This window comes from Gossypium arboreum, chromosome 7 (assembly GCF_025698485.1).
Source record: "Gossypium arboreum isolate Shixiya-1 chromosome 7, ASM2569848v2, whole genome shotgun sequence".
In the NCBI taxonomy this organism is placed as follows: domain Eukaryota; kingdom Viridiplantae; phylum Streptophyta; class Magnoliopsida; order Malvales; family Malvaceae; genus Gossypium; species Gossypium arboreum.
In genome coordinates, this window is record NC_069076.1 from 99702683 (window position 1) to 99774136 (window position 71454).

At 32.0% G+C, this 71454-nt stretch overlaps 7 protein-coding genes across 10 annotated transcripts; 4 read left to right on the plus strand and 3 right to left on the minus strand.

Moving 5' to 3' along the window:
• The first annotated feature begins 12262 nt into the window (after window positions 1-12262).
• LOC108459329 (11-beta-hydroxysteroid dehydrogenase-like 6) lies at window positions 12263-15284 on the plus strand. 2 transcript variants are annotated; one of them, XM_017758687.2, is made up of 6 exons: window positions 12263-12515; window positions 12601-12793; window positions 13439-13524; window positions 13820-13951; window positions 14030-14194; window positions 14969-15284. In XM_017758687.2, the coding sequence occupies exons 1-6, from the start codon at window positions 12336-12338 to the stop codon at window positions 15224-15226; spliced, it is 1014 nt and encodes a 337-aa protein (XP_017614176.1). In that variant the 5' UTR covers window positions 12263-12335; the 3' UTR covers window positions 15227-15284. The 2 variants fall into 2 exon arrangements, with proteins under 2 accessions (XP_017614176.1, XP_017614183.1); XM_017758694.2 differs by lacking the exon at window positions 13439-13524 and having other exon boundaries at window positions 12265-12515; window positions 12601-12684.
• LOC108459318 (recQ-mediated genome instability protein 1) lies at window positions 14995-20338 on the minus strand. The gene is made up of 8 exons (XM_017758677.2): window positions 19687-20338; window positions 19420-19590; window positions 18212-18357; window positions 17784-17920; window positions 16850-17190; window positions 16547-16657; window positions 16196-16324; window positions 14995-15682 (listed from the first exon to the last, which is right to left on the minus strand). Exons 1-8 carry the CDS (start codon window positions 20209-20211, stop codon window positions 15515-15517), a joined length of 1728 nt encoding a protein of 575 aa, XP_017614166.1. The 5' UTR covers window positions 20212-20338; the 3' UTR covers window positions 14995-15514.
• An 8446-nt stretch (window positions 20339-28784) lies between these two features.
• On the plus strand, window positions 28785-32602 carry LOC108469535 (ACT domain-containing protein ACR6-like). The gene is made up of 7 exons (XM_017770409.2): window positions 28785-29351; window positions 29486-29531; window positions 29705-29819; window positions 30325-30392; window positions 30479-31078; window positions 31169-31273; window positions 32060-32602. The coding sequence occupies exons 1-7, from the start codon at window positions 29305-29307 to the stop codon at window positions 32441-32443; spliced, it is 1365 nt and encodes a 454-aa protein (XP_017625898.1). The 5' UTR covers window positions 28785-29304; the 3' UTR covers window positions 32444-32602.
• A 1827-nt stretch (window positions 32603-34429) lies between these two features.
• Window positions 34430-37447, minus strand: LOC108453101 (60S ribosomal protein L7a-2-like). Its single transcript, XM_017751418.2, has 7 exons — window positions 37268-37447; window positions 36731-36778; window positions 36431-36632; window positions 35257-35426; window positions 35038-35166; window positions 34857-34949; window positions 34430-34772 (listed from the first exon to the last, which is right to left on the minus strand). The coding sequence occupies exons 1-7, from the start codon at window positions 37268-37270 to the stop codon at window positions 34641-34643; spliced, it is 777 nt and encodes a 258-aa protein (XP_017606907.1). The 5' UTR covers window positions 37271-37447; the 3' UTR covers window positions 34430-34640.
• Window positions 37448-41239: 3792 nt separating this feature from the next.
• LOC108456868 (DEK domain-containing chromatin-associated protein 1) lies at window positions 41240-46677 on the plus strand. Of its 2 annotated transcripts, none has more exons than XM_053030817.1 (11): window positions 41240-41992; window positions 42086-42119; window positions 42899-42978; window positions 43053-43112; window positions 43293-43406; window positions 43491-43571; window positions 43668-43739; window positions 45205-45700; window positions 45849-45946; window positions 46032-46062; window positions 46152-46677. In XM_053030817.1, exons 1-11 carry the CDS (start codon window positions 41615-41617, stop codon window positions 46319-46321), a joined length of 1614 nt encoding a protein of 537 aa, XP_052886777.1. In that variant the 5' UTR covers window positions 41240-41614; the 3' UTR covers window positions 46322-46677. The 2 variants fall into 2 exon arrangements, with proteins under 2 accessions (XP_052886777.1, XP_052886778.1); XM_053030818.1 differs by having other exon boundaries at window positions 43296-43406.
• Window positions 46678-50402: 3725 nt separating this feature from the next.
• LOC108486553 (omega-hydroxypalmitate O-feruloyl transferase) lies at window positions 50403-55473 on the plus strand. Of its 2 annotated transcripts, none has more exons than XM_053030296.1 (3): window positions 50403-50419; window positions 52711-53140; window positions 54610-55473. In XM_053030296.1, the coding sequence occupies exons 1-3, from the start codon at window positions 50403-50405 to the stop codon at window positions 55471-55473; spliced, it is 1311 nt and encodes a 436-aa protein (XP_052886256.1). The 2 variants fall into 2 exon arrangements, with proteins under 2 accessions (XP_052886256.1, XP_017646164.1); XM_017790675.2 differs by lacking the exon at window positions 50403-50419 and adding an exon at window positions 51635-51709 and having other exon boundaries at window positions 52683-53140.
• Window positions 55474-59541: 4068 nt separating this feature from the next.
• LOC108488050 (auxin-responsive protein SAUR50) lies at window positions 59542-60374 on the minus strand. The gene has a single exon (XM_017792369.2). It carries the CDS (start codon window positions 60206-60208, stop codon window positions 59684-59686), a length of 525 nt encoding a protein of 174 aa, XP_017647858.1. The 5' UTR covers window positions 60209-60374; the 3' UTR covers window positions 59542-59683.
• Window positions 60375-71454: the final 11080 nt, after the last annotated feature.

The window sequence follows — 71454 nt, forward strand, 5'->3', positions numbered from 1 at the left end:
CCAAAAGAGAAGTCATGGAAGATGAGCTTTGATGGTGCATCAAACGCATTGGGGCACAGGGTTGGAGCAGTCTTAGTATCACCAGAAGGGAACCATTACCCACTTACTGCCAGGTTGAACTTCTTCTGTACTAATAACATAGCGGAATATGAGGCATGTATCATGGGACTTCGTGCAGCTATTGAACGAAACGTCAAAACTTTAGAGGTATACGGAGACTCAGCCTTGGTGATTTACCAAATCCGTAGAGATTGGGAAGTGAGAGACTTAAAATTGATTAAGTACAGTGATTTAGTAGCTGAATTGATCAAAGAATTCAAAGAAATAACTTTTCATTACTTCCCGCGAGAAGAAAACCAATTGGCTGATGCCCTGGCCACCTTGGCTTCAATGTTCAAAGCAAGTAGAGAAGCAAAAATAATGCGAGTCACCAAAAGAGAAGTCATGGAAGATGAGCTTTGATGGTGCATCAAACGCATTGGGGCACAGGGTTGGAGCAGTCTTAGTATCACCAGAAGGGAACCATTACCCACTCACTGCCAGGTTGAACTTCTTCTGTACTAATAACATAGCGGAATATGAGGCATGTATCATAGGACTTCGTGCAGCTATTGAACGAAACGTCAAAACTTTAGAGGTATACGGAGACTTAGCCTTGGTGATTTACCAAATCCGTGGAGATTGGGAAGTGAGAGACTCAAAATTGATTAAGTATAGTGATTTAGTAGCTGAATTGATCAAAGAATTCAAAGAAATAACTTTTCATTACTTCCCGCGAGAAGAAAACCAAATGGCTGATGCCCTGGCCACCTTGGCTTCAATGTTCAAAGCAAGTAAAGAAGCAAAAATAATGCCCCTCAAAATGAGCATATACGAGGTCCTTGCACACTATTGTAGCATTGAGAAAGAAGTAGACGGACGGCCTTGGTTCCATGATATCTTAGAATATATCAAGAATCAAAGGTATCCCGAACAAGCGAATGAGAACGATAAAAGAACAATTAGAAGAATGGCAGTGGGATTTGTTCTTGATGGGGATATCCTGTATAAAAGAGGAAAGGATCAGATGCTTCTGAGATGTGTGGATGATGTTGAAGCCGAAAAATACTTGAAGAGGTCCATGAGGGAATTTATGAACGCATGCCAATGGTTTCAATATGGCGGAAAGATTATGAGACTCGGTTATTATTGGTGACAATGGAAAATGATCGCATCAATTTTGCGAAAATGCCACAAATGTCAAATCTATGGCGATAAAATTCATGTAGCCCTTCACCCCTTCATGTCATGACTTCTCCGTGGCCTTTTTCTATGTGGGGCATGGATGTCATAGGGCCAATTTCTCCAAAAGCATCAAATGGACATCGATTCGTTTTGTGGTCATCGATTACTTCACAAAATGGATAGAAGCCGCTTGTTTGCCAATGTGACGAGGACTGCAGTTTGCAGGTTTTTGAAAAAGGAAATCATTTGCCGGTATGATTTGCCTGAAAGAATCATTTCAGATAATGCCACGAATCTGAACAATAACATGATGAAAGAAGTGTGCGAGCAGTTCCAAATAAAGCATCATAACTCCTCGCCTATCGCCTAAAGATGAACGGGTCATTGAAGCGACCAATAAAAATATTAAGAGGATCATTGGGAAAATGACTGAGACATATAAAGATTGGCACGAGAAGCTTCCATTTGCTTTGTTTGCATATCGCACATCTGTACGAACATCTAGGGGAGCAACTCCTTTCTCTCTGGCTTACGGAATGGAAGCTGTGTTACCTATTGAGGTTGAGATCCCCTCCCTGTGAGTCTTAATGGAATTAAAGTTAGAAGAAGCAGAATGGGTTCGAGCTCGATATGATCAGTTGAACCTCATCGAAGAAAAACGTCTAAGAGCAATTTGTCACGGGCAGATGTACCAGAAGAGAATGATCGCGGCCCATGACAAGAAAGTATGGCCAAGAGAATTCCACGAAGGAGAACTCGTACTGAGGAAGATTCTTCCAATACAAAAAGACCTGCGAGGAAAATGGGCACCAAATTGGGAAGGACCATACGTCGTAAAAAAGGCATTTTCAGGAGGAGCTTTGATCCTTACCGAGATGGATGGCAAGGAGCTACCGAATCCAGTGAACTCAGATGCTGTGAAGAAATATTATGCTTGAGATGAAAACTCGAAAAGGGCATCCAAAAAAAAAAAAAGAAGGGATCAAGGCGAAAACCCGCGAAGGGCGTCTTGATTAGCACAAAAGATTAGGATGAAAACCCGAGAGGGCGTCCTAATGAGGTAAACCTGGCTTAAAGAGCGTGGCGTTTTAACAGCGGGTCAAACAGTGAGACTACAGTATTTGAAGCATTTCTGAAAGCTCGAAATCTTCTACGCAAAGAGCCAGACTCGAAAAGATTTTTGATTGAGGAACGAGGAAGAGTTCATGTGTTGAATATCTAGAGCATTTGTATCCGTTGAATACGATCCTTTCTTTCTTTTTGGCATTTTTTTACTCTCATTGGTTAACTTGCTTTGTTTGCTACATTTGAAATGAATAAATGTGAGGTATCCTTTTGTCCCTACCTGACCATTTTCATGCATCTCATTATGTGGTTCATTTACATGATAAATAGTGAAATGACATACTCTAAACAAAAGAAGTGCTAAGCATTACTCGGATAAGAATTTGATAAGTACAAGAGCCTCAAAGCAAGGACAAAGTTCAACCAGAGGGAAAAGAGCGATATCTGAGAAACACAGATTAGTCGTGAAGTTAGAGGATGGGTACAGGACCTGAAGAGAAAGTCAAGAGTCAAAGCAATGAACGCAGATCATCAAAAATCATGACGGAAAAGGACATATGACAAGCAAGCCCAAGGCGCATAGCATGATCATGTTGGCATAAAGGCATTTAAGGCAAACATGTGCATATCATGATAACATCATGCATGACATATACATGTATTTCAGCAGAACAAGAGGTTTCGGTGATAGCTGTACTGAATCAAAGGAAAAAACACCTGAGTTCCACCAGATGACATCTTTTGGTATTTTGATGTTTTTATTTCTGATTTTCAAAAAAATCAACTCATATTGCGAGAGGTGAGTTGAGCCTTGGCTCACACGCTGAGGTATTTTCAATTTCTGGTTTTCAATTTCTGTTTTTAAAATCAACTCATATTGCGAGAGGTGAGTTGAGCCTCAGGACACGCTGAGGTAATTTCAATTTCTATTTGTCAAAAATCGACTCATATTGTGAGAGGTGAGTTGAGCCTCGGGACACGCTGTTCAATTTCTGTTTGTCAAAAATTAACTCATATTGCGAGAGGTGAGTTGAGCCTCGGCTCACATGCTGAGGTTTTTTCAATTTCTGTTCGTAAAAAAAAATCAACTCATATTGCTAGAGGTGAGTTGAGCCTCAGGACACGCTGAGGTATTTTTAAATTTCTGTTTTTCAAAAATCAACTCATATTGCGAGAGGTGAGTTGAGCCTCGTGACACGTTGAGGTAATTTCAATTCATTGTCAAAAAATCAACTCAGATTGTGAGAGGCGAGTTGAGCCTCGAGTCACACGCCGAGGTATTTTCAATTTCCGTTTTCAAATTCGCCTTTCAAAAAAAAATCAACTCATATTGCGAAGGTGAGTTGAGCCTTGGCTCACGCTACTGAGCTATTTTCAATTCGTCTTTCAAAAAATCAACTCATATTGCGAGAGGTGAGTTGAGCTTGATCACACATGCGAGGTATTTTTTCAATTTATATTTTTCAAAAAATCAACTCACATTGCGAGATGTGAGTTGAGCCTCGAGTCACATGTTGAGGTATTTTCAAAATCATTTTTGATTCTGCTTTTAAAAATCAACTCATATTATGAGAAGTGAGTTGAGCCTTGGCTCACGTCTTTGAGTTATTTTCAATTTCTTTTTTTCAAAAAATTCAACTCATATTGCGAGAGGTGAGTTGAGCTTTTAATTCTCGAGAGTTGAGTTGAGTCTTTTAATTTCGCTTTTCAAAAATCAACTAATATTGCTAGAGGTGAGTTGAACCTTCATCACATATCGAGGTATTTTCAAAATCGCTTTTCAAGTTAAGTTTCAAAAATCAACTCATATTGTGAGAGGTGAGTTGAGCCTTGGCTCACGTCTTGAGCTATTTTCAATTTCTGTTTTTAATGTCTATTTTAGAGAGTCAATTCATATTGCGAAAAATGAGTTGAGCTCGGGATCACATCTTGAGTAGAGAATAAAGATTGAAGGCGATTGAAGACGTCGATTCTGTCTCCATAAAGTTGCAGTGGAGTTGATCGAGGGTATCAGATCTTGCCTTTCTGGAGTTTCAGAAGAAAAGACCACAAACCTTATCTCACTGAAGCGATAGAAGAGTAGATTGAAGTTGTAGATTTTATTTTCTAAAGTTACAATGAAGCGGATCGAAACCACAAATCTCATATCCTTGAAGTTACATTGGAACAGATTGAAGCTACAAGGCATATCTCGAATTTGCGATGGATTGAACCAAAGCTACAAGATGCGATGGATGGAAAGAGACTACCGGATGAGAAGAGCACCAAAGAAGTCCATACTTAGCAAGACCGGCAAAATTGGCCTTTCTTTATATCTTTGCTCTATTCTCGTTACACGATAATAAGCAAAGAGGGGCAGCTGTTGTAGGCCAATTTTAGCCTATTTACATCAAAACCCAATTTAGCCTTACCTAACCCACCAAAATTAAACCCAAAACCCAAAATATTAACTACCCAATGCCCAATTTACATCAAAACCCCAATGGCCCAAACCCTAAGCCCAAATCAAAATAAAAAAAACTCTAGCCCACAACTTAAACTTTTCTCAACTAAATCTTAGCCTTTTCCACCACCAACTCCACTAGCTACTCCTTTTCCACCACCAACTCCACTAGCCACACCTTCTCCACCACCAAATCCACTAGCCACACTTGCTCCATTACCTACTCCACTAACCACACTTGCTCCACCACCACTTGTACCTACAAATGAAGACATAAACAATAAAAAAAATATTTTGTAAATGGCTATATAAGCCTTCTCATATTTTGTATATGGGGGGATTTTTTTTTGGAGAGTTTTTGGGAGAGAGTTATTGTAAAGGATTTTTGGAGAGGTTTCTTTTTAAAGTAATCAAGGAGAAGAGTTATTGTGAAGGCTAGTTTTTGGAGAAGCTAGTTTTTTTTGAAAATTAATCAAAGATCAAAGCAAAAGAGGTTTCTTTGTCTATTCTCATTTTAAGTTCTTTGTTTACTTATTGTTTTCCTTTCAATCTTATTTTGTTTCTTTTATACGAAAGTAAAAAAAATAAAAGGAGGAAGCTTACCCATTTTTACCGAAAAAGTTTTTTTGAGGTCCGGCTGCCGTGTACGGTGGCGCCGGCGGCGGTCCGGCGACCGGACGATGGCCGACCTTGTGGCCGAAAATCATCCACCCTCTCCCTCTCTCTCCTTTTTGTTATTATTATATTTCTTAATATTATATTATATATATTCTTTTAATATATTAAGTATATTTTAAATTCTATATTACGTATATATATATATATATATTTTATACTATTTTATGTATATATCTTTAATATTATATTATTTATATAAATATATTTTTTTACATGTTATCTTATGTATATATCTTAACTATATTATGTATGTATTTTTAACACTATATTATGTACATATTTTTAATATTATCACGTATTTATTTTTTTATATATGTACATATTGATGTAGTATTATTAATAGTATTGATTTTTAAACATCATTATTATTTCTAATATATATATTATGTACATTTTTTATTTCTATTTTATTTTTATTTGTCAATATTAATTATTATTATTCTAATATTTTGATATTTTAATATTTTATATTTTATATATTTTATTATTCACATCATTATTCACATTTTTTGACAATAATATTCTTGGATTTTTTACTATCATTTTAAAAACTTTTTACATTTTAATTTTAAGAATAAGGCAATGTACCGATTTTAATATTAAGTCATCGATTTCATCGCTATGTTGGGTGAAATTAATCGGCTCGTGTTAAAAACGGGACGTCCTTCTAAAAAACAAAAAAACTTGCAACTTCTCATTTCCTTCAATCGGATCACACTTAAATGTCAAATTGAATTCGTATTTTTGAAAATCAAGACAACATGTGTTTAATAAGATACCAATTTTGGGCGTCGCGAGGGTGCTAATACCTTCCTCGCGAATAACCGACTCCCGAACCCTAAATTTTCTCTGGATTTTAACGTAGACCTAAACTTAGCCTTTTATTTGTTTTAATAAGAGATCTAATAGGTGTCCGATCACACCTAGGAAAAAGGATCAGTGGCGACTCCCTGTTTATTTCAAAAATCAAACGTCAAATTTCAAACTTTTTTTCAATAAATCGCCACAATTAGCGACTAAGCTAAGCTAAAATTTTTTTTTACGTCGCTACAATTATCATCCTTATTGTAATTACTATGACCATTATTATTAGTATTAGCATTTTTTATCAATACTTATATGTATGTATTATGTTTTTTAATACCATTTTAATACCATGCATGTTGTGTATATTCTTAAAACTATATCATGTACATATATTTTAATACCACGATATTCTTATTATTATTTCTATTATTACATATATATTTCAATACGTACATGTACGTATTTATGTATCGTTATTATTAAGTTACTCTTGTATATATTATCATTGTTTTCAAAAATATTATATTTTTATTTTAATCTAATACTACGTATTTTACATATATATGTTCCATGTTTACATTATTGCTATTATTATCATGTTTAATACTATATGTATTATTATCGCTTTATACTATTATTTATGTTATTATTGTTATCGTTTTCGTTATCATTGCCATTTGTTGTTCCATGTTTTATTCATTTTTTATTTTCGATAATTTACTTATATATTCGATCATTTCATTTTTCTCATGCTTTTGTTTATTAGCCTTGCTATTGTTTCACCTTTCATAATTGCTCGTATTACTATGTTTGACACTGTCGCGCTTATTATTACGTATTAGTACCGTAATTTGCTTTTATGTTTTACTATAAATCACATTATGTTTTTTACTCGACGCCTTAAAATAATTCTTTCATAAAAGTGATATTCTGTATTTGGTAATTCGAGACAATCGTGCCCTAACTTACTGGGTTTCAATTTTTCTCCTTTAACCTAAATAACGGAATACTCTTTTAAATCGCGATACGAGTTTTGAAAAATGTTTATTCTCGGAGATACGAGGTGTTGTGCCCTAACTTACCGGGTATGACATTTTGTTACCTCGAAATAAGATTCTTCGAAAATAAAGGCAATGTTCGGTGTTTGAGAATTCGAGAAAACGTGCCCTAACTCACTGGGTTTCGATTTCTCTCGTTTACTCTAAACAAACGAATATCCTTTTAATAAGTTAAAATACGCAAACTTTAAGAGGCGAGCTCGCTCTCGAAAATTCAAGATGTCGTGTCCTAACTTACTGGATGTGACATTTTATATTTTGAGACGAGAAGGTCTTTAACATTTGAGCATTTTTTAAAGAGGGATCGTATTTCAAAGTCTTTCAAGTTTTCAATTTTCGACACTAAGACACTAATTAATCAACTAGGTACCAATTTTTGGGCGTTACAAGAGTGCTAATCCTTCCCTGTGCGTAACCGACTCCCGAACCTGTTTTCTTGATTTACGTGGACCAAAATTGTTGTTTAAATAAATCAAACCATTTATTAAAAACAACCACTTTTACAAGGTGATCCAATCACACCTAAAAAGATTGGTGGCGACTCCCGTTTTCGTTTTTCTCCAAGTCGATACCCGTTTTTTTTTCAAAAAAATGGTTACGACAAAAATGATTAAAAAAAAATCCAAATAAAGTTAGTTTCTAGTGAAGAAATAATCCTAATGGAGTTGTACTTGTGGATTAATGAGCAACTATTAAGTTTGTTTTATTTTTATAAAATATACCATACACAGATTATAGAATATTGATAAAATAAATAAATTAACAAAAGATAATATATTTTAATAATTTTATAATATTTTACTACAAAAGTTTACTACAATGTATCAAATAAATCATTATTTTTGAATACATAAGTTTATAAATTTCGAATTAAAGATAAAAGTTTTTATGATTGTAGATATTTAATTTTCTTTTGAAACAAATTAACAAATTAATTATAGGGTAAATTATATAGATATTCTCTTTTAACTATAAAAAATTTCATTTTAGGCACTCAAAATAAAAATATTTGCAATTTAAGTATCTACATTACATAGTGCTGACATTTTGATCACTCTTGTTAAAGTCACAGACATCAAGTTGACGTGACAATTAAAAAAATAAGTATAATAACAAATTTAGCTTTCAATTTTTACATATTATATCGATTTAGTAGTAATTTTAAAAATTAACTCTCAAAATTTACAAATATTCTCAATTTAATCAAAATTCTAAAAAATTCAAAAAAAATATAAAAATACATTAATATTTTCAAAAATAAAATAAAAACCTTCCCTGCTCGAGCCTCTCCCCCCACCGTCCCTCTCCCCGTATCCCATTTGAATGATTCAAATATCAGTGTAATTTATGGTTTGTTAGCTCTCAAATTGCATGCATATAATAAATCTCAGTGTTCAATAAATAGAATTTTCCTGAAATCCCAGAGTTTCCTTTCATTTTCCTTGATTTTCTCATCCACCAAATCAGAAAGAAGGGCCAAGCTTTTCAACTATATATTCACTTCTGTTTTGATACTTGAATACTAAAATAAGAAACCAATATAATTCAGAAGCTAAATAATGAATAAAGCTTTTGAAAAATGAAGGTTTGTGGAGTGAGAGTGCTTACTTGGCTGTTTGGGGTTGGTGAATGGTGGGTTAATAGTAGATATTGTAATAGCCTAATTTCGGCTTGGTCCGATTTATAAAAATAAACTAAATGAGTAAAAATCTAAGATTTATTAACATGTAAATGGTCTAAATTTTGTAGGCCCAAAACTCAAAAATTCCCTGTTGCACGACCCCGATCACCAACTACGGTGGCTTCACGGCGGCGGCAATGATGGGTGTATAAACCCTAGCAGAGCATAAACAGGGGGCTGCTCTTTGTTTTTGAAAAGAGAAAGAAAATGAAAATTTTTAAGAAAAAAAAGGGCTTTAATAGCCATGCAAAACGACAATGTTTTGCTGTTCCCCCACACGCCTCAAAACGGCGTCATTCAGGGGGAATCCGCGCGAACCGACCCGGATCTTATAGAGGATCCGCGTGTTTTGGACTAAGGGTATATTTACCCTTTTAGTCCCTCCTCTTTTCGGCGTGCTTCAATCTTGTTCCTTTCTTTTTTTAGTTTTTACCATTAGATTTTATTATATTTTCATTTTGATCCTCCATTTTTTGAGGCTTCCTGGAACGTTACGTTTGGAAGGATCAGGGAGTAATTTCCCTTTTGATGCCTCCAATTTCTCGCGCGTTCGCGTTTGATCCTTTATTTATTTATTCATTTGTTTATTTTTATTTTGCAGTTCACCCCTGTTAATTTCATTTTAGTCTTGAATTAGTCCTTATTTTTTATATTATCTGTTTATTATAATTTAGATTTCGAAATTTCATTTTAATCCCGATTTGGTTCTTTATTTATTTGAATTTCAGCCCTTCAAGGATTTTATTTTATTCTTTATTTGTTTATTTATTTCCTTGCTTATATATTCATTTCATTTGTTTGTTCGTTTGTTTGCTATATATATATATATATATATATATATATATATTATTTTATTTACGCCTTTGTTATTATTATTATCTTTTATCTATTATTATTCTATTATTATTAATTTATTCATCTATTTGTTTATCACCTGTTTCATGTCATTAAAATTAGACATTTTTTACTTATATATATACATGTATATATTATTCCTACCATTATTATGAATTATTATTATTATTATCACATTCATTTATATATGCTTTAATATAAATCGGGCCATCAATTTTATTTATGTTTTAGCGCCAATATTTTTACAAACCTTTTTCTTATATTTATATTTTTATTTGTCTATTATTTTGTTAATATTTCCATTGCTATTATTCATTCATTTTGTATGTTTTATTGTTAGGATTAGTTGGCTAACATTGCTATTGTTATAGTACATTAGTGCTGTTATAACGTTCATTTATTTATCATATATACTTGACTCATATAATTATTTTTGTATTAATGTATTATTATTACCATATGCACTATGTTTAAATATGATTGATTATCTTCTTATTATGCTTCAAAATAACCCATGTTGTTTTAAATTTATGTTTGATAAATTTTTTTAAGAAATAAAAAATTTTCAAAGTAAGGCAATGTTCTGTATTTGGAAATTCGAGAGATTGTGCCCTAACGTACTGGGTTTCGATTTTTCTTGTTTGATCCAAATGACCGAATAACCTTTTAAAATTAAAACACGTGAGTTTTGAAAATCAAAAGACCAACTTATTCCCGAGGGTCTGAAATGTCGCATCCAACGTACTGGATGTAGCATTTTATTATTTCGGGACAAGGAGGTTTTTGGAATCCATTTCGATTTACTCAAGTAAATTCTTCGCATAGATCAACATAAAACAAGGATCGTGTTCTTAATTCTTTTCGAGTTTTTAAATTTCTATATTAAGACATTAATTAATCAATTAGGTACCAATTTTGGGCGTTACGAGGGTGCTAATCCTTCCTCGTACGTAACCGAATCCCGAACCCGTTTACTCAAATTTCGTAGACCAAAATCGTTGTTTTAGTAAATCAAAATGTTTTATTAAAATGACCAAATTTCTAGGTGATCCGATCACACCTAAACAAAAAGGATTGGTGGCGACTCCCAATTTTCGTTTTCTTTTCAAAATATAAAGTCGATCCTTGTTTTTTTAAAAATGGTTTCAACAGATATGATTGTGTTGTGGTGGTGAGGGTGGAGATCTCCATATTTAAAAAAATAAAATTAACACATAATTATAAATTTAGCTCAACCTTCATATTTTTGTTAATTAAAATTTTTAAGTTAAATTTAATTATTAATTCTTTAAAAGATAAAATTACTTTTTAATAAAAATGTTGATTAAAACATTAATTTTTAACAATGTTGGCATAGTAATCAATATTTTAATTTCCTTATAGTTCATACTAACATGGCACTATCAAGTTATCAAATAATTTAAAATTTATAAAATATCTTGAAATAAAAAAATAGTATGGAGTACATGTGAATTGTTATATGGGCTATCATGTTTAAAATTTTAATATTTTTAATCATTATTGTCATTAAAAAATAATTTGACTCTTTTTCAAAAGTTGATTGTTAAATTCGACTCTTTTAAAAATTAAGAATTAAATTTAACTCAAAAGAAGAGTAAAGATCAAATTAAAAATATAAACATTAAAAACTAAAATTTTCATTATCACTAAACTTAAAAACAAAAGTAAGGAATTTGAAAAATAAATCAAACAAGACAAATCAAAGGATACCAAAACGAAAAAAAACCAAATAAAATGATGCCCAAACAAAATATATTACAAAAAAGGATAAAATTTAAGGACTCTTTTGATATTTTTTAACTCGAATTTTAACATATTGTTAATTAATAATATAGTCTTATCTAATATTATCTAGGGGTGTAAATGAGATATTGATGTTCAAAGCTATTCGAATTTGATTAGAAAAAATTTGAACTTGATTCGGTAATTATTGAGTCAAGTTATTGGTCAATCTTAATTTGAGCTTAGTAATACTTAACCAAATGGCTCTTGAGTCTTATTGAACTTTTCATATTTTATATTATTAAATTACAATGTTACCCTTAATATATATTATTAACCCTAAGTTTAATTATCAAGTCGAGCTCGAATTGGAGCTTCGGTACAAAAATTGGTAGTTTAAAATATACGTATAATCCATATACTTCTTGAAAATTAGGAATTTAATCCATGTATTTGTATTTTAAGAATTTAATCACTCTAATTTTAAATTTTAAATTTTAAATCTATTTTTTTGTTAAATTTAAATTAATTATAACATCTTCAAATTCAAGGTGGAAATTAACAGAATTCGGGCTCTGCTGATTTCAATTACAACCCTAATACCCAAACCCGCAATGAAATAAAACATTAAAAAAAAACGGAGGTACGTGTCGAATTCCCTACATGCAAAACTGCTACGTTGCGAAAAGTTGTAGACCTTGAAAGCCATGAAATTTCACTTGTTCTACAAATCTTGAGAAACTGGCTTCCATCTCAAAGAATAATATTTCCGAAAGAAGCCATGGATTTGGCCGATAAGTTGATGAATGTTATCGTGATTACTATATCCCTTCTTGCTCTCTTCTTCCTTCACCAATATCGTTTTCTCAACTCCCTTATCTCCACTGTCAGAACCTTATTCAAAGAAAATTTGACCGGAAAAGTTGTGCTTATTACCGGAGCATCTTCCGGCATTGGCGAGGTTTGAACTAAACCAATCCCTAAATACATACATATATATGATTATTCATTATTGGACTAATTATTGTTGGGGTTTTTTGTTGAAGCATTTGGCATATGAGTATGCAAGGAGAGGAGCTCGATTAGCACTCGTTGCACGGAGAAATCAACGTCTGCAAGAAGTAGCGGATGTGTGTGAGATAATTGGGTCACCTGAAACTGTTTACATACTTGGAGATGTCTCTAACATTGATGACTGTAAGCGGCTTATTGATGCCACTGTGAACCACTTTGGACAATGTAAGAAGCACTGTACCACCTCATGATGTAACATGGAGGTCCTTATTTGCTTCTTTACTCAAAAAAGCCAAATTAGTCCCTATTAAACTGATCGTTCATCTACTCAAACAACAAAAATACTCCTATTAAATTTTAATTTCTGGTCATAAGTTCTTAAATTATAGGAGGCGTATTGTATTTTATGAGGTAAATTAGTTAATTTCTTTATTTTAGATGAAAAAAGTAAACAGATGATTTTATTAAAATTTTATTTATTTTTACTGGTCAAATATTTTTGCATATCATTATCAATTGTATCAGCTTTTTAACAATATAAATAGAAGAATTTTAGAAAAAAGGATTAGGATTAATTTATTATTTTTTAGTACACTCTTAGTACAAGGGTTTCTATGATACTTTTATTTTGTAAGTAATTATCTATTATTTTGTCATTCATTAACGGTAAAATGAATACTTCTTTTAAAATTTTTATCAAATATATAAGAATTAATTTGTCTTTTAATAAAATAAAAAATGTCTATTTTAGTAAAGGAAAAAATGTATTTTGACTTGTAATATAAAGGCTTTTTCATGATATTTTGCGGATTTTATACTTCTCTTGGGATTCTTAATTTGGTGATGTTTTTTTAATAATGTTGATAACAGTGGATCATTTGGTCGCCAATGCTGGAGTTGCTCCGGTCTGCTTGTTTGAAGATTATGATGATATCACTAAGGCTTCACCAGCTATAGTAATCAATCATTTGGCTTTAAATATTCAACATGAATGGATGAAATTGATTAAAGATTAAATTAGGGAAAAAATAATATTTGCCTTTAGACTTGACAATCGTTTTCGGTTTTCATGAAGAAGTGACACTATTCAAAAAAAAAAAAAAGGTTTTAGGTGATGATATTGTACAATATCATAGTATGGATTAAAATCGGGAAAGATTGTCAAAGTTTAGGGATTAATGTTGACAAGAAATTTAAGTAGCAAGATGAGAAAGTTACTTAGTTTAGGGACTAAATATTAACTTATCTCAGGACATAAACTTCTGGGGTTCAGTATACAGCAGTTATTTTGCACAGCAACACCTAAAGAAGAGCAAAGGGAAGATAATAGTGATATCATCATGTGCTGGATGGGTATTTGCACCCAGAACTGCCTTCTACAATGTAAGATATCTCATCATCATTACTGTTATATATGAACTTTGAGCAATTCTAATAATGAAGTTGATGCAATAATTCAAGGCAAGCAAAGCTGCACTGATAAGCTTTTACGAGACATTGAGGATTGAATTTGGGACTCAAATCGGAGTCACAATCGTGACGCCCGGATTTATTGATACCGAGATGACCGAAGGCAAATTCCTATCAAAGGAAGGCAGATTGGAAGTTGATCGAGAAATGAGAGATGTAAGTAACTTGAACTTAGATCTTTCTCGTTTTTGGTCAATATGATACTAAAATGGTTCTTAAATAATATACACTTTATTGTGAGACCTAAAAACAAATGAGATTAATAGTAATGAGTCAATGTGGAAAACCAAAAATGCATGCCTTCAATTATATTTTTCTATTTTTTATATAAAACACAAAAATACTTTCTAAATAATACTCTAATAAGTGAGGGTATTTTTATTTTTAATTAAATTAAATATTTATTAACTCATGACATTCATTCTATAGATCAAATATATAAAATCATTTCAAAATAATTTTAGTCTTTTTCAATTAAATTGGTACTTAATTAACCATGACATTAACTCAAGTCAGTGATTTATAGTAAATATATATTCATTTTACTTTATCAATGAATATTTTTATTTTTTAATTGTTATTCGATTAACTCACGATATTAATTTAATTAGTGGTTTAAGTGTAGATTCACTTTATTTTATGAAGCAATGGAATTTTCATTTTCTTTCTTAATGTTTTTTTTCAAATCAGATCGTTGGTTGAACTAGATCGACTAGAGGTTTGTCAATGCAAACGATTCAACCAGTTTGATAAAATTTATTAGAAGTTCAAAAAAATAATAAAGTTGGCTCAACGCAATTGGTTTATACTAATTCCTAAGTCTAACTAGTTCAACTTTTTGGTCCAATCTGGTTCAAATAATATTGTTGTTTCTCAATTGCATTGGAACTCGGATTTATAATGTAACGGGTTTGTATGAATTTGTGGCAGGTCCAGGTGAGTTTGATGCCAGTAGAGTCGGTAGAGAAATGTGCAAAGGCAATAGTTGAAAGCGCCAGGCGTGGGGACAGATACTTGACGGTGCCGTCGTGGATGGAGACCACCATACTTTGGAAGGTCTTTTGCCCTGAGATTATGGATGGGTGGAACCGGTTCATGATATTAGGGCCTGGATCTTCTTACAGGGATTCACCTAGCAAGAAGATACTCGACGTAGTTAATGAAATCAAGCAGCTTCTTCTCCCTTGATGTCGAATATATAAAGAACTTAATTTAAATAGAAGTTTCTGTTTTTCCATAAGTTAAATCATACAATCTATACATTTGAAATCAATTAGCAGCTGTCTTTGTTCTTCTAACCAGTTTTCTTCTCAAAATTGAAGTCAATGGATCCATGTAAATACATGCCTTGTTTCTTTCATGTTTGCCGTTGCAATGAAGTGAAGCTCCATGGATCCTTGGTTTTTATGCAAAACAAAGGATCATGGATTCCATTACGAAATTCGAAAACCAGTTGTAGTTGTAACATGCAGGCAATTAAGGGGATATCTCAATGGGATCCGATGACCGGTGCTCTGGTGTTCGAGGAGGAGGAGGCTTCAATCTTCTAAGAAGCAACCGTGCATCAGATGCAGAACAGCCTTGGGTCATCTCCTTGGCAATTGGAAGAGATGATGTTTTGTTTATTTCTACAAGCATCATTCCCTGGAGAATAACATTTTTGCACATAATGATAGAAGTACCCAACAATAAAACCAATCATTTACAAGAGCTAGGGTGTAAATAAGACATTTGTGCTCGCGATCAAGCATCTTAATGTTCAATTTGAGCAACTCACAAGCTTAAACGAGTTTTTTTAGTTATAATATTTAAACTATTAACTACTATACCCTTAATGTATATGAACGCACTAAAACCTCGAATCCTAAATTTTGTTGTTAAACTATAATATTTCTGTATATAAAACAAGTTCAAACTTGAGCTAGAGTAAATTAATCATGTGAATGAGCTTAATCTACCCAAGCTCAAATAGTTTAATTTTACTTCGAGCTTTGCTCGAGCTTCCATAATAATATTCAATTGAGCGAACCGAGTTTCAGCAGCAAATTCCTGATCAAGCTCTAGTTTCTTGCTGTTTTAGCTCGACTCAGATCAATTACAGACAAATGAGTAAAACTAATAATTGTTGATAAAAAGTTGAAGATTGGCAAGCTTTACCTCAAAATGTGCTAAAAATGCCTGAAACTGCCTCATAATCTCCTTCATACCACTAACTTTTTGTTTGTCTGAAGAAGAAAGAGCAGAAGTGACCTCCTGGGGAGAATGACCTATTCCTTTCTGCACAACCTGGAATTCAGAAATACCACCATATTTAAGTTCTCAAGTTGCAGTAAAATCATAGCATTGCAGGTAAAAAGGCATAAGACCTACAAAAAGGTTTTTAGAAAGAGAGAGAACATTGAGGGTTGATGCAAATTAGCAAGTCAATATTGAGAGTAAAAGAGAAAATTCATGTTTCTCCTATTTGCTTTACAAAATCCAGGTTGTGTTGCTTCAGCATAAACTTACATTGTGATCAATAAGGATCTCGGAGATGAGACTGCCATCATCAACATAACACAGCAGCTCGTAAGTTGTCCTTTGCTTATACCGGAATCCCTTGACACCAGTCAAAAAGCACTACAAAAATATTTCATAAAATTAAGAAAAATTTCAGAAAGATAAGATATTAGAAACCAACTAAAAATATGATGCAAGGCGATTCTAAACTAATCCTGGGTTATCCATTTTAAAATCGCTAGACAAATCTTGAATGCTAAAATATAAGTCATCAAAGATTGAAAAGTATTAGAAATAGGAAACTACGGATACCTTAATTTTTCCCTGTACATGTGTAGCTTTATCTTTAATGGCAGCCCACTTGGCTGACAAACTAGCCAAGTATGTAAAGGGTACTTCTCGGTCTCCAGACAGTATGAGAGGATGCTCAACCACATCAACCATATGGATGAGCTCATCATCTGGAACAATACTTGAATTCGAGTTTGATGCAGCATGTTCTCTGCTAATGGGAACACTATCAATATGCATCCTCTCAACATCCAAAGCAACATCAGATGATGAATTAGGCACAGCATTCGCCCCACCCACATGAACAGTAGGATTCTCTATAGTTCTTAGAGTAACAGTGCTAGATGAAACCAAAGTAGCACCTGCAATGCATGGATATACGGAAAAGAAGAAATTGTCATAGAATCAATCAAATAGGTCCTCAATTTGCCAAATCACCATATAAAATTTCATGTGCCTTCAAACTTTCGTCGTACTAATTCATGTAACTCATAATTTTAAGTAAGTGATGAAACAACAGGTGCAAAACAATTAGGGTGTATCACCAACTAAAAGTATTTAAGAGAAGTCCAAGCAAAAGAAGTCTCTCGCTTCTTCAACGAGAAATGTCAACCTCCAGTTCTTAAACTCAAGTGAAGCAGTAAATGCTTAACTCTTAAGAGTTAATATATTTAAGCTGCCTGTGGTTGTCAAAGATCAGGCAGAAAGAACGCAAACTAAGAGGGAAAGATCCTCTTTTTATCCCACTATTTTCCATCTTATTTTCTGCTCTATAGGACTTCTCAAATATTACTATACATAAAAAGGCATTGATCAACATCTCCCCTCAAAATTACATTTATAACAAACATAAACAGCATGCAACCAACTTTTTGTGTACTCATTTTTTTTCTTTTTTACTTTGGAAAGTCAACCCGTTGCATTTGATTTAAAAAACAAACAAATAATAAACAACCTCTTTCATCTGCCCGAAGAGGAGCTGAATTTTGAGATATTAAATTGTTAGTTGGCTCAACAGCATTAACACCATTTGGTGGCCATGCAGCAAGAGTTGCTCTAGTTGCTAAAGGAGGAACCACTCCTGACTTTGTTCTGCATAAGATAGAGAGAAAAGAGGACCCGCAACAATGAAACATTCATTATTCAAAGTAAATTTTTGGGGCTCATCAATTCATTCATAATCTGTAAGATCATTCCAAGTTTCAAAACAGTTTAAATAGCAATCATTAAACTACAAACACACAATTCTGAACTAGAAACTAAATACTCCTTACTGTACAACCTTTAAGGCCAATATCTTTTGATTTTGATTATGATAACATAAAAACATTTGTAATGCACATGAAACGAAATGGTAGATACATTCTTGGAATTCAATAATACCTTTTACCCCTAGGTGGCTTGTTTACTTCAGTAACAAGACGCTGTCGTGCTGCTTCTAAGTCCTCAACCACTCCCCCTAGAATTTGTAAACTTTCAGGGACCAGCACAATAAGCCCATGTCGTATATGTACATTACAGATAGCAACCTACAGAATAAAAGATATAACCTGAGTACATCAAAGCTTTGGAGATCAATAGGACTTATAGGTTTTAGTTTATGGGTTGACATGAATAAATGTTTCAGTGGCAAACCAAATAAGGGCTAATCTAAGTGTTGTACTAACAGTAAAAGGAAAAGAGACTTTGCCCAACAAATTAAGCAGTTTGGACAGCAACTCATTGCGAGAAACAGTAATGAATCATTCGACTGAAAATTAAAGGTATGTCCCATCATACAAATCAAGATAAAAACGTTGCAGAACAATGTAAAAGAAACTCTTTCTTAGAAAATGGGAATTTTTATGGATCCTTTACAATTTATGAAGTAGAGGTAATATTCTCTTGACATGAATTGATGAGACAGCATAGCTTGTCTTCAAGTAGCCATGCAAACAACTTATATCCAATGTCACACACCATCACCCTGTAAATATAGAAGAAGATTTTAAAAGATCCGTATATGACCAAATTGTTAAGTCAAAAGTCAGAAACTAAGACCAAAAGCTGTCAAAATGTCATTGATTCAAATTCATGCATCCAAATCATGTGAAGATCATGCAACCGCTGGTTACCCTTCTGAAAGGGACTCTCTAAACATATTATGGACGGGAACTATTTACCCATATGATTTATCTTGTAAAGTGACATTGTCTCAATCTGTTACGTATTAGATTTCCCATGGTCTTATATTGAAGTTGAGCCCCTCCACCTATTACCGATTAGTTTTAGCTAGGATGTTTAACATGGCATCAGAATCCTGGTTTTGTTCTGTTGTTTTTTTCCTACCTAACCTCATGTGAGGTCTTGACGAACCCTGATGAAGTTGTGCACATATAGACCATGTGAGCTACACGTGAGGGGGAGTGTTTAAGTGGCATTATCCCACATCTCTTAAGTATTAAATTTTAGTTAAGCCCCTCCGCTTATTATTAGTTGTTTTCAAGTTGGACTCTTAACATATCTCAAGCATAATAAGATCATCAATATTGAAACTAGCATTCCCTATTAGAAATACCACACAAAAATCAGCAATAGCACTAGAGAAGAACCTTTAATCCAGCAGGAGCCAAAACTTGAAGATCTTTAATAGGCCTGTTTTCCATGCCAAACACACGTTGAACACCATCTGTCATGGATAACTTAAGGCACCTCTTAATCCCAGAAGGTGTCTCCTGATACCTTCCTTTGAGCGGACAACTGATATTTACGATTTCATCAACCTAGAAAGATACAAATTCAACATGAACAAAGATTTGCAACATCAAAGCATTCATTTATATAATATTTTTGAATATTTGGTGTCCTTATGACCGAACCTGCAAGACAAAGGGTCCTTTGAGATCAACAAGGTGCATTGAATCAACATTTGACGGAAGAATACCGCCTCCGGAATAATTCATATCAGAAAACAAGAATTGTTGAAAGCAAAGCTTAGCTTTTGCAGAAACATCGAGAAACGAAAAACTAGGGACCGAGCTCTCTAGTCCTTGTACGCAAGAATCCAGCCATTCTCTCCTTAATTTGAGTCCCATTCTTAAAAGAAAGTCCCCAATCGGAGAGCCAGAGCTTTCAACTGATGTAACCGGTGCAGCCATTTCCTCCGCCGGAGGAGGAGGAGGAGGAGAAGGAGGAGTGAAACTTTCATGGACATCCACGAAATCGTCGTCGGAGATTGGAAGTGGTTCGTCGGGGTTAGGGTTAGTAGGAGATACAGTCACGGACTGGTTAGTGACGGCGGAGCTTTCATTTGGAGGTTCGTTTTCTAGTTGTTGTTGTGGTGGTGATGGTTCTTCGTCTTCTTCATCGGAGGAGCGGTGCAGTCTTAGTCGTCTTCTCGCCATTGACGTTGAAATTTGTGGGGATTTTAGATTTTCCCTCCACTGTAAAAATAATAGGGGTGGGCGGCGGGCGGGAAATTTGGGGTTAAATGGAGACCCGTATTAGATACCGACCCGAATTTTCTGCCCGAATTAGAGTGGGCTGCCCAATTTATTAAATTTGGGCCTATGACTCTTCGAGTGCTTAATGGAATCAAACATCACAATTTTGGAGTTTGGACCCACAGTTGTAATAAACATGATTAACACTGGAAATTTGAGACCCCTGCCTGCATAAAAAGAGAAAGATGTTGGATTTAATTGAATGATGACGGATGTCGAGATGGAGAAGCAGTCATCCAAAGATTTTGGTGGTGCGTCGTGGAAAAGAGTGTGGTGGTAATAGCACTCGGTTCTTGAATCGAGCGCATAATTTGATTGACAAAAAGTATAGGGATGCAATGATAGGTCGATTGTACTTATAAGGAGAATTAATTGATCTAGACAAAAGCTTCCCTATGGAGGGACCATGGATAATTTATGGGAGTTACTTCACCGTTCACCTATGGAGTTGGGATTTTTCTACTAAAGAACAACACCCCCTCCCATGTTGTAGTTTGGGTGAGATGACTTCATGAACAAGTTGTGAAAATTGACTATAACACTACAGTGGATAAAAGGGTGCCTTCGAATTTGATTGAATACAAGGGATTGCCGACCATTTGCCATGTTAAGGAATGATAAGGGTGATAATCAAGATCAACCGTGCCAAGCAATTTGACCCTGGACAGTAACTATGAGCATTAGTAATCATACTAATTTCGTTTTGAGGAGTCATGTAATGGTAAAGGGAGCATGAGTAAGGTGACCCAACGGGATCTTTTATCCGTCAACCTAGATGATGTGTTTAGATATGAGAGTACAATTTGAAAATAATATTTGATTTAATTAGGAGGAGTTTTTTCAAATTAAAGTTTTCTAATGTTTTGTTATATAAAAAGATAAGATTGTTAACTTTAATTTTTAATTGTTTTGATATAATAAAATAATTATAACTTTTTAATTATATTTTTAATTTAATTCGACTACACTTAAATTATTCATAAGAGTTATAAAATTCAAAAACAAATTTTCAAATGTCCTAGACTTGTTATAAAATTTTTTGAGTCCTTCTACAAATATTTTGAGGATTTTTAAAGTAAATTTGAGGCTATGTATCGTTATCTAGATATGATCTATTGGTACATGGTAAGTCAATAACCAAAATTACAAAATAAGGGTCAATGTATTAATACTTGCCTGAAGGTACATGCCTTACATGCATTGAAACTTGGCAAGCCAATGGCAAAAATTACCAAATAAGGGAGCACGGTATCAATATTAACTCTCATAAGTATCGATACTTGCTAATGAGGTACCAAAACCTCTCTTCTTGGTTCCGATACTCACGAAGCTCTAACAATTATATTTTTCTTTAAGTACCTTTTATGGTTTCGATACATGACCCTGCAAGCTACATTAAATTCGTAAATTTAATGTCTCTAACAGTAGAAACTCTCTCCAACAGCTCCATACATCTCCAAATCAATAAGAGAGTAAATATAATTCAAATATACTCAAACAAAGACAATAAAAAAGCTTACAAAGTTTGAGCAAAAATCCAACTTTTCTTTGTTATACTCATGTTCTTCTACAAAAACTTGTTGAGCCTATTCATTGTATATTTTGCTTTTGAGAGGTTTTCATTTATTCTTGATTTTATCTTTCATTTTGTGAGGATTTATTTAAGGGGGAGTAATTCCATCTTACCTATTCAAAAGATAAAATCTTCTAATGATTATACCTTCTCTTTGAAAGATACCAATTATCAATTAGTGAATTGAGGGAAATCCAAAAGTTGATGTTGTGGTATCTTATATATGTATACACTGTAAGATATAAATATATATAGGTGATATGAAATATATATTAAATCTTTTGTCAAACACCTATTTGATATGTGTTTAAACCATGTTGCCCTCATCCACACCCTTAATAATAATACATCTTTTACTCATTATTTTCATATTAATTCTTAAACATTTTCATTTTATTAGATTTTAACATCTCTTTGTAATTTTAAATATTGTTCCTAATATCAGTGCTCTGTGCACAATTCTTGCTCAATATCAATACTACCTATAGTTTTTAGGTTAATTTCTTGCAACAGATTATTACTAATAAGTATTGGGTGCAATGATAAAATAATTATACTCTCAAAAATAAACTCAAATTAAAATTTTAAAGACGATATTATTAGAAAAGATACCTACAAACTTTAAATATAAATCATAAATAAAAATAAATAAAATAAAATAAAACCCAAAAGAGTGGCTGTCTGGCAGGACCAATAGCATCAGAATAAACCCAACAACAACAAGAAGATCCATATCTTTCCTAGTTAAGTAATTGTAGTAAAGCATATGCATATGGAATTGTGGGAAGTGGGTTGGCTTGTTATGGCCTTTGTGCTTATCTAAGATTGGCAGATGGATTTGGAAATACAATGCCAACACGTGGGGATAACATAGCACCGATTAGCATTTATAATCCAAACGTTGAGCCTTCATTGGTTAACACTTCACTAATCCATGGGGGGGGGGAAAGTGGCCAAATGATGCCCCCGTTGGTGTTTTTTGGTGGATCCAAAAGTTAAAGCACACAATACTATTATAAACCATAATGGGGTTGGCTCATAGATGGAGAATCTCCATTAATATATATTCATATACCTTTCATCTCTAATCTTGTGCTCTTTTCTTCAACTTTATTGGTTTATCACATGGACCCTCCATTATTATTTGGGGGATCATTAAGGAACTCTTATACTTAATTCTATTTTAATTATAGTTTTAGTTTTTTTACTATGTTAAACTTGATATAATTTGCTCTTTTTACTTTGATAATATTATTAGTAGATCCAAATTGATAACACATTTAGTTGTAGTTGTTGTTAAGGTGATGATATAACCATTTAGCTGATATGTAAATTTGTTATTGGTTGAACATGGCTAATTGAATTTGGATATATTAATAGCACTAGAATCAAATCACGTCAAACTAGAGTAGAGGGATTAAATTGTAAAGTTTAGTATAATAGAGGGACTAAAACATAATTAGACCAACATATTCTCTTTTCTCTCTATAAATATGTAATGAGACCTGCTGTTTTTTGTTGTAAGGAGCGACAAAGGGTGTTTGTTCTAACTTTGAAGATATTTCCAATGGAGGCTAAAGGAGTGAAGTTCGAGTTAGTGTTGATTGTCATTGCAATGGCAATGGGGGTGCTAGTTTTGAGTCCGAGTCTTGTGGAAGGTGCATTCGGGATCCAGCTCAATCCATGCACTCTCCCTCAATGTATTGCTGAATGTAAAAAGGCTTTGCATGAGAAATTTCTTAGTGCAACTTGTGCTTCAGGCCCTCAAGGGAAATTCTGCATCTGCTTAGGTTGATATAACTTGCTTAATGCTACTTAAATTTGCCGATTGGATATGTATCTTATAATAAATAAAAAAAAAAGGAATAGATATAAATAAAATGTTTATATTATGTTTATATTGTTTTTTTTTTAGCTCGTAAGTCACACATTCACACAAGTTACACTATTAGTAAACATGTGAATTGAACCTAAAATTTAAGAATAAATTAACACCATTTCGGTTAACAGGCCTAGTGTTTATATTGATGTAATTTATGTGCTTGATATATGGTATAGTTAGTTAAATGTTGATGTATGATTTTTGGACTCCTTGTTTTCCATAAATCACTTGTCTTGGACTCATATATGGGGTAAGAACAGTGGACTGTTTCATTTTTTGCTTGAAAAGAGTTAAAAACATATATATTTGTCCTTGAGTTAGGTGTCGAAACCTTAATTCGTACACAATATTTAGGAGATTTGAAAAAAATATTAAAATCAAAAATTGATTTAAAAAATTTAAATTCGCTTAAATATGAGTTGAGTTTCAGCTCCAACATCTAGAGTTCAAATTTGACCTAATTCATTTTCAAATTTATAATACACTATTTTATTTATTTTTACATATTAAATAATTTATAACATGTGAAAACTATATATATATATAATAATAATATAATTTAAATATTAAGTGGTTTATATTTAATATTTTAATAAAAAATTCAAAAAAATAAGATGCACCAAAATTTGGACAAATAAACCCATATTTTCATATGGAACAAAATTTAAATTAATTATTTATAAATATGATGAGTTTGAGTACAAAGTTTATATTTTTGATTGGAAAAATATCGAAAGAAACATGTGTAATGTTAATACCATATATATATATATATATATATATATATAAAAGTTCGGCCCAAATCTAGCCAATGTGTATTGCAATAAAATATAAAGATTCCGAAACCTTGCCACCTATTTCTTTCAATGTTGTCTGAAAAAATGTGACAGTCGATAATAATCAGCCCCATACATATTTCAATCTAAAAAGCAGCCAGTCATGATTCATGCTAATGCTAAACGCAACAAATAATGGTGTCTCCATAGATTGTGCACTCACTATCTTAAAACCAACCATTTCAACTTCACCTCCTAAAAGGGTGTCTGGATTAGCCACAAAAATGGGTGGTCTCCTAATGGCGATTTTTATGATCAGACCAGACCAGACCAGACCAGAGATTGAAGACAAAAGCTTAGCTACTGTGTTTTGGCAAGTCATGAGTGATAGACAAGTGGGGATGGATGGTGAATTCATTGATTCTTGGGTATCAAATTGTGATGATTTGTGGTCGGTGAAATGGTTGGTAAGCTAGCTTTGTAGGCTTTGTCCTGTAATAAAGACAAAAAAAGCTTCAATATGTTGCTGCCCAAATTGGTGGCATGCATGAATGTTCATTACCTCGTCCACTACACTGTGCTTTTACCCTCTTCTTAGGGCACCACATATGCCTTTAATTAGAATTTAGATTGTATTTATCTTTTTTTACTCAAAAAATAAGTAAATTAGTCATTTTATGTTAGACCAAAAAGTAAATTAGTTTTTCTGATTAAAATTTCATCCATTTCTTCTATTAAAAATTAGTCTCTGTATGTAGCATAAGATACATATAGCATGCCCTATATTATTGTTTGATTATTTTATTAGCCATGTTAATTTTAATAATAGAAATTGATAGAATTTTAACAGAAAAGATTAGGTCACTTTTTATCTAATGTATATTGATCAATTTACACATATTTTTAGTAGAAGAGATAAAATATAATCTAATAACTTTACCAAATACAAAACATGTTATTGTGGTTATTATATTATTAAGTTTAAGCAAAGAAAAGGTAGTAGATGTTAATGTTTTAAGCGGTAGAGTTGGTGAAGTCAAGAAAATTAGTGGGTTTTAACATAGAATTTACTAACGAGGCAAAAATGTCCGCATGCTAGGTCGCAATTGGACTTTTTTGCGATGCTTCAATACCATTCCAGCCCATGATTATATCGAATAAAACTTAAGTCTATAATAATATATATATTAATTCGTGTATGTTTAAAATTTTAATAAAATATATATTAATTAGTTAAATATTTTTAAAAGAAGTATGAGTAGATTTAAAATAGATTTGAGTTACTAATTTATAAATATGAATAAAATTAGGCAAAATCTAAAACCTATATTTTGGGTCAAACTGAGTTTGGACAAATATAGATTATGTTAATACTATGCAATAATTCAACTCAATCCGACTTATAAACACATTTACCTTACATATTTCTTTCTTGGAAATTTAAAGACATCATCGTTGAAAAAGAATCACTTCGGACCTCCAATTTTCCATTCAACTAAATTGACAAATTGAGATTTCAATATTTCTTAAAAACAACTAAAATCAATCATCTTATAAGTAGACATTAAAAATCATAAAATAAATAAGAAATATATTAAATTTTAAAAATATATTTTAAAAATCAAAACATAAAAAGTTTTTTTTTAATCTAAGAATAAGAATAATAGGAAAATTTTGATGTGTTGTTTGTTGGGAATTGGCCCCACAATGATAGGTATCATCCTTGAGTCATATTAAAGTTTGCTCCCATTTTCACTTAGAGCCATGTACAATTCACGATGGGGGAACACCTTGAGGCAACAGGTTGTATGTGGGCACACAACCACTCATGAAGGGGACATGAGCATCTTTGCTCTTGGTGGGGTTTGAACCCCTCACCTATGGCATATGGGTCACCACTTAGGCAATATGGCACCATTTGAGCTAATTTTTATTGTTGAAGAGGTCAGTTTTTTTGAGATAAGTCTTTGATGTGTTGTCCCGTGGCCAACTTACCGAACTCCTCAACAATGTAAGATATTGTCCTCGTGTCAATATTTTGTCTCCCTTCTCCACCAAGAACCCTATAGGGGTTTATGAAGGGGGAACGCCCCAATTGGCAGAGGTGTGAGTTGCAAGGCTTAAAGGAGAGGTATAAGTATAGTGCATAACATTAATTATATAGATCATTTACATGTAGGGGGACTCGAATCACCAAATATAAGCCACATACTTGCAAGTCCATTGGCATTCCTGATAACGTAGAAGCAAGAACCCAAGATTACTAGAAAAAAAATATAAACTCAACCACAAGTAACTCAAAATCTACCTCAAACCAACGCCGGACAGTACCAACAATCCTAACTAAATCTTCCCCAAGATCCCCAGCGTCCATGTAACCCTCAACATGTTCTTACTAGGAAAACTACCCCCAATACTACCAAAACCCCACCTTATTATTATTCGCAATATTATCAAGACAACACCAACGCCTCTCAAGATGAGCAAACCTCTCAAATCCCCCATCTAGACTTATAACAATTTATATAAATGCAGGGAAAAAATAAAAGTATTAGAAGAACAACTCTCTACATAGCAAAGGTCGTATCAAAAGCAACAAGAACACCAACAAGAGCTCAACCTAAGAAATAAGGAAATCTTTGAAGAGTTAAGGGTTGGAAGGGACCCTCAACAACAAACCTCCTATCCAAGAAGAAGAGATGGTCCAATCTTACCCCAACAAGCGATAAAACCAAAGATGTGAAGATAACCCGACATTCGTATGCTCACGAACAACTTGTTGCCTCGAGACACTTCTCATTTGTGAACCATACATGGCTCTTAATGGAGGTGAGAAACAAAACTCTAACATAACTCAAAGACAATACCTACCATAGTAAGGAGTTCGACTAGCTTCCTAACATACACTACTTCGAAGGTTTTTCTCGAAAAAATCAATCCTCTCAACATGGTTAAATCTCAAACCAATCAATTAAAGAATATTTATTTTTTATTTAAAAAATCCAAAATAAAATAAAATAAATCCGATTCTAATGATCATCAACAAATTTTTCTTGTTCTCGGTTTTCATCTTTTTACTGATTTTAATATAATTATATAAGAAATCAAATAGTTGAGTAGACCAACATGATTTCTCTTTCTCAACCATGCTTTAAAAAAAAAAAAGCGCAAAGAAAAGAGATTAAAGAAACTTTAACGTCCTTGATACAGTTATCTGTCATGTAGATAAGATCCACGTAAACATCTTACAAAAAACGAAATTTCTCAGGAAAGTTCCACACATTTTCCCCTGGAAAATGCCAAAAGAAAACTGAGATTGAGAAGATATTTCTTGTTTGTTTGTTTTTCTTACAAAGTAGTCCTACCAAACAGCAATCGACTCCCAACAATGTTAAAAAGTAAGCCTTTTGCTGTTTAGATATGGCCACGTTTATAGTCTCCTAATCACTGTAGTTGCTTTCATGCTTTATCTTCTACATTTTTCAGCTTTTAACTGCCTGATCCAGTTTTTAGGATTGGGGTTCCTTTTTATAATTAATCTCCGAAAATAAAATTAAAAATTGGTAAAAACTCATAAGTTGTGTTGTTATTATTATTTTTATTTACGGATTCTTTTAGCAATAATATATTTTTATTATGTCTTGATTTATTTTCATCCTTGGTTTTTAATTATAAATTTATTATTAACAACAATTTATATTTTAAAATTAATTAAAAATTTGAAAAAATTCGAAAATTCAACTTATTTAACTTTTGATTCAGAGTCATGCTAAAGAGCGAAACAAGAAAATTTAAGAAATCGAAAGCCTACCCAAATAAGGTTATTTGGATAATTTATGGAATAATAATTTTTCCTCTTAACTATATTTACAAGAATAGAACCAAATGCTATTTTTATTTAAATATGTTTTATTTTATATAAAAAATTATGAAAAGTTATTAATTATTTTTCTTTGCTTGAGAAATTGTTTTCAGAAATTTACTAAATAATATCGAAAAGGTATAAAGCAAAATTCACTCTTTCAAAATAAATCCGAAAATAACTGTTCAAAATTATGATGACGAATTCAAAAATAAAAATATTGGATGGAATAAATCAATCTCACTATTAATATGCTCTACTTTGTATATAAATAAACCCTGGAAAAGTTTTAAAGAAAATGATATTAAAAATAAAAATAGAATGGGATCTTGATTTAACAATAAAAAGAATGTGAAGTTGAAGTTTGGAATTTAATACTCTATATTAAGAAAGATGTTAGCATCTCTAATGCTTTTCTTTCAGTTCAAACTCCAAACCTTTCTTCATACTTTCCGGTTACTATATTGCCGCTGGGAACCACGTCCAGCTCCGGCAGACATGGCACGTGACATTAAGATGAATGAAGCAACGTAATTCTCACATTGTCACGTGGATTAAACCCTTCCCGCGTACGGTACGGACTCTTTAATTCGATAAAGGTGGGGTGTGATGATGATTTCACCCAAAGAATAAACCTTCTTTTTATTCAGTTGCATCGCAAGTAACGTCTTTTAACTGTTTACATTAACCAATCAATAACCGACACGTGGATACCAAGCTCCCGTTGTACCCTTTTAGCCTTCTCTCTGTTTTTTCCTTTAGGTTTTATAAAACGCCCCTGCAGGCTTCACTCTCTGTTATCTCCTCCATTGCCCATTCTAATTTCTATCTTCTTCTTTATTTTTCTTATTTTATTTTTCTTTTTCCTCTTTCGTTTGAATATTTTGAGAAACAAAAAAGAATGGATGATGAATTTGCAAAGCTTAATAGGAGAATCAACCCTCCAAGGTATTTTCTCTGTTTTCTTTTGAAGTTTCAATTCAATTCAGTTCAATTTAATCCATTTTCCTTTTCTTTTTGTTTTAGATTTTATGTTGTTTTTTGTGTTGCTTTTAATGGGCTGAATTCCATTTCTTTTGTAGAGTTATTGTTGACAATGGTGCTTGTGGACATGCTACCTTTATACAGGTATCATTTTTTTTTTTCACATAAGACTGTGTTTAAGCATGTTCAGACTCATGTAATTGTTACAATAATAATGGTGCTAATTGAATTAAGGTTGAACCAGTATCAATAATCATGCTATAGATGGCATAAGGTTGTACTAATAAGCTTTGGTAATTTTGTGTTATTTTTTTTAGGTTGATAGTGTGAACAAGCATGAGATTCTCCTTGAAATAGTCCAAGTTCTTTCAGACCTTAACCTTAATGTAACCAAAGCTTATATCTCTTCTGATGCTGGATGGTTCATGGATGGTATGTTTCATAATTTTTGTATTTATAGGCTCTAAGCAAGTTTGCGAAATGTTGTTTATAGACTCTTAAAAAGGCCTCCCGACAATGGTTGGTATTGTACCCAAGAATAGGATGTCTATGCTTGGTTTTACTTCCGGATTTTATCTTCCAACTCTACAAAAAGCTTTGAGGGGTTCACGAAGTGAAAACACCTCCACCAACCAAAGAAATGTGAGCTAATATAGCATTTGTGGGTAAAATGTGTTCAAATCCGACCAAGTGCAAATACTCATATTTTCCTGGTGGATAGAGGCCCTCTCATTCCGTGAATCTTTCAAGGCTCTTTTTGGAGTCATGAGACCAAACCCGAGGATAAAATAGAGCATAAACACTCCACGCCCAGTATTATCTCTTTTGAGGGATCCATCAGCTCCCTATGAACACACTTGGCAAACTTTTTTCAGAGCAAGCCCGACCTCCCCCACAACAGTGCTGTAATTATATCAAACTTGTTTGGTTTTTTCAGTGTTTTATGTGACAGATAATCGAGGGAAGAAAATTACAGATGAAGAGACACGTGGTTATATACAAAAAGTAAGCGTAAATTGGTGGGATTCCATGTATGATATTAATATCATTACGATACCTTTTAAACAATTTTCATTTGTTAAATTCTACAGACACTTGAAACCAAAGTATATATCTTAAATTCAATGAAGAGCTCAGCTAATTTAATCCCTTCCAAAGACCATACCAGTACTACAATAGAACTAACCGGCAATGATAGGCCGGGTCTTCTCTCCGAATTATCCGCGGTTTTAGCTGATATGGGATGCAATGTAATAAACGCCGAGATATGGACACACAACGCTCGAGCCGCCACCGTTATCCATATCACCGACCGGTCAACAGGTCACACGATCGAAGACCCGGACCGGCTTTCAACAATCAAGGAACTACTCTTCAATGTAATGAAAGGGGACAGTGATTTTAAGACACCAAGTGCAAGAATGTTTGTTTCAACATCAAGAGAAACTCATACAGGTCGAAGATTGCATCAAATGTTGTTAGCAGATAGAGATTTTGAGAGACATAATGACAAATGTTCTATGGAACCACATGTAACTGTGTTGGATTGCAGTGATAGGGATTATACAGTTGTGACCATAAGATGCTTGGATCGACCAAAGCTATTGTTTGATACTGTTTGTTGTTTAACGGATATGGAATATGTTGTGTTCCATGGAACTGTCATTACAGGGAGACTGGAAGCTTATCAGGTTTGTAAATTATTACAAGGAATTTCAAATGTTTTTTTAATGAAATTTAAAGTGGGTATTTATTGTAAAATCACTTCTTTCTTTTTGTAGGAATATTATATCAGACATGTTGATGGGTTCCCTATAAGTTCAGAAGCTGAACAACAAAGAGTTATGGAATGTCTTGAAGCTGCCATTGAAAGGAGAACCACACAGGTTGGTTGGTTACCTTCAAAATTTTTTATTTTTTATTTTTATAAAAAGAAAAATTGTTGTTAGTTGCTATAATTGTATAGAATTTGAGATTTAGTCCTTCTATTATTCTACTTTTTTAACCTAAAAATCCTAGTCCGATTTATTAATTTATCATATTTATTTCCTATCAATCATATGTCAAGTCATATGAGAATTGAGGACAACCTAATCAAAATTTTAATTTGACAATTTTTGACAAAAAATACTTACAATTTTAATGACCGAGTTGAAATTTTTAATTTAAAAAAAAAAAAGAAAAGAAAAAAGTAACACTTGATTTTTAATTTTTAAGTACAAGAACTAATAGCATACTTTAATTTTATTTTTTTTTAATCTGTCGTTCTTCCCAACAACACACTCTACAAGGTTTAAACTTATCTCCTGAAGAGTGTATAGTGGTGAAGTTAAAAGAGTGGATAGTGACTTTGCCCCCCTTTGGTTAAATGAGAAAAACTTTCTATTTAGCCCCTTCTCAACTTAAATAATTCAAATTAAGTTTTTAACACTTGAATAAATGAAATATTTACATTTTCAGCTCCCCAAATCATGTAATTTAAGCATTTTAACACAAAATTTTTAATTAACTCCCAAATAAAATTTCCGCAATGTAGCTTAGTAATCCACAGTTCAAAATCTTGTTTTAAAGCTCTTCATAATTATAAAAAGAAAAAAAGAAAAAAAAAACCTTGGTCAAATTACAGTTTGAGTCCTTGTACTATACTCAAGTTGGGTTTATTGTGCATACAGGGTGTGGAATTGGAAGTGATAACAGAGGACCGGTTTGGGGTACTATCAGAAATCACAAGAATAATTCGTGAAAATGGATTAAGCATTAAAAGAGCAGAAATAAGGAGGAATGGTGGAAAAGCAAACGACAGGTTCATAGTAAGTGATGTGATGGGAAATGGGGTGGTTGATCCCAAAACCATGGAAATGGTCCAAAAAGAAATAGGAGGATTAGGAGAAGAAGAAGGTTGTGGTGTGAAGGTTGAAGGGAATAATTCCTCCCTTTTATTATCTACGAAACTTCCCAAAGAAAAACACGAGACAAGGACAAGTTTCTCGTTTGGGAACTTGTTTAAAGGAAGAAATTTCCATAACTTCAATAAACTCATCAAATCTTGTTCTTAAATTATTATAATATTAATCTGTCTTTGTTCCCTACTGGTTTTTGGAGGGGAATTATAGCTTATTGCTTGTGTGTTTCCCATATACATGTATAGGTTTGGTTTTGTATGTAAATTAATTTTACATAATTGTTGCAATGAAACTTTGGAGGATTTAAACTTAGATGATGATGCGAATTCAAATATTTGCAAGTATTCAATTTATTAGATAAGTCCTTCTTATCATATCAGCAATGACCCCATGCAATAATAAAATGTCTCTCAGCTCAAATTTCTCTGATCTCACCCTTCACCATTGCAACTAAGTCTAGGCTCCCCTCTACTAACTCATTCTATCCTTGAGTTCATGAACTTGACCATTGCGATTGACTCTAGCTTTGCTCTCCCTTTGAATCATTGATTCCACCCTTGATTTCCCTACTTGACAAAAGAACTCAAATATCCATCATGGGAAAGTATTCATAGCTTCAAAATTTAAAGATAAGCAGAGTATTTTTCACTGCAAGTTCATCTGCTATATGTTATCATTATCAACCAAGGAAATATAAAATACATCTTTTTAGAACCATATATTGTTGGAAATTAGGTTGGATTTTGAGGATCATTCGTCGATGACGAAAGAACAGCTTCTTTTTAGTATCAACGTTAGAGGCCAAGTCTGTAAACATGATATTATAGCAAAACGTTCATGTTAGGGTGCGCACAAATAAATGTTAAGACTTAATATTATAACAAAACATACTTCATGTTTGGATTTTGATTTCGACAGTGAAAGCTGGGATTAGAGAAAGTTGAGTTGAGAAGTGAGGTACATGACATTTTATTGCTGCATTGAATCATTGCTGATGTCTCTAGTTAATGGAATAAAATTAAAATTAAAAACCTTCATAAGTGGGTGGTGTAATTTAAGCTCTTATGTGTCATTTTCTTTTATCTGCCTAGGTTTTTTTTTTTTTTTAATTCATATTACAACACTTGATAACATCTTAAATCGATTTGTACACTTCTTAACAATATATAAAATAATTACTCAATATTCGCTTTATATTTATAAACAAATCTATTTTATATTCCTAAATAAATTTGAATATCCATCCTTGTATCTTACTTTACTTTTTAGGTCATTAATTTAAAAAACTCACTTAATAAATTCAAATATTCAACAAATTTAGAATGTTGAACGAATAATTTATTTGATTCGGATACAAATTTAAATAAGTTAATTAAATGCAAATAATAAATATATTTAAACAAGAATATAAAGATAGTATTTGATAAATAATATTTTCAGCTTTTTTAGCTGGTTGTAAGTAGTTAGTAAATAGAAGTTTGCAACACCTTCTTCAGTTAAAACCTCAAAAAAAAAAAACTTTAGATAAATAACTTTTGCTCAACAAATTGAGAATGAAATATATGAAACAACATATATTGCCATATTTGGTCAAAAATTACTCTCTATAACATTCTCTCAAACCTAATAAGAATGTCAATATATCAATAACTTCCATTCTACTATTTTCACTTTTATCTCCAAAGTTCAAAATAAATCTAAAAATATTCACTAATTAATTTCATTAACAAATGTTTTAATTCCTTAGTAATAATGTTTTATTTCAATAATTTCACCCAACCGTGGAACCAAATATTTTAACCCAAACGAGAGTCCATTCAAAACCCAGTCTTATCCCAACCCGTATTAAATATTATACCATATTACTTCTATTTTATAATTTAATGTATCATGTAACTTTTCATCACATATAGATAACATATATGTTAAAATATTAATGTTAATAAATATTTCAGCTACCAATGTTTATAAATTTAGTGAAATAAAATATAAAATTACTAAAAGTAAAATAAAAATAATATATACTTCCATTTTTGGGGGTGAACTTTAATGAATTTATATTATCCACCTATCTATATGGTTGGATTTGAAAAAAAATTGTAAGTAAATCACAAAACTAATGATGAATTGGCCAACATGTAAAAATAAAAACATTTGATTGACAATTCATTAGAAAATCACAAAACTTCAGCACAAACAACAAACTAGGCATTTAGAAAGTTCAACCACAAAAGTATATGAATGTTCCTCCGGAAAAGAGAGTAAACCCGAGTCGAAAATCGATCGTACCTTACTACAAAAGACTATTTAATCAAAAACACGAACTGCGACAAAAGGTCTATTAATTCCTCTATGTCATCCTCTGTGCAGCTTCCTTTGCAAGAAGCTTCTCCTTCGCTTTGGTTCGGGCTTGTGACTTGGAGCCCATGATGCCGCCACCCCACTTCTTCCTGTACTCGTCGTACTTGTCATTGAAGTTTGCCTGCAACGTGCATCATGAGTGAATACTACGATGTGTGATTTGAACATATGTTAGTTACATACTATATTGTATGCGTATTCCTACCTTGATTGCCTCGAGTACTTTGCTGAATTCCAGCTTATCCTCGTTCTTAACCGTGGTCAAACACAAGACGGAAGCAGTTTTCTTGTGGACAATCTGCAGTAGTACACTAACACAGATAAGTAGTCTGCTCTTTAACGTCATAATTTGGCAAAGAAAACACGGACACATGAAAGAAATTTACCGATCCCAAACGTGATTTTCCCTTAACAATGCAATATGGGACCTCCATTTTCCTGCACAAAGCCGGAAGCCACACTACCAACTCTATGGGATCCACATCATGAGCAATAACAACCAATTGAGCCTTGTTCTGCAAAAGAATTATAAAGGAACTATTATTCTTAAGTGATTCACAATAGAAATAAAGCATTCAGTGAAAATGAAGAAATTCAAGGGCAACCTGCTCGATAAGGTAAGTAACATGGTTAAGACCGTATTTCACAACAATTGGTTTCTTAGACTCGGGGGCTTTTCCTTCAGCCTCGGCCTGGGCCTTTTTCAAGAGACGTTCCTTCTTGGCCGCTTTGTCCTCTGGCCTGTACTTGAGGAGCAACTTGAACAGACTTGTTGCTGCAAGAGGACATGAGATAACCAATGTTTAATGGTTAAAATTTAATAGCAACCATTATAATCAGAAACAGTAATCAACAGCGAGAAATGTGAAAGAGGCAGAGTTATGAAAACAAACATAACAGAATAAGCAAGTTTTTATGCGAACAAACCACGTCACCCCATGTATGTTATATTTCAAAATAACAAGGCACATGAAAACCAATATAGATTATAAATTCCGATTTGCAATTGTTTTTCAAGTGAACTGGTTACCAAGAGAAAGGTGAGACATATACATTTAAAATAGAGTAAATTGCACCAAACATCCCTAAACTATGACTCGCATTCTAAGTCTGTCCCTAAACATTAAAACACTGTAATTACATCCCCTAACTTCGGAAATTATATCTACCAAGTCCTTCCACTACTAAAACCATTGATTTTACTATTAAGTGACACCTCAGATCCTAGATAGCATAATTTAAAATTCTAAAAATAAGGAAAAAAATAAACTTAAAAAGTTTTAAAATAAAAAAGTTACAAAGTGAAAATAAACCTTGTATTGAGTAAATTGCACCAAAGTTTTGCCATTTTACCTTTTTTTTCTTTCTATTTTCTGTTAACTTTAACATTTAATTTTATCTTATTTTTTAAATTTTAAATAATGCCACAGGATTTGATGTATCACTTAAAGCTGAAATTAAATGTTTTAGAACTGGAAGGACTTGATTGCTATAAACTTCAAAGTTTGGGGATGTAATTGCAATGTTTTGTACTTTGGGGACAAATTAAGAATGTGAGTCATAGTTAGGGACGTTTGGTGAAATTTACTCTTAAAAGTAAGTACCTATAATAAAAATCCATTTCCCCGAACTTGTACCACACAAACTTCTAAGCTAAGTTAAACATTTCATTCAGAAAATAGTCAAAGGTTAAAGAAAACAGCAGTTGAGAATCCACTTGAAACAAATATGGCGAATCTAATGAATAAGTTAGAAACGAGAGAAGATTTTAGTGCAGACCGAGGTTCTTGTCAAGAGTCTTGGTGAACTGGTTCAATGCTGGTGGAACCTTCAACCTCTGCTTGAGGATCCTCTTCTTCCTTTGAATACGAACAACCTTAGGCCACTTCACGAATCGATGCAAATCCTTCTTAGGAGGTAAAGCCCCTCCAATGCCGAACTGCTTTGGACGCTTCTCAAACAACGGATTGACAACCTTCTCCTAATATCAATAATCAAAATGATAAACCAATAGTGAGACCACAATCAAGTTACTTGAGGGGTTCAGCAATTAAGAAAGTAATGAAGAATGAAGATTACTTGTTTCTTCTTGGCGGGCACAGCCACCTTTCCACCTTTCTTCGGCCCCTGCATTTAGCAAAAAAAGGGAACCCTTTTAAACAAGTACATTGATTCAAAATACAAAGGACAACAATTTACCGCAAAAGGACCATAGTCCAAGAGCTTCTTCAAAATTTATACAGAAATATAAAACATTAATCCTTTTAGGTAAACTAAGAATTATGCTAATCTTTCAACGTAATAACTGTTCACTACACTGTAAAAAATAGCTATCATAGATCAGTTTTCATTTCCTAGAAATTTAGAAATATCAGCTAACTTCTGAACCAATTATTTACAACAAGTTTCTCAGGTACTAATCCTCTAACTACATCTTATTCAACATTAAAATCTCAAAAAAAAAAAAACAGCACAAATAAAACACAGAGTGAACTGTATTTAAAGCAAAAACAAGCATAAAAATGAGAGAAACTGTGGGGAAAATTTGAGAGAAACACTAGACTTGAATAAACGTAATTAGAAGATGATTAATTGAAATGGGGTTGTCGGATTTACCATGTTTTGCACCTCCAAAAGCTTCTTCTTCAAAGCTTTCTGTGATTTAGAACGGCGGAAGAAAACCCTAGAAAACACGTAGAAAGCAAAAGCAATGAACAAACTAGGGTTTATATTAGAACAAGGCCTACTTTTGGCCAGTGGTAAAAAAACTGTGGGCTTGTTGGAGACTTTCTATTGGTCTCAATTGTTAACCATTTAAATGGGTGAGAGACGTGAAATTAGCCCGATGGTCCGAAAATTGCCCCAATTTGATTTAAGGTTGCATTTTGCACTGAATTTCTTAAAAATATGGTCTTTTAAAAATTTGTTGGATTAAGTTATTTTTTTGAAATTTTATGGTATTAGACTGAAATAAAAAAATACTTTGAGCTGAAAGCGTTTTCAGCTGATTTGCAGAAAACGCTTATAACTAGAAGTATTTTTCTTGTGATCCATTTTTTAGGATTAGATTTTTGGGTTTTTTTAAGTAGGGTTAGGTTTAAGGTTTTGTGGATTTTTGGATTTAGGGTTGTGTAGGGTTTTTATATTTTTAAGTTTTTATATATTCTTTAGTTTTTATATTTTTTAGATGTAAAGTTAATAATTATTTAATTTGATATTTACAAATATTGTATTTACACCAATAGTATATTCGAATTATTCATATTGTAAATTTTGATTCAATTCATAATCGAAACTCAAACTACTCAATTTGATTAATTAACTTTTTTTTTTACGGGAGATTAAGGTTGATCAGAATTTTCAGTGCATTATTTTTAAACTTTCAGAGTATTTTTCAGTGCATTATTTTCAAACTTTCATATTTCTTCAGAAAATACATCTAGGAAATCCCGAGATATCTGATGGGTGAGTGGAAAAAAAATGGGGAGTTGAAAGTGGTAAAGGAAAAACGCTCCACGTAGGATGCAATTTCAATGCACTATCAGATAAAAGCACTAAAAGAGCATGCAACTGGATGCGTTTTCATGCCATGTTAGTCGAAACATAATTTCAATTTTTTTTTCTAACAGTGAACTGAAAACGCTTTCAGCTGAGCACATTTTCAGCGCTTTTTTATGACAGTGCACTGAAAATGTGTCTTACATGGAGTGTTTTCACTCTAGCACTTTCAACTTCCCATTCACCTCAGCTCTATAAAAGCATGACTTTCAGTATTGAGTGGCATAAGGCATTTACAACCAAAAAAAAAAAAAGAAGAGGAAGTTCACACATAAGGCATAATTTGAAGCTATTACGCAATTTGCATCAAGTAATGATCGATTTTTGTTGTTTATGTTTAATTGCAACACTTATTATTTTGCATAATATTTTTATTTTGGACATGTGAAACAAGTTATTTCATTGAAAATAAGTGGACGAATTAATGTTATTGATTATTATGACGGTGGAGCATGTGACACCGAGAACGGGGCCGTTTTTTTTATCAGAAAACACAGCGTGGTTGGCTTTTAACCCAAATATACAATTGTCAAATCTACGTGGAAGAATTAGGCGAAAGATCGACTAATCTAACCAGATGAGAGTATTGTCACTTAAATATCGATTTTGTGCTTTGGTCGACACCATTAGATATGACACTTTTGATATTAGAGGCGCGAGTGAGTTGGAGGCGATGGTGCAAACACATATTGCCAGTGGATTACCAATTCTTCTATTTTGCTCTAGAATTAAACTGCTACAAGCAGAACGTCCAACAATCTGGGTTTGGTGGTAACGCAGAATACTGGACCCCTATATGACATTCAATTAATGGTTTTGATTTGAACTTCAGTCAGCCGATGTTCAACGTTTGGAACACTTACAAGAGAATGGCATCAAGTGATTTTAGTTGTTTCAACAATCATACAAGAAGGGATTATGTATTCCTTACGACATCCAACCCTGGATGTAGCACTTCAGGCCTGGCGGGTCTAAGGTTTTGGCGTATTGTAATAAAATAGTTTGGTTGGCAAAGTGGAATCTGCCTAATTTCATATCAATATTTGAATCTAATGCTCACTTTGATTCTTTTATGAGATTACGGACTCATTTAGATTATCTACTAAAGTAAGTTGTATTTTCTCGCAATGTAAATGTTACGGTGTCACTTATCATTAGTTTGAACTTAGATAATTAATAAGCTAATATTTACTTATCACAATTTCACTATTCATGCAAAATACGAAACAAAAAATACAAAATACATAATAGTGAAATGTGAAATTAACTTTATTTATTTATTCATTGTTCAATTAAATAGAAAACAATTATATATTTTTACAATATGGACACATTTTCCAACACGAAGAGATGGTCAGTAAGTAATGGACTACAAGAATATAGTTATGGTGTTTTAAACAAGTAGAGAATAAGGACATGCCTAGATAAATTGTAAGTCAACTTGTTAGTTGAAAGAATTGGTAATAGTAAAAGTGTACTATTCGTAACAAGCTAGCAGGTTGGCGAATTATGCTACCACAGCATACTAAAACAGTTAACATGCAAACCTCGCTCATTTTTTTAGATTCATCATTTTTGGGGTGTGACACACCGTTTCAAAATTAATGACGTAATCAACTTTTCGTAAGTTATTCGTGCTAAATTATTGAGTGAGCTGCAAATTAATCAATGATAACATGCCTTCATTATTCCTAATTAGTATAATATATTTGATATGCAAAATCAAGAAAATTACATTTTCATCCTTAATTTATTTATAAACACAAAAATCATTAATACTCTACTTAAAACCGTATGTTTGGACCGGTTGATCAAACCTTAAAGTTTCAAGGGCGAGATACTTGCCTAAAGTTTATATATGGATATCAACTGCAAACTTTACGTTCTTGGCCTTTCAATATATAATTGCTAGGTGACAATCAGTTTTAAGATCAATGACGCCATCCCAAAGATAAAAAAAGAAAAGAAGAGATTTAAGGCTGATATACTTTTTAAGCCATGCTTGAGTTGGTATCATGGGTCAACCGGGTATAAATTCAATTAGAGAAATTTTAAAAATATCTTTCATAATTAAAATAAGTTATAATATTTGAGGGTATTTTAATTTTTTATTTAAAAATAATAAAAATTGCATGCAATTTGAGCATGTACCATTTACATTAATAAAACCTTTATTTTATCAGTTAACAAAACCCTTAATTTGATTTGTTTTACATAATTTAATTTAATTTTATTATGTATTCTTTATTACCCTATCGGTTGTATGTAATGATAATTTTGTAACTAAGATTAATGGCCATACTAGGATAAATAATTGTAGTACATTTAATATTCTTAATTTAATGCATTCACTGTTTAAATTTTGTTTTACTCATTATTTTAATATTGTAATATTTTACATGTCATTATTAATTAATTTTAAACCATAATTTCATTATTTATTATATGTTATTTTAAATATATATATGTATTATAAGTATGTAATTTCCCACCTATACGCATGTGATAGAATTTTAGTTAAGGATAAAAAGCACGAGGTAAGTTTATGTTTAGGTTACTTAACTTCAAAAAAATTACAAAATGATAAATGAACTATTGAAAGTTTTCATTTAAGTCATTGAGCTACTAAAATCACTATTGTCTAACATTTTCTATTCTCACAACGTGCACTAATTGAAAGCTCTTATTCCATTTTACTTTTATAGTTTAGTTTTATCTCGACATTGAGTATTAGATAAACTTAGATCTAATGTATGTTATTCTACTTATCAACATGTATTTATCCATTATATCTATTATCGAATCATCGTCAGTTTTACTAGTGGACTTAAAAGAAAATTAAACAGATAATAATTTAAATAAAAACTTTTAAAAAATCTAATAATAATTTTATAACTTTTTAAAATTGAGCTATCAAAATATAAACTTACAAACAATTTATCATTAATATTTAACTAACAAAATATGTTGACTATGGACTCACAAATGAATGAAAGTATGAAACTCAATGCGGTAACGTTTTAAGTTTCAGGTTTTGATTTTTGCTAAAAAAAAAAAAAAAAAATGGCGAAATCAAAATCCCGCTCACTCGTAAAAAATAATTTTTGGTTACCCGCTCGTTACTCCCTCTTCTTCTCATCTCCGTCGCGCGCCCTAAATCCCCCAAATAAAAGTTTGTACTTCATTCTTTTTCCTTTTAGTCTCAAAATTCGCCCTCAAATTTGCCATTTCCAACAACACCAAGTCAATACACCTACACCAATCACACTTATTTTTCCTTTTCATTTCACTGCACTGAATTCACCCACCATAGTTACTCTTTTTCTCTCGATCTGTTAGGGTTTCTTTTAATTCTAGGCTTTCAAGGGAACGTACAGTTTCCTTTTAATTTTACCGGTGATTTCTATGGCGACGGAAACCCTAGATGACAAGAAACCGGAGGAAGAGGAGGTGAAAGATAAAGAAAACGAAGAGGGAAGTAAGGAGGTTTTGGAGAAACAAATGGAAGTTGAAGAGAAGGAGAACGAGGAAGAAGAAGAGGAGGAGGAGGAAGAGGTGAGGGGGGAGGAGGAAGAAGAAGAGAGTGAAGATGAAGGGACTGAAAAGGTCAAAGGTAGTAGTAGAAAGCGGAGTTCTAGGAAATCTGGTCGAGATTCGGCTGAGAAGAAAGAGCCAGTGACGCCTAGTAGTGATAGGCCTACAAGGGAAAGGAAAGTCGTAGAAAGGTATTCAGCTCCTTCTGTTGCAAGGTCTTCCTCGTCTAAAACTCTGTCAATTGAAAAGGTATGCTTTCTTTTCTGGGGTTAAGGATCTGGTTTCATTCAATTCATTTTCTTTGTGTTATGATTGTTTTTTGAACTTTGATTTGCTTTTCAGGGTCGTGGTACTCAGCTTAAAGATATTCCCAATGGTATGCGTCTGTTCTCTTGCTTATTTGTTTTCCCCCCCTAAGGTTCTACTGCATGTTTTCTTTGAATTTCATGGGATTGGATTGATTGTGATTCTATTTATATTCAATTCTGGGTCCTTTGAAGTAATGTAGTCTACGTAATAAATTGAGTACTTTCTATTTGTACTCAAATTAGTAATATTTAATACTTAATAATATTTGAAGCTCATTCTATTTGTTGGTGTTTTAAATGATAATGAGTGTTGGTTATTAGTTATGCATGTAGATTTACTTTTTAGAAAGCAGAACAATTAGTCTCCATAAAACCTGTCAATAAAGATGTGAGTAAAGACATCTGAACCAATGCAAATTTGAGGTTAAACTGTTTGGTATGTCGAGTTCGAATAAGTGTGATGATAAATACTTGAAATGGTATTGTCCCTGAGTTAAACTATAAAAGCTTAAATGTTATAGTTAAAATAGATAAATGTGAAGACTCCTTAACCCTAACCTAATCAAAACTTGCTCTCATGAGTCCATATCAATAGTTCGTTCTGGATTGTCATGCTTGGTAGGAATTTTATAGGCACTTGAATTGGTTGGGAATTTGTAGACGAGATCTATTTGACTACTTTCTAGATTGGAAGTTTTCATCTGATATTTGACTCTCAAGATTCTCTTGGATGATAGACAGATTCATGTGATACTTTTTCTTTGAAATAGTATTGTTCATGGTCATTGAACTTTGTTATTACTGCATGGCCTGCACTATTTATTTCTGATGCTGTAACTCATTTCAGTGGCTTTCAAGTTGTCAAAGAGAAAAGCTGATGATAATCTGCAGATGCTTCATATAATTCTCTTTGGAAAGAAAGCAAAGGTGATTGAGGGTTATATTGTCTTGTTGTTCCATGATGTGTTTTTTATGTACTTACTGTATTTTTCCATTTACAGCCTCACAGTTTGAAGAGAAACATTGGTCAATTTTCAGGCTATGTTTGGGTTGAGAATGAGGTATTTTTTTTGATCTTCTGAAGTCCCCCCTCTCTTTCCCCTGTTGTCTGCCTGCATGGTTCTCTTGTTGCATTTCCATGAAGTAGGCTTTATTGAAGATACATTGCCCATGCTTTACTGTGTATAACCTGATTTTCATCAAGTGGAGATTTCTTAATGACCATTGTATTATCTTTTCAGCAGGAAAAACAAAAAGCGAAAGTAAGAGAAAAAATTGACAAATGTGTTAAAGAAAAATTGGTTGATTTCTGTGATTTGCTGAATATTCCATTTATGAGGACCAGTGTAAGAAAGGTAAGAAAGAAATGTATAAAATGTACCATTTTTATGCAATAATATTTCTTGCTTCTTTGGGTATAAGTCATTTCTATTTTGAAGGAGGAAGTCACTGCCAAATTATTGGAATTTTTGGAATCCCCTCATGCTACAACAGACGTTCTTCTTGCTGACAAGGAACAGGTGCAAATTTTTTTCAAAATCTTTTGTATGTTATGAAGTTTTTGATATGATTAACTGTCAGTTTTGGGCCAAATGAGATTCTTTTTCTTGTTTCAGAAGGGTAAAAGGCGTAAGGCTACACCAAGCAAAAACATTGGTTCTGCGGAGGCATTGGATACATCAGCCAAGGTTTGTCTTGTTTGATTTTGCTTCATTTTTAGATATGTATATGTTATCTATTTTATGCATCTATGATAGTTGGATAATGCTTGTATTGCTGTGTCATTTTGTATTTTTTTTTTTAATTCATCGATTCCATTTTATTTCTGTTCAAGTTTCCTTTTGTTGTGTATAATTTTTACCTCCTTGTCTGTGCCAAGTTTAAAATTGTTGTGATCAGAGTGATGTTAATTTTTGGCCTTCATTAACCTAACAACAAATGATATATGCTTTGGTGCTGAAGTTCTGTTTTTATTTCTAAGGTTCTTTATACTATGTTGGTCGAATGTGTTATAATTTGACTTATCATTCATTAATGCTAATTTTTTTGCCAATAAGAATAGGGTTTTAGAATTGTCAATTTGTTTTTTTTGTAAGGGTTAGTAATTAGTCTCGGCTGATCTAAGTTTATGTTCTCAAGACATCCTTGCATCTCCATTTAATCAGTTTTGTCAAACCTTGCTCACTGGCCACTGTGTCTCTATTGTCTGTTTTTAGATTTATTTGCTTTGTATTGTTAATATAGATATTTCCTCATTGTTATTTTTTGGTCCAGTCGTGGAAAATTTTTAATGCTATTTGTTCATTCAAGTTTCTCAAAATATTTGGTGTGGTTTTTCTCATTCCGTATTGGTCCTTCTATAGTCCTTTTTAGTTGGTTTAGAAATATATTTGGTTTGATTACAGATTTAAGTGATATTACCAATGAATATTTCTGGATTCAGAATAAATTATGTTTCACTTGCCTAGTAATGAATTATCTTACATGGATTGTTGCTTCTTTGTGTTTGTGGTGGTACATGACATGCATTATCTTTGTTTTTGGTTATTATTAATTTCTCTGAACCTTTTTGTTTTCTTGAATCTTGTGATTTGTTCATTATCATCTTTGTCATGGTTCATGACTTCATGGTGAGCTTTTCACTTTGATAAGGTTAGCTATGTTGATTGCACTTGCATGAGTTTTTGTGCTTGTATGTTTATTAGACAAGAATGTTTGTTTTTTTTCCCCTTTTATATGGAGGGTTAAAACATCGTATCTGTGTGACTATGTTCATAGGTCTTGATGTGTCTAACATTGGTATGTTAGGAAAGCTGATCATCATTGTGATGACTTTCCTCTATTCCAGTTACCTTCATTTTTTAATCAATTTGGTTTTAGTAATTTTAGTTTGCTAGATTCTCTCTTTGAGGAACCAAAGTTTATACATGTTTTTGTTTAGGTAAAGCTAGGCTTGTAGATTCACATATTTTCTTTCTAAATCTCAAATAAGGTTGTGCTGCAGGAATCTAGCTGGGAATTGCTGCTTGAGAATGATAACTATTCTCTGATTTTATATTTTTGCTTGTCTCTGCCGTATTTTTAGTCCCCTGCATTTGTTGGTGGCCTAGAGTGCTTGATGCTTGTTATTTTGTTTTCAATTTCTCTCTACAGAAGCGACGAAAAACACCCCAAGGTGTAGAAAAGCGCAAGCGTTCATCCAAAGCTGAGGAGGAGGAAGATGATGATAAAGTTGAATCCCCTGTTACTAGAGATGATTCTCATGAAGATGATGCTGACACTGCGCCAAAAGAAGAGAATGATGATGAGGAGACTAAATCAGAGGAGGAAGAAGAAGAACCCAAGAAGTCAAGCAAAAAGGGCACATCAAAAAAGGTTGCAACAGAGAGTCCGGAGTCAAAAAGCAAGGATAAATTTGAATCTGGAAAAAATCTCACCCCTGCAAAATCTAGCAAAAAATCTTCTGGATCAACTTCAAAACAAGATGCTAGTGATGGTGGTGGGACTTCTGGCTCTAAATCAAAGGGTTCTGCATCAAAGAAGCCTAAGGTTGAAAAGGAAAACTCTAAGGATGGATCCACCAAAGAGAAGCTTGCAGTCAAGAAGCAAACAAACAAGTCATCAGCAAAGGTTTCTGCTAAATCACAAGGTAGATTTCACTAGCTATACTGTTTCTGTTATGCTGGTGTATGGAGTTTTTTTATGCGTGGATATTCTTAAAAGAAAAAGGAATATTTGAAGTGGTTGAGTTTATTGATTTTTTTTGTTCAACATCCATTGTGTTTATGTTGTGACAGGTAAAAGCAAAACCAGCAAGAAACCTAAACCCGAGCCTAGCAGGGAAGAGATTCATGAAGTAGTTGTAGATATTCTAAAAAAAGTGGACTTCAACACTGTAAGTGTTATCTTTATCTGTTTATTTCTTAGATGTAATGATTAAATTCAGGGTATTAGTGCTAAAGTTTTCTTGTCTGATGCAGGCAACATTATCTGATATCCTTAGGCAACTAGGTATGTTTTACCCTTAGTCATTAAAAGTCTTTAAGTTACAATATTGATACTTAGACTCTTAACTAATTATAAGATTTTGATAATCTCAGGTACACACTTTGACCTGGATTTGATGCACAGAAAAGCTGAGGTGAAGGATATCATTACAGATGTGATAAATAACATGTCTGATGAGGATGAGGAAGGGGATGAAAGTGAGGAGAATGCCGATACAGGTGGTGGTGCTGATAAAGATGGTGATGGAGATGATGATGCCTAGTTCTCACTTGAGGAAATTATATGACCGGTAATTTATCTCTCCCTCTAGGGATTTGATTTGCAATTCTAAATAGAATTATAAAATTGTAGTCATTTTAGATGTTCAATAGGTGGGATTGTAACATATGAGGTAGTTACTCTTTTGTAGTAACTTATTGTAGTATGCTTGTAGTTGAAGTTTCTCATAGTGAACATCATGTTGTTTATTCGGCAGAAGTTTCAAAGATTTGAGTTTTAGAAGAAAGTATGCACTGTAGTCATTAGATTGGGTTTTCAAAGATGATTATGTTAACATTTTGATCAAACATTTTGAACAGTTCTCTTGTTAATGTTTTTGAGCTCAAAAACAATTTAAAATTTGTTTCCATTGTTACGTCGTTTAAATTTAATATGATCATTTAAGGTAAGAAAGTAAATGAGATGATTAAAAAAGAAGTTGAATTTGATATAGTCATTTTAAAGTTGGAAGAAATTAATATTTGAGTTATTTGTGAGTTCAAGCTTGAAATTACTGCATTAGTCTTAGTATTTGACTGAACTTTTCATTATTCAAGCTTGGGTCTGATCACAACTTCAATCGAAGATAATTCAAATATAAAATGAGTTTTATTACGTAAATAATTGAGTTGAGTTTGAATACTTTAGCTTCTACAATCGTACACCAACTTCTCATGGCTTGATCGACTTGATTACAACGGATAAAAACTGGCATAAACCTCTGTTTCTTGCAATGGTTAATTTGTGTTTTGCCTATCAATTTCTCCGTTTGTCGGTTATTATTATTATTTTTAAACTTTGTTTGTGCCTTGAAATTGTATTCCTTTGATTAGATTAGTACTTTTTACTTTGTGTTGACACGGTATTGATGATGTTATTTAGTAGGCTTTTAATGTCACATGATAAAAATAAAAATATTTTAAGATATATAAAGTAAAAAAGTATACTTTTTATTCCCATTAAATTGTTTGATTATTTTAGTAATTTTATATATATTTTTAATAAAATCTGAAATTATTATTTTAAAATTAAAAATACATAAATTAATAAAAAAGTAAATTTTTAAAAAAAAAATCAAGAATGGACTTAGATGGATGGTTTGGTCAAATTGTTTAGGCTTTTTAGTTGATTTGTGGGATTTTACAAGTTTTAATTATTTTATATATTTATATATTTTATAAATGTATATTATAATATTTTATATAATTTTCAAAGTATTATATGCTTTTTATATGTTTTAGATTTTATAAATTTATATTTTTTATATATATTTCAAAATAATAATACCATAAATTGTGGAAAAATTATATTTTTATTAATTTATATATTTTAAATATTTTTATTTATGCTTGTCATATGATATATTAAGAAGTTGTAGTGTTATGTTAGTGTAAACTAATAGTGTTAATGTAGAGGCATTAATTAAGTTGACAAAATATAAGTTAAGATACCAATTAAATTAAAATTAATTAGGTACAAATGAATAACTTCAAAGGGCAAAGAAAAAAAGGTTAAATGATGTTGGAGGAAGACTTATTTAAAAGTTGGATGCTTGTATGAAGTTTTGATTGAAATTTGAAAGAGGTTGGAGAAAAATATTAATTTAGTAAAAATGAGTTTAAATAAAAATATAAGTTTATCTTTTAATTGGGTTGATCTGAGCTAATTCGACTCGAATAATAATACAAATTTAATATTTATATTTTATAGGTTAAAACTAGGCAGTATCCAAATAAAGAAAAGGACGCGAGAGTTAAAAGAGGAAAAGTTTGGGACTAGGGCCTAAATGTGGTGGTAGGTTAGAGTTAATGACGTTTTTGAATTTAAGTGAAGAAAAGGATTTGTGTGGGGTTTTGAAGTTGGTTAAGCTAAAATATTAATTGATATAACGGGTTAAATGGAATTAGAGGGTAAAAATATTTGATTCATACAAATCTTTAAATTATGTTAATATACTTTTTTAGTATAAGAGTAATTGGCTTTAAATTGATTAATTGAAATTTTTTCTAATTAAAATTTCTATTATCACATTAACTCGTGTTATGAATTATCCCATTAGATTTGACTTTAGTTTCGTAGATTTATGTCGTCTTATTTTTAAGATTGCATGCAACTCCACTCAATTATGTAAGATCTAATCTTAAACAAGGTTTATTCAACCACCTATTTAAGCATATCGAATATGGATTAATACTCTAGAAATGTCAAACCAAAAAATTAAGCACACATAATTGAGAATAAGAAACTAAGTATTTATGGCATAAAATAGAATTCATTGTAGGTTCATCTTCTCTAGGTATTTAGAAAATTTATTCATGCTTGAGAAAAGAAAAATCAAAGATACAGTATAACCGAAAGAATAAAAGAAACTTATGATAATTTCCTAAGAAATCAGTTAAGAATCTTCAATCTTGATGGAAATATGCTTCAATGGTATTTTTCGAGCTGTTTTCTTGAGCATTCTCTGACGGTTCTCTCCTATCTTCTAATTTTTGTCATATATATGTTTTAGAATGCCCAAAAAACCTAAAAATCATGATTTTCCATTCTTCAAGATGCAATTCTGTAAAATCGGCATGGCCTACCACACGCTTGTGTGAATCATTCAACTTGCTCCAATGCTTCGATTTTTGCTCCTTTTGTTCCCAAGTGCTCCATTAAGCATTAAACAAGAATTTAAATATTAGGAGCATAAAATTCACAATTAACATCGGATAATCACCTAAAACTTGCTGCGAATGAGGTTAAAACATGTTACTTTTAGCACTTATGAATTAGTCCCTATAAGTAAGATTAAATTGAGCATGTTAAAAATTTCATCCATTTTTACTGTTAAAAATTGGTATTTATACGTCAATATGAGCATGTCACGTGTCATTGTTTGTCTATTCCATTAGCTACGCTAGTTTTTAATAGTACAAATAGATGAAATTTTTAATAAAAATGATGAATTTTTTTATTTGATCTAACGGGGGCTAATTTGCTCAATTTTAGTAAAAAGGAAAAATGTAATTTGACTCTTAATATAGGGACCTCCATGGTACTTTTTCTAAAATTAGAGCCTAATATGTTAGGGATTGCTCACTTAATAATTAAAATTTTCGAAATGACAATACAATGATTAAACATGCATGAATATATTCAAGTAAGGACTTTTCACACATTTTAACTTGATTTATAGTAAAAATTAGATAAATGCTAACATGTTTAGAAAAGAACATATAACGGTTGAATTAGATATTACTTGAAAAGAAAAAAAAATTAAAAATTGATATATGGATTTGAAAAAAAATTATTCTAAGTATTTCTTTAAAAAAAATTTGAATCTCATTTGACATTTTTGAAGGGTTTTACCTTCACCGGTTTGTCCCTATGTGGCGAAATGGGAAGCACTTAGCGATGATATGCTCCTATTTAATGTGGATGTTGCCTGGAGTTGGACCGAGAGGAAAGGTTCATGCGGAGGGATTGCTTGTGACTCAAAAGGTGTAGTGCGGGTTGGCTACGCTTGTCTTCTGCGTCGTGCTTTCAACCTCTCTCTGCCAAGGCATATGCTGATATCGAGGCCTTTATTCTTCATAGGAATCATGGTTTTCATTGGATCACTATTAAGAGCGACTGTGATGCACTTATTTGTAGGCTTAATAATTGTTTGTTGGACTTATCTTTGTATGGCCAAATCTTTGAGGAGGCTTATGGACCTTGTGTCGGTTTTGTTTCTGTTTATTTTTGTTATGTTTTCAAGTTGACCAATGGGATTGCCTACAGTCTTGCTCATTGGTCACTAGATGATGATTGCTCTTTGAGTTTTGGTTTGGGTTACCTGCATATCATTTATTGTTTAACGTTGGATGACATTACCACTTCTTAATTGTTACGTCGTTACAAACTTCTACTTAAAAAAAAAAGAGAGAAAAATTTAACCTCCACTTAAGCTCATTTGAGAAAAAGTGTAACACTTACTAGCGACGTATAAAAAGTTGAACTCCAAGCAATTAATTGGGACTTAATCCCAAAATGATATTTATATATAGAATGAAGTGAAGGTTAAACCAACATAAATATTTTAAAAAAAGTGGGCATGGATGAAGTTTGCAAATGGGTATTATGGTTCCCTCAAAGTCAAAGGCATTTAGGAGGGTGTAAGCCTATTTAGGGTGGCTAAGCTCCTAACCTTAACAAATGGGTATATATGAATGCTGAAATCCATATTTCTTCATTTGCGTTTGAAAATAGCTAAACCCTATTCATCAAGGAAACATTGTTTTAGAAGGCGGTTCCAATCAAATATTAAATCCCATGTAGCTTGGAGCATGAAATATTAGGAAACAAAAACATGTGATTTTTACTCTTACAGAAAAGCTTTAGTTAATCAAAGATTAAAAACTTCTATGAATATGATAAAGAGTAAGCTAACTAAACCCACCCACCCACCCACCTACCAACCTCATTTCTCTCTTAAATGCTTCTATCAAGTAATGAAGCTTTACACTGTTCAACTATTTATTACTACAAACATCATATGAAAAATAAGAAAGTATATTAATTTAATAACTTTAAAAAAATTATTAGATAATGGACCTCCAATTTTATAAATTTTTTATTTTAACCATTTATTTAATTTTTCGTCCTTTTAACTCATAATTTCATCTTGTGTTTCTTTCCATGATTTTAACGGTAATTAAGTACTCTGTTTTATCCCCCAAAATAACTTTCACTTCAATTATTTTAAAAATTTTAAATAATTAAATTTTACAAAAAATATATTTAAAAATATATTTTACTAAGAGTTTTATAATATAAATTTTAATATAAAGTTAAAAGTTAAATGTTGAAATTCCTGTCACATATAATAAATTTTCAATCCGCTTTTTACTAAAATATTAAGAAATTAATGGGTCTTAAATTATTTACCAAAATATTATGTTTTTCAACAATAACTTGAATTTTGTATTTATAATTTTATATTGAAATTTCAAGATGTGAGACCTTCTCTGTCTTGCTAGATTGATGTCAAATCTGACATTTCGAGATCTCAAAATTTGATATTAAATTTACTAAAATATTATTGATTTTATCTTATTTTAATAATTATAATATTTAGATAAAAAAAGTCTTTTTCAATTGAATTCATAGAATTTAAAAGTTAAATTGTATATTTCAAATCAAATTATCCATCGAATCATTGATTCAATCAATTTTACTGATAAATAAGTGTAAAGGGACTTTACAGGCAGAACCATTCCTTGGCACTCATCTGTTGCTATCCTTTTGGTAATTGTAAAGACTTTGTTGCTCAAGCTTTTCCTATAAAAGTTCAAGCTCTACACCAAAACAACATATAATAAAAAACCACAGTTGCAGCATTTCAGTTTCTTTTTATTGATTCCAGGTATGTTTTCATTCCTATTATATACTAAACTAACCTTCAATTTTAAAACCTCCATGCCCACATAACTGAGCTTCATGCTCATAATTCACATGCAAATCATAGTTAGCACTTCCGGGGTAAACAATGAGATCATTCATGGTTGTTGGAATTGTATCGATATCGGTCTCACTGGTTAGTATGGGTTTTATTGGTTCATATATATCTTTCAGCCTTAGATCGATATTAAGAAGTAGAAATTTTATTTTGATAAAAATTTAAACATGTTTCAGTTCATTTCAAGTAATATCAATGTGTTCAAACCTATATTTGTTGCTACAAGAATTTAATTTTTTAACTAAATTTTAATAACTCTTTATCTCATTTTTTATTTAGTTACATAAAAATAAAATATAATAACTAGGTTAAGTTATTGAATCTAACTGATAATTATTAGATTATGACACATTTTAAAAAATAAAATTATTTAACAAATATATTTATAAAAAATAATCTAAATAATAAAATAAGATTTTGGTTGATTAATGGTAAAATATAAATGTTGAAAACTATAGAACCCACTTGGGTTCAAATCCTATTATATTTGTATATTTTTTATTTTTATAATAAAATATATAAAATGATAAAAATACCCTCATAATACAATTTACTTTATAAAGTAAGGATATTTTTTTATTTATGCTCAATCGACTCGTGACATCAATTCGATTGAGTGTTTAATATATATATATATCGGTATCATGACAAAATGATACTCCTATTGAGAGGTCAATTTAAGAAATAAGTTTAAATTATAAATTAATATATGATCAAATTTCACTTAGCCTAAAAATAAAATTAAAAGAATTTGTTAAATACCTTCAAAAATAATATAATAATAATCTTACCCTTTTAAAAGTTTATAATTCAACTCCTAAAAAACTTTTGGATTCCCCTTTGCTCCCATTGATTGATTTTTATCTCTTGTTTATCTTAGGATTAATGGAGGATATTAGCAATGGAAGCAATAATGAAATGATCACTATAACAAAAGGAGAGCCAACTAGGGTTCATCCAAATGAACCCGTAGAGAAGAAGGGTCTATATTACCTCTCAAACCTTGACCAAAACATTGCAGCCACAATCCCCACTGTTTACTTCTTCAAATCAGAGGGTAAAGGCAATGAGGAAGCTGTGGAAATGGTTAAGAATGGGTTATCCAAGATTTTGGTTTATTATTATCCACTTGCTGGGAAATTAATGATTAGCTCAGAAGGGAAGCTCATTGTGGACTGCAATGGCGATGATGGTGCTGTTTTTGTTGAGGCTGAAGCTAATTGTGGAGTTGAAGAGATGGCGGATTTAACCAAGGTTGATCATGTTGTTCTTGGACAGTTGGTTTATCATATTCCTGGTGCTCGTAATTTACTCGAGATACCTCTTTTAATGGTTCAGGTATGAAGATAGTTTGAATCTTTGATTGGTGTATTGTTGCAACGGTGATCTAATAATTTTATCATATAAATTTTATAAAAAATTTAAAAAGTCCAAAATAATAAAAATATAAAATAAACAACGAGAGTAGAAAAACCAGTAGGTAAAATCATTTTTATATTTATTTTAATAAGATTTAAGTTACGATATAGCCTTTAAAATATGCTCGGTTTTTATTTTCATTCTTTAAATTTATTTATTTTGGTATTTGAATTATAATTTTCGTCTTAATTCGTTTTAAAAAAGGTGACATGTGTATATTATTATCTAAAATAAGAAAACAAAAACATAATTTGCACATCAAATCATGATATAAACCTATTAAGAAAGAAGAGTAGGGCTATTTCATTATGTTTTGGGTAAGTTTCATAATTTTTTTAGTAAATTTATTTACTTTATCTTAATTTAACTTAATTTTTATGAATATTTCGTAATTAATTTTAATTTTAATGATCAAATCATCTAGTTTAATCGAAAATTGAAGTGGAATCGATTCGACATCCTTTTGGATATCTTCAACTATGATTATAATCCGTCAACAATAAATATTGAAAGTGGAGAGAGTCAAAACCCTAAAACAGCAGCTAAAACATTGTTTTTAGTCTTTATTTAAGTTTAGGGTTAATTGCACAATGTCCCCCAAATTATGATCTAAGCTCTAAATTGATTCTCAAATTTTAAAATGTTTTAATTGATATCGTTAAAATATGAATACTTTATTAATCTAGTCCATCAATCAACTTAGTCGTCAATTTAAACATTAAATGCTAACTTGAATCAAACATAAAGCATATGAACATGCGTCTATAATATAATTATGCTTTATTTTTTATTTGAGTTAACATTTATAAAATGCCTTATATGGTATTAATATTAAAATATTTTGAAATTTCAAAACTAATTTAAACTTCAACCATAGATTGAAAAAACTATAACACTTACATCTATAAATTTTACTTAATAGTTTTCCGCTCAGTAAAAATATCATGGAGGTTATTGTACTAGGAGTCAAATTACATTTTGTTTATTTTACTCAAAAAATAAGTAAATTAGTCATTGTACATTAGATAAAAAAGTAAACTAGTCATTTCTATTAAAAAAGCATCTGTTTTTTATTGTTAAAAACTACTGTGACTGACAGAATTATAAAACAATTACGCGTGACGTACCATGCGCACCTCATTCTAAGGAAGAAATTGATGGAACTTTTAATAGAATGACAAATTTACTCTTTGATCTAACACATGAGGACTAATTTTCTCATTTTTAAGTAGAAAATACAAAATGCAATATGACTCCTAATATAAAGACATGATCCATGGTATTTTTACCTTTTCCATCCTTATCACTTTGCTTCTTTTAATTTTTTTTAATGTTTCGTAAGATCAATACCATTTATTGAAGAAAACTAGAGAAAATTGATATTTCAGGTGACTAAATTCAAGTGTGGAGGATTTGCTATTGGGATGAGCATGAACCATTGTATGCTAGATGGCATTGCTGCAATGGAATTTGTTAATGGATGGGGTGAAGTTACAAGAGCCTTACCATTAAACCTCACCCCATTTTTAGACCGAACCATATTAAAACCCCGAAACCCACCATTAATAGAGTTTCCCCACCATGAATTTGATGAAATAGAAGACATATCCATCAAAACCAGCCTTCGTCAACATGAACAAATCATCCATAAATCATTCACTTTTGATGCACCAAAGCTTGCCAAACTCAAAGAAACAGCCATGGAAGATAGGGTCTTATCAAAATGCACCACATTTGAAACCCTTTCAGGGTTTATATGGAAAGCAAGATGCCAAGCATTGAACTTACTCCCACAACAAAAAACAAAGCTCCTCTTTGCCATTAATGGAAGGCAAAAGTTTATCCCACCATTACCAAAAGGATATGCTGGTAATGGAATTGTCATCACAAACTCCATTGTTGAAGCTGGTGAATTAGTGGAGAAACCATTGTCATTTGCAGTGGGATTAATACAAGGAGCCATTGAATTGGTTGATGATAGATATATGAGATCTGCAATTGATTATTTTGAAGTGACAAGAGCTAGACCTTCTTTGGCTGCAACTGTGTTGCTTACAACTTGGTCTAGGCTACCTTTATATACCGTAGATTTTGGTTGGGGTGAACCTATTTGTTCAGGACCTGTTGCTTTGCCCGAAAACCCTGTTCTTATTTTGTTTCCTCATCACAAAGATCATAAAAGTATTAATTTGGTTCTTGGATTGCCTGTTTCTGCAATGAAAATGTTTGAAGAACTAATAATGGAGATATGAAAATGGAGCAATGTCAAGGGGTTTGTATGTTTTCTTTCAATCACGTACTAAGTTTCAAAACTATCTATATTACCCAACTCTTTATTTTCGTATTTAATACATATTCCAACTTTGTATTTAAAATCATATTCGTATTTATTTTCTTATAATATTTATATTTAATTAGATTCATTTCTGAGCTCAAATAACATAATTTAGATAGAAATACCATAAATGCTTCTGCAATAGGAGTTACATTTTGCTTCATTTACTAAAAATGAGTAAATTAATTTTTGTACATTAAATTAAAGAGCAAATTGATATTTTCTATTAAAATTCCATTCATCTCTACGGTTAAGAGTTGATTTGGCTAGCAGTGTAACTTGATAGTTACAAATATTGTGTCACATGGACATTATTTTGAGTATAAAATTAATTTCTAATAATATAAATAAATGTAGTTTTTAATAGGAAGGCCAATTGACTTAATTTATCTATTTATTTTAATAAAAAGACAAATTAAATATAATTTATCTGCCAATTATTGATAAATCTATGAATAGTTGAGGCTAATATTAAGTAATGATATTGACTTGGTGTGGATAGTTTATATACAAATTGTGCATAGATGATGAAATTAAACGAGATTGTGTTGACTATTAATGATGTAAAATTATTTTATGTATATATTTCTAGAGTCAATTATCATGTTTATAAGATTTGACAAGACATATGAATGAAATCCTCTTAATCTAAATTTTAACACTTTTAACATTTCTTCTCATAATTGTTTTAATATCAAATATCACTTAATTCTTTTATTTCTAACTCAATTATGAATAGATAAATTTAGATTGAAAATTTTAAAAATTAAGAAAGCCTTCAAAATTCATCCAGCCAACTATTACAAATTTGAATAATAGAGTTATTATCCAATGTAAATTTATAATGAAATTGAATATGTACCATTAGATATCCATTATGGAAAACTTCTTTAATCTTATTTTGGATTTTATATTTATTATTTTTACCTCTTATAAATGAAAATATATGTTATTTTTTAAAAGATTTATATAAAAATATAAAATTGCAATACACAAAATATAAATAAGTAGTTATCATACAATTTTTTTTAGTTAATAAAATTTGTTTTAAAAACCAAGTTAAAATATAAGGAAAACGAGAAATAATGGTATGAAACTGTGATTCATGTTATTCCTATCCGTTTCTAATAGGAGAATGACAAATCAGATTTTTCTTCCTAATTTTAATTTTTTCTTTTGGGAAAAATTCAAATTCAATTAAAAATATTAAAAATCAAGAGAAAAATCTGAATTATCAAGACGTGGAATCATAATTTAATACAATCTTTTCTCAAAGAAAACTAGTAATATCATATGTTTTTTAGAATAAATATATGCAATGTTACGTAAAGCTTTTTCTTTTACTATTTTTTATATCCACTGTTGATTTGTACAAATAACATTCTGAAAATAAAATTTAATCTTAAACATAGAATTTTATAAATTAAATATCAAAAACATTTTATTTTTACAAAATGTAGATCCTGCAACATACATAATCATGCATAATTTTCGAGTAAAAATAAAATTACTTGCAAATAAATCAATAATTGATGGGTTAATAATATCAAAATTATTGGCGTGTTTTCTCTTTTGAAAAATTGATTTTCTTTAATTATGTTAATAATAAACCAAATAAAGTTAGATGGGCTTATAGAAATATGAAATGGTTTTATTGGTGTGGGAACCCAATAACTGAAGTGTTGCTCAGCAAAGCAATATTAATTAATATTATAAAAGAAAAGGGAAGTAACAATGTAATAACAGACATGCAGATAGCCCACCATACATCAGAAACAAAGAAGCAAAAAGTTTGCAGCAGATACAGTAAGAAACAACAGACACAAAAATCCATCCAAAACACTTGTAGTAGCCACACACCAGAAATAGTAAGTTCCATAACGCATCATGCAGCCACCAAAGCTTCCACATTCTCTCTATGAACTCCTAATTCAGCCAAAGAGTCAGCAAAACCATTGGCTTCTCTATAAACATGAACAAACACAACATTGTTAATCAATGTAATATACCCAGAAAATTTCCCATAGTCTCCAATTCTTTAACCTTCCTAGGTTTTTCCCATGTTAATCCCCACCATTGGAAAATCCATGCATAGTATGCGAGCAGTCCTCATCAGCTTGTTTACACTAGACACAAACACTACCAGCATGGTGAATCGGAATCCCTCAGGAAATATTTTGAAGGAATACTATCCTACCCTCGATGGGATACATATACTCCACAATTTTAATGGCCATCCTTCAATACAGGGCACCTCACCTCTTTCATTAGCAATGTGATTTGTGGAACATTCTTACATAAATCATCAAACAGCTCCTGCGTCTAAAAAATCTTTGATTCGCATTAATATCACCCAACACACCTTCTCAACACTAGCATCTTTATTCAACGCAAGGGAGAAAAGCATCTTTGAGGGAAGAGCTACCACACCAAATATCCTTCCAAAATTTAATATATTTTCCCACCATTCTTACCATCCCCTCAAATGAAGAAACATGCAAGATGCCTAATTTAGAGCCTTAGTATTAGGAATCCACTCGACCTACCCCTTCCTATACTTCTCCTCAATCAGCCTATGCCAAAGTGAATCATGATCAATTCCAAACCTCCACCACCGTTTTCCGAGAAGGGCGACATTCTTATGAACAAGCTTAGAAATCCCGAGCCTTTGGCTTACACACTGTATTCCAAGTTTCCAACTAACCTTGGCCATCTTTTTTCTGTCGCACAAGAAGTTCCTCCTAATCTGTTCAAGCTTGCCAATAACTCCTTTAGAGGCTTTGAAAACCCAAAAATAATATAAAGACAATGAATTAAGAACTGATTTTATCAAAGCCACACGACCACCAAAGGAAAGATATTTTCTTTGCCACATTATTAAGAATTGGTTCCCACATACACATTCTTCTCGGATTGACCCCCAACGGAATCCCCAAGGGAGATGCATCATCTCACAACCAATAATGCTGGCAACCTTCGCTGCTAACACCTTGTCAATCGCAACTGGAAACACCAACTCGAAACATACAAGAAATAACACCCTCTTCTTCAGAAGCTTCAAAAAACACAACAGTATCATCTGCAAATTGCAGATGAGACATAACCAAGACAGATTCAGCGACCGTAATGCCTCTAAAGCCTAAATTCTCCTCCAAACGCCTAAGCATCACATGGAACGATTCAGTAGCAAGTATGAAAAGCAACGGAGATAGCGGATCTCCTTGTCTCAACCCTCTTTGCATTCGAAATTCTTTCGTAGGTCACCTATTAACTAACACCGAAACATAAGCTGTCGAAATACATTCCATTTCTTCCCCAAACCCATCTCCTCCAAAATATTTAAATGAAAGTCCCACTGAAGCCAATCATACGCCTTCCCAAAATCGATTTTCAAGGCGCAACCACCAGAATTCCACTTCCCTTCCTTCATGCTATGCACAACTTCATTTGCCACACTACCCCATCTAAAATATGATAACAATCTGTACGATAATTTTTTAAATGAAAAAAACCAAAAATACCTCCTTATATAACTCATTTAAAATATGTAAAATTATTTTGATAATTTTTTTAATTGAATTTATATTGAGTTGACTTGATATATTAACTTAATTATACAAATAATAATATAATTGACCAATAATACTTTTTATAAAATAAATTTAGTGATACATGCGGATCATGTCTTAAGGTTACTCAAATAAAGGACTACCACTTACTCTTTCAAAGCTTTGAACCTCAATGGATTCTATGGACGTACAATCCTTCACCATCAAATCAAATAAAATCGTTGTTATCAAATCTTATAATTCATTTAAAGAAATTAGAATCTTTATCTTATTTTTATATTTTCTAAATTTTAACATTCATATTCAAAATTCATAGCTACCATTCTTAATAAAATTCCCACCTAACATTAATTGTGATTAGCAAAAATCAGCTAACTAATATAATTTCACATATAACACTTAAAGTAGACTTCAAGTATAAGTCAATGACTATATGCATTAAATTATGAAAATCAATACACACCACTTTTTCAATTACATTGATGTATGTGAATGCTTGATCATCTTCACATATCCATTCCCCAAAAAAGAAAAATCAAATCGTATAATCATTAAGTTTTAACAACTATTCAATTTAATCATTGGAGATGAACAAAGAGCTTTATACGATCCATATCCTTTATTCATACTTCTTGAACTTAAACGATGACGAGAAGGACTGCACCCAAAGCTACAAATGAAACGAGTACTCATTTCTCCATCATCACCATTATCATCCATCTCTGCCAAAACTTTATAAAACAAATCAACATCACAAGGAAGAAGAAGAGGACCTTCACTATTGAACCCATATTCAAGCTCAGCGTCTTCAAGCAACATCTTGAACAATGGATGGTTAACCAATTCGGTCTTGATGACGAATCTTTGCCTTTCAGATCCAACGTATACCGAAAAACACCCTTCCGGAGCCACCTTGTTTTTCTTTTTATGATCATCCATGGATGAGGAAGGAATATGACATGATTTGCTCTTCTTCATCAATGGATTCACCGATGAGTTCTTGCCACTATTTCCAAGAGATTTGCATCTGTCCCAGGCCTTAGCCAACATGTTTTTCTTCAGTTTCATCTTTTCAACATCCATTCAAGACAAACCCAGATTTTGTTTTGTGATTTTTTGGCTTCTTTTGGGGGGTTGTTTGGCAATATATATATGTAGATATGATTTAGTGGATAATCATCATAAAGCTTGGAAAGTCAGCTCAATTATATATATATATATATACACACACACATATAACAACGCTGGTAGATTTTGAATATTTAAGAAAGGAGGGCTATGTGAACGACAAAGAGAGGCCACTTCTTTATGCCTTCAACGCCATTGTCTCTTAGTGGAGAAATAAGATAAAATAAATTAATTCAAAACAGGAACTAATAAATAAGAAATCATGAAAAAAAAAAAAGGAAAAAAGGAAAGATGTGTTGGGGGACTTAGTATAGAGAAAAGACAAAAGAGAGTTGTTTGAGGGATGAGTCTTGTTGTCGGTATTAGGTGGTATATATTATGTTGGTTTATAGTTAACACTTGGAGAAGACATTGTATAGTGGGGGTAGGCTAGGTGAATTTTCTTGGAAGTCTTCATTTCACCTTTTGTTTTTAATCTTTTACAATTTGCCCCTCGTTTTCCTTGTTAGGGGAGTGTTAATTAGAATGGAAACAAAAGAAAAGGAAGAATTTGTAACACTATGATGGCTATAAGATTAGCTGTTTTGAAATTTGAGATTAGATTTAATTTACTTGTGTACTATTATTAAGTATATTGTTAGTGAAATTAAAAGTTTACCAAACTTAATTATTTGAATAGTGGTAAAAGTTTATATTTGACATCTAAATGAGATGGATTCAAATCTTGTCATCCCTTTTCTTTCTCTCAATCATACAAAAAGTTTCATAAGTAAGATTAAAAAGCTAGTATATATTTTTATTTTAAGAAAATATAATATAGGGACATAATATGATCAAGTCAAAGATGATATTTAGGTGAAATCCTCTATATTGGATGAATATGTTTTTTCCATCACCTAATCATGATGTTGTCCCTATGAAGTGGCTTGTTTATATTGACACGTTCTTCTTTGATTCAATAGGAAATAAAACAATTCCTTAAAAAAATTAAATTTGACATAATAATTGATATATTGTAAATAAAATATTTTAAAAACAATATTTGATGCATTATCATTACATAAGTCTCATAATAATAATAAAATAATAGTTTATTATTAGTATAAAATAAAAAATATTAAAAATTAAAAATTCATATAAATAACTTTATTTTAAAATAAATATTAAACATAAATTAATATAAAAATATCAAAATTGAAATCCGAAATATATAATTTTAAATATAAAATAAATTCGATATTTTTATTTCACACCAATAATAATGTAACCTGTATATCGGTACTACAATATACTAATTCAATATTTTAATTTTACAATCAAACTCTAAATACGACCATTGTCTATTTTTTTAAAATTTTATTGCACTTTACAAATTTTAAATTCTAGTTGTGGCTATCAATTAATTTTTTTAATTAGATACATTTACAGCCATCCACTTATAAATACTAATGTAGTTCATACCAGTCTAGATATGTATCGAAATTACAGATAAAACATTTAAAACAATTGAATTCTGTACAATAATCAGGTTTTACTATTTCAATATTTATCATACCAATCCATTTACAGATGAAACCTTCACCATGTAAGAACATTGCAAGCAATATAAAGTTGACAAAGTGGAAAATTAATAGGAAAAAGAAAACGCAATTTGATGGAGCAATAATCATATAGAAAAAAATAAATTACACTCAATAACTTCAAAAAGTTACAAAATAATCATCCAATTATTCTTAACTTTTTATTTAAGTTACCAAACTGTTAATTTTTTTTTAAAACAAAAAATAGTTTAGCTAGTGAACTCCAAGCGATGATTCAATGATTGTTACGGTGTATTAGTACCCATCAACAAGTAGAAAAATATATCTGTCGATTTGATGGTCAATGTTGGAGATTAGAGAAGAAAACTATTTGAATTTTGGTTCTCAGATTTGTGATGTTCAAAGTTGATTCATGAAAAAAACTGAATTATAGATGAGAAGGAAAAATAGAGCTTATGATTGGTGTAGGCGGTGAGAAAAAAAAAACCATACAATAACGATTTTAACAGTTTAGTGATTTAAATGTAAATTATTAAATAATTTAATGGTCATTTTATAATTTTTTAAAGTTAAGTGACTAGAGTGTAAATATACTAAAATAACCTTGAATATACTTTATTAATGGCTGCGCAAAGATTGCATGAAGGGAGCATGACATTCCCCATCCGTTGAACTAATGACAAAGTTAAACGTGTTTGAATCAAACTCCTTTAAGGGGTCACCTTAATCCCAGACCACTCACCAACATGACGTTATAGTTGTCACTTCATAATTTGTCTGCAATTTTTTTCCCATTTCCTTGACTTTTCTTTTTAGTATGAATTAAACCTTAATATCTCCAACTATACTCCAAACAAGGGTTATTTGACAAAAATGATTAAAAAAAATTTAATTACAAAAATAACCAAGTTAAAAAACAATCATCCAAATAATTTGAAATGAACAGTAAATTAGGGTGGGAGACCTAAATGGCCGGCACCACTTATATTTTTGTACCAATCATCACTTGATAATTTTCTCAAGTGTTTAAAAAAATATTTTTTTGGGCTTGGGGACTTAAATGGCCGACACCATCGTCTTTTTTTCCTGCTCGTATCATATTGATATATTTTACACGAGTATTAGAAAAAAAATTTGAACTGGGGGACATTGATGGCCGGCACCAAATTTATTGATTAAAATTTTTTTGGGTGCTGGCCAACTAATGGCTAACATTTACCTTTTCAAAAATTTTTTTTTGGTTAGGGGTACTAGATTGTGGCTTTAGCTTTTTCGGGGACCGAAAATTTTTTTTCATGTACTGAGACACTGATGGTCGACATTCTTGTACCAAATTTGAGAAAAAAAAAATTTTGGGTGCTGAGACATTGGTGGCCGACACCTTATACTAGGTAAAAAAAAAAGGGTGTTGGGACACTGATAGCCAACACCCACTTAGCCTATATATATGGAAGGCCTTGGGGGTGTGATATTTTAGTTGGTTGGAAAAAAAATTGTTGAGCGTACCACAAAATGGGAGTGTTTGGGAGTGTACTATCAAATGTTGATATTGATTTTTGTAGTGTATCATCCAATGAGTGTGATGTAGTGGGTTGCATATGAGAGTGTTTGGGAGTGTACAACCGAATTTCTGGGTTGAATTATATACTGTCACGTGAATTGCAAAGGTTATGCCATTAAGGGTCGGATGACTTCTTTCGCCATGTATGGTGAACTGTGTAGACCAGTTACGGTTAAAGAATATGGTGGGCGAACAAGGCTTGATTCAAGCAGAATACAACTAACTGTGGAGAAACTATTATTCAAAATGTTTGTATTATTTTTGTATCTGTAAATCAATTTTAGTTCGTATTATTTGTTGGTTGAATTTTATATTTTCGTATAAAAATTATTCTAAAATGTTTGTTTTATTTTGGGATGCTATAAAAATATTTTAATCCATATTTTTGGTCGATTTTATATTTTCATATATAAATTATAAATATTTTCGTAAATTAGTTTTGAAGAATGTTCGTGCTTTCTTATATTATTATTTACGTAATATTATTTGTTGGAATTATATATTTTTGACTTAATATTTTGTACTATGTCAACTTGATAATTACGATAAAAATTCTAAATATTTCGTGTTTGTAAAAAAAATACAAAATAAATATTTAAAAAAAATCAAAACTGCGTAGATCCCGATGACATCCTAGGTGCTGGCGTATAACGTTCGGGGTGCCTCCGTCGGTGAGGTCGTGCAGCTTGTTGAGGCATTTGATAGTTGCCCGGGCTGACCTCCGGTGTCCCTTCCGGTGCATTGAAGAAAGATGTATAATCGTATACCCAATCATCGAGGGTGTTGGAGTATTGCAATTCTAGAGGTGCCTAGGCAAAAATATCGTCAATGTTAGGTGTAGGTGATTGCCGATGGAGCTCCGGGTGGTATGAGGATGATCCAGAGTGTGTTGAATCTTGAGGCTCGGGGTCTTTGCCAAATATATCTTCAAACGAATAAGGATTCAGATTGGGGGTATACGAGGTTTCCTTGAATGCTTCATAGTTGGGCTCGGGATCTATATTGGAGACAGAATTTGTGTTTCTGAATGGTTAAACTCGGTTATGATGCGGTCATGTTCTGGTCCTATGCCATCGAGTAGATTCCGGTAGCCCGTGTTCCAGAATCAACATGTATTGACCTTGGTAATTGTAAGGCAACATGTTTTCGAAGTACCATTTTGGTACTCGCGTCAAGAAATGAACCTAGTGTCCGAGACAAACAAGGTGAGTCGCCTCTCATGTCGGGTGTTCCACAGAAAGATATACGGAACGTGTTGGTTTACCAAATTTATGTAGTCCCTCCCCTTTTTATCAATCCCGTGTATTTCTCCTAATATATATGGAGGGTCCGGTATGGGTTGTATGCAACCGAACTGTCTTAATACTCGATCCGCGACATGCCACTCAACCATATGAAAATTAATTAATGGCATGTTTGTTACAAACAGAGTTTGCTAATCGTGTACCTATAATGGTATGAGTGTCGTAAATTTTAGGTCCGAATATGATGTCCATAGAAACTGCACAGTACAGAGTAAACAATATTTTAGCTAAGTTTAATTTATTTTGCAAAATATGTATGTGAAAAATAAAATAGAATAAAATAAATAAAAATAAAGAACACATAAATTTTACGTGGAAACCCTTTCGGGAAAAAACCACGGGCAGAGGAGAAGAAAATTCACTATGTCGAAAAATTTTTACTCAAATACAAGAGGAATAGACTATGTCTATTTATAGGCTTGCAAAGCCATATTCTAGTAGGATTGAAACACCTTATCCTAATCAATATAAAATAGATGGAGTTTAATAAGGTTTAAAACCTTATTCTAAAATAAAATAAAAGAAGTCTAGTTCTATATGGATTTTACTTTTATTTTATTTTCCATCGTATTTTATTTAAATAAGAATTTGGGTCACTTAATTCTAACAATCTCCACCTTGACACAAATTCTCAATGAACAAGTTCTTCATCGCGAACTTTCAATAAACAAGTTCTTCACCTCTTCCAAAAACCCTTAAGGGTTTAACTTCAACAATGAACACCAACCAAGTCTAAGCAATGCTCAAACTTGGTTATAGGAAGTGACTTAGTCATCATATCTGCAGGATTTTCATGAGTGCTAATTTTGCTCACAACAATATCACCACGAGCAATAATATCACGAACAAAATGATACCGAATATCAATGTGTTTTGTTCTCTCATGAAACATTTGATCTTTTGTAAGAAAGATGGCACTGATCGTCACAAAATCTTCGTGCTGATTTGAAGGTCTTCATTGAGTTCACTAAATAGTCCCTTCAACCAAATAGCTTCTTTACAAGCCTCAGTAATCGCCATGTACTCAGCTTCAGTGGTAGACAAAGCGACTGTAGTTTGCAAAGTGGCTTTCCAACTAATTGCACAACCTCCGATTGTAAAGACGTAACCTGTGAGAGATCTTCTTCTATCAAGGTCTCCAGCAAAATCAGCATCAACATACCCTATAACTCCATCTTTAGTTCTTCCAAACTGTAAGCAAACATTAGTAGTGCCTCGTAAGTATCTTAAAATCCACTGAACTGCTTTCCAGTGTTCTTTACCAGGATTCGCCATGTATCTGCTAACTGCACTGACTGCATATGATAAATCTGGACGTGAACAAACCATAGCATACATGAGAGATCCTACTGCACTAGAGTATGGAACATGTGACATGTACTCAATCTCATTATCGATTGAGGAGATAAGGTGATGAAAGTCCGAAATGGGAACGCTAAAGGAGTACTAACAGGCTTAGCACTCTGCATATTGAACCTGCAAAGAACTTTCTCAATGTACCCCTTCTGACTTAGGTACAATTTACTTGCTTTTCTATCTCTGAGAATCTCCATACCAAGTATCTTCTTTGCTGGTCCTAAATCTTTCATCTCACATTCTTCACTTAGTTGGGCTTTAACCTTTCTTATCTCTCTTTATCTTTTCTTTGCTATCAACATGTCATCAACATAAAGAAGTAGATACACAAAGAACCATCAACATTTTTTCTTAAAGTAGACACAACTGTCAAAACTACTTCTTTTGAAATCATGAGAAGTCATAAAGGAATCAAACCTCTTGTACCACTGTCTTGGTGATTTGTTTCAAACCGTAAAGGGACTTTTTCAGCAAGCAAACATAGTCCTCTTTTTACGAGACTATAAAACCCTCGGTTGTTGCATGTAAATATCTTCCTCAAGTTCTCCATGCAAAATGCGTTTTACATCTAACCGCTCAAGCTCCAAATCATGCATGGCCACAATACCAAGCAAAGCTCGAATCGAACTATGCTTAACAACTGGAGAGAACACATCATGAAGTCCACTCACGGAATTTGATCAGAACCCTTTGCAACAAGCCTTGCTTTATATCTGGGTTCTTCAACTCCAGAGTCCTTCTTTTTTTAAACACCCATTTACAACGAACAGCCCTTTTAACCTTTAGGAAGTTTTACAAGATCCCATGTTCTGTTTTTGTGGAGTGATTCCATCTCCTCTTGCATAGCAAACATCCACTTTTCGAGTCTTTACACTAATCGCCTCTAGAATAATTAAATGGCTCTTGATTCGCATCTATATCTTCAGCCACATTTAAAGCATAAGCAACTAGATCAACCTCGGCATACTTCTTTGGAGGTTTAATTTCTCTTCTTGTCCTGTTTTTGGCGATAGAGTATTGCGGTGAAGAAGCAACTCTATTCTCAATTTTTGTACTGGCTTGAGGAGTTGATTCTGTATTAATCTGATGCTCCACCTGCTTTTGGTTTTCTTTATTGGAAGAGTCTTTAAGAGATAAGTTAGGTAGCATAGCAGTTTCATCAAAAACAACATCTCTGCTAATCACAACTTTTTATTTTCAGGACACCATAACTTATAGCCTTTTACACCACTTTATAACCAAGAAAACGCATTTAATGGATCTCGGTTCCAATTTTCCATTATCAACATGAGCATACGCAGGACACCCAAAAATCTTTAAATCGAAATAATTAGCGGGATTACGGACCATACCTCTTGTGAGTCTTTTCTCAATGGCAGCGGATGGAGATCGGTTGATCAAAAACATGCGATGAGGTCTTACGCCCAAAATGACTTGATAAGTTGGCATTTGACAACATACATCGAACCTTCTCCATGATCGTTCTGTTCATTCGCTTACAACGCCGCTTTTCTTTGTGGAGTATGACGAACTGTCAAGTGTCTCATGATCCTTCCGACTTGCACAATCTATTAAACTCATCGAGCGAACTCTAAGCCATTGTGCATGCGGAGGTATTTTATCTGCTTTCCGTTTGTTTTTCAATCATAATTTTCCAAGACTTAAATGTGGAAAACACATCGCTTTTCGCTTGGGAAGAACGCCCAAACTTTTCGGAAAAATCATCAATAAAGGTTAGCATATAATTAGCTCCACCTCTCGAAGGCACTCTGACGGCCCCACGATCGAATGGATATACTCCAACGTTTCCTTCGTGTTATGGATTCCTCTAGTGAATCGAACTCTCTTTGCTTCCCAAAACACAGTGCTCACGAAATTCAGTTTGCAAATTCCTTGCCCATTAAGAAGTCCTCTTTTGCTTAATTCGCCATGCCATTCTCACTCATATGCCCTAGGCGCATATGCCAAAGTTTAGTAATATCATCATCGACAAGGAAGAGGAAGCGGCAATTTGCATCACGATAAGATAGAACCTCAGAAAACATATAACTTGGCAATCTTTCTTTGCCCTTTCATCACAACAAGGACCCTTTGAAATCTTTAAAACCCTACTTTCATTGTGTATCATACCCTTTTGAATCAAGAGTACTCAACGAAATTAAATTTCTTTTCAATTCGGAACATGCCGCGTCACTAAGTGTTCGACAACTCCATCAAACATCTTAACTTTAATTGTTCCAACACTGCGATTTTACATGAAGCATTATTTCCCATCAAAACAACACCTTGAATCTTGTTTCATAAGTTGTAAACCAATCCCGATTGGGACTCATGTGGAAGGTGCAGCTGAATCAAGTATCCACTCTCGCTTACTTTAGAATCATTGATGAAGCAACTAGAAGTTCACCATCGCGTAGTCTTCTACAACATCGACTTCACCGAATTTTAAATTTGTTTTCCTTTTGATTCGCAGCCTCCTTTTAATCTTATTTTGTAGCTTATAGCACTCAGATTTAATGTGCCCTTTCTTCTTGCGAAGTTGCAAGTTTTACCTCTGTTTGAAGATTTCGATCTACCCTTAGATTTACCACGAGGATTCCGTTCTGTGTTCTACCACGATCATCATCAACATTCCGGTCTTGTCTCCCACGAACAATGAGACCCTCTCCACGAGAGTTGGGTTTAACCACAAGATGCTTCATCTTATCATACGAGGTTAAAGAATCATAAACCTCATCAACCGTGAGAGACTCGCGCTATATAAAATCGTGTCTCTAAAGGTTGAATAAGGCGGGCAACGAACAAAGTAGAATCAACCCTAGATCTTCCTTATCATCTTGAACCTCCATGGCCTCCAAGTTTGAGAGAATTTCTTTAAACAACATTAAGTGTTCGTGTATGACACACCTTCCTCCAAACGATGAGCATAAAGACACCGCTTCATATGCAACTTGCTTGTTAGAGTTTTCGACATACATATTTGTTCTAGCCTCTTCCATAATGCAGCGGCAGTTTTCTCTTTCATCACATCCTGCAAAATTTCGTTGGACAAATGCAGATGTAATTGTGTTAATGCCTTTCGATCCTTACGCTTCTTCTCTTCATCTGTTAATGTCGAAGGCATCTTATCTATCCTAGCGGGGCATCCTCTAGATCCATCGTGCAAGAAGCGCTTGCATCTTAATTTGCCACAACGCAAATCGGTGTTGCGATCCAACAGCGGAATTTCATACTTCAAAGACGCCATTACCGTGATCGAGATGAATAACCCGGAAGCTCTGATACCAATTTGTGAAAAATAAAATAGAATAAAATAAATAAAAATAAAGAACACATAAATTTTACGTGGAAACCCTTTCGGGAAAAACCACGGGCGAGAGGAGAAGAAAATTCACTATGTCGAAAAATTTTTACTCAAATACAAGAGGAATAGACTATGTCTATTTATAGGCTTGCAAAGCCATATTCTAGTAGGATTGAAACACCTTATCTAATCAATATAAAATAGATGGAGTTTAATAAGGTTTAAAAACCTTATTCTAAAATAAAATAAAAGAAGTCTAGTTCTATATGGATTTTACTTTTATTTTATTTTCCATCGTATTTTATTTAAATAAGAATTTGGGTCACTTAATTCTAACAATGTATCTAGAGAAAAATGTCAGAAGTGTATTTTACTTTATCCCCCGAGTGAGTCTCTATCATTTGGCTGTATACAGGCACAGTGTATGACTGTCTAATTTCCGGTATCGTCGCCCATCTGAAATACACGTGAATATTTTCTATTATTATTCTTTTCATGCAAAATTACTATACTATAAAATAAAGAAACAAAATATTTGAATGTTAAATCACCTATTTATAAGTGGTCAGGACAACGGTTGGTGGCTTACATTTGCCAAAAATGACATCTGGTATAAGGCCTACGACTGTAGTAGCAGACAAATTTTTTATTCCATAAATAGATTTGAAAATCACAAGTATTTTATAGGGTGTAATAATAAAAATTAAAAATATAAATAAAAGGAAAATATTTAGTATATTGTTTGTGGACTTTTATACTTCACAAGCGAAATTAATGGGTTGATAAGTACCTATAAAAATATAGTAAAATATTAAGTAAATAAATATTTAAAAAAAAAGAGATACGTGACAAATTTTTAATGTTGCTTATGGAATAAAAAAATACACTGCTAGTATATCAAATACTAACCTATAACGATAATTCTTCTTTCCACTGCAGTGGAGTAAAAAAATTCCACAAGCAAATCTAAGATGATACCAAGTGTTTTTTTTTTTTTAAGATTAGTATTTGGTTCACTGACGGTTTATTTTTTTTATTGCACAAGCAGCTTTAAAAAATTACCATGTGTCTCATTTTTTAAATATGTATTTTTTTAATATTTTGCTATACTCCTATAGGACATTTGTCAACTCCTTGATTTTGCTTAAGGAGTCTAAAAACTCTACTTGTAGTGTACCAAATATTTTTCCTTTTTTAAATTATTTTTTTATTATTTCATTGCACCCTAAAAACAAATGACATCACTTGAAATCTGCTTATGGAGTTATTTTTACTCCATCGATAGTATATAGGATAATAATTCATAAATGTGGCACTTGTCACATTTTCAATTCGTTTGTGGAGTCTAAGAACTCCACAGCCGATGTATCAAATAATTATCCCCAATAATATATAAAACAATTATTTTTAAAAAATTATTATCATCTTTGATACTGTATAAACAAGATAAAATACAATTCTTAATTTTATTAGTGAATTTCAAAAATAAAAATAAAAAACAAGGAAATTTTGTAAGCCATCTTTGCTTAGTACAAATATTTCAAAAATGTGTGCTTCAACTTGAAGTCGATGATCACGAAAGAGTTGAGAAAATGCACATAATTGGACCATATAGACGTTGTTATTGGATGCTTGAGTTGTCCTAAACGATGGGTGAAGAAATTTTCAAGTCTTTTCCTTTGAGCAAAAAAGGTGGCACTACCATCCATTATACATTGCCAATTTTTTCCACATGTGTGGACTCACCTTTAACAACATTATCATATGTGGTTTTAATAAAATACTATGTTAGATTTATTCAACTATATGCTAATTCATTTGCTTGACTTAATGTTTATATATTTATAATGATATATATGAAGGGTTCTCTATGTTTGGAGAATCTTGAACGAATGAAAAATTTATTGTTTATTTCAGTATGCTTTTATAATGTTATTGATTTTATATTGAAAATTGTTAAAGACTGATTTATATATTTATACGTTTGAGCTCTAGTTTAAAATTATGATTTCGAGTATAAAATAATGAAATATAATATTTGATCGATTGATGAATTTATATAAATTTTAATAGATAGAAAATACGAATAATTAATATATAGGTATTAAAATTTACAAATAATGAAATGTAGGAGA

Bases quoted from the DNA above. Each gene is read 5' to 3' on its own strand.
- LOC108459329 (XM_017758687.2), top strand. From the start codon at position 12,336: ATGGATTTGGCCGATAAGTTGATGAATGTTATCGTGATTACTATATCC. The intron at 12,516-12,600 runs GTTTGAACTAAA...TTTTTGTTGAAG, and splicing joins CATCTTCCGGCATTGGCGAG to CATTTGGCATATGAGTATGC. The intron at 12,794-13,438 runs GTAAGAAGCACT...TGTTGATAACAG, and splicing joins TGTGAACCACTTTGGACAAT to TGGATCATTTGGTCGCCAAT.
- LOC108459318 (XM_017758677.2), bottom strand. From the start codon at position 20,211: ATGGCGAGAAGACGACTAAGACTGCACCGCTCCTCCGATGAAGAAGAC. The intron at 17,191-17,783 runs GTTGTTTATTAT...CATGCATTGCAG, and splicing joins TCTTCGGGCAGATGAAAGAG to GTGCTACTTTGGTTTCATCT. The intron at 16,325-16,546 runs GTAAGTTTATGC...TCTGAATTCCAG, and splicing joins AGATCCTTATTGATCACAAT to GTTGTGCAGAAAGGAATAGG.
- LOC108469535 (XM_017770409.2), top strand. From the start codon at position 29,305: ATGGATGATGAATTTGCAAAGCTTAATAGGAGAATCAACCCTCCAAG. The intron at 30,393-30,478 runs GTAAGCGTAAAT...TAAATTCTACAG, and splicing joins CACGTGGTTATATACAAAAA to ACACTTGAAACCAAAGTATA. The intron at 31,274-32,059 runs GTTGGTTGGTTA...TTGTGCATACAG, and splicing joins TTGAAAGGAGAACCACACAG to GGTGTGGAATTGGAAGTGAT.
- LOC108453101 (XM_017751418.2), bottom strand. The intron at 35,167-35,256 runs GTTGCCCTTGAA...ATTCTTTTGCAG, and splicing joins TTACTTACCTTATCGAGCAG to AACAAGGCTCAATTGGTTGT. The intron at 34,773-34,856 runs GTAGGAATACGC...TGCACGTTGCAG, and splicing joins AAGTACTCGAGGCAATCAAG to GCAAACTTCAATGACAAGTA.
- LOC108456868 (XM_053030817.1), top strand. From the start codon at position 41,615: ATGGCGACGGAAACCCTAGATGACAAGAAACCGGAGGAAGAGGAGGTG. The intron at 41,993-42,085 runs GTATGCTTTCTT...TTTGCTTTTCAG, and splicing joins AAACTCTGTCAATTGAAAAG to GGTCGTGGTACTCAGCTTAA. The intron at 42,120-42,898 runs GTATGCGTCTGT...AACTCATTTCAG, and splicing joins GCTTAAAGATATTCCCAATG to TGGCTTTCAAGTTGTCAAAG.
- LOC108486553 (XM_017790675.2), top strand. From the start codon at position 52,688: ATGGAGGATATTAGCAATGGAAGCAATAATGAAATGATCACTATAACA. The intron at 53,141-54,609 runs GTATGAAGATAG...TTGATATTTCAG, and splicing joins TACCTCTTTTAATGGTTCAG to GTGACTAAATTCAAGTGTGG.
- LOC108488050 (XM_017792369.2), bottom strand. From the start codon at position 60,208: ATGGATGTTGAAAAGATGAAACTGAAGAAAAACATGTTGGCTAAGGCC.